At 43.3% G+C, this 57,879-nt stretch overlaps 3 protein-coding genes and 3 non-coding genes across 8 annotated transcripts in view; 4 read left to right on the forward strand and 2 right to left on the reverse strand.

The window, feature by feature from the left end:
- LOC114555533 (potassium voltage-gated channel subfamily G member 4) overlaps positions 1–11,192 on the reverse strand; it is a 12,696-nt gene extending 1,504 nt beyond the window's left edge. Inside the window, exons 1-2 of one of the 2 annotated variants that reach the window (XM_028577996.1) lie at positions 10,806–11,192; positions 3,773–4,615 (exon numbers count right to left, since the gene is read on the reverse strand). In XM_028577996.1, the coding sequence (XP_028433797.1) occupies positions 3,773–4,531 (759 nt within the window). In that variant the 5' untranslated portion in view covers positions 4,532–4,615; positions 10,806–11,192. Of the gene's footprint in view, positions 1–3,772; positions 4,616–10,738 lie in introns of both variants that reach the window. The other variant, XM_028577988.1, reaches the window with a different exon arrangement.
- Positions 11,193–39,609: 28,417 nt separating this feature from the next.
- On the forward strand, positions 39,610–44,676 carry rpl12 (ribosomal protein L12). Of its 2 annotated transcripts, none has more exons than XM_028581111.1 (6): positions 39,610–39,881; positions 41,918–41,991; positions 42,290–42,388; positions 43,220–43,301; positions 43,388–43,474; positions 44,524–44,676. In XM_028581111.1, the coding sequence occupies exons 2-6, from the start codon at positions 41,923–41,925 to the stop codon at positions 44,640–44,642; spliced, it is 456 nt and encodes a 151-aa protein (XP_028436912.1). In that variant the 5' UTR covers positions 39,610–39,881; positions 41,918–41,922; the 3' UTR covers positions 44,643–44,676. The 2 variants fall into 2 exon arrangements, with proteins under 2 accessions (XP_028436912.1, XP_028436903.1); XM_028581102.1 differs by having other exon boundaries at positions 39,611–39,776.
- On the forward strand, positions 41,561–41,688 carry LOC114561542 (small nucleolar RNA SNORA65). Its single transcript, XR_003693378.1, has one exon. It is a non-coding gene; the product is annotated as a small nucleolar RNA SNORA65 (small nucleolar RNA).
- LOC114561556 (small nucleolar RNA SNORA65) lies at positions 42,033–42,158 on the forward strand. Its single transcript, XR_003693381.1, has one exon. It is a non-coding gene; the product is annotated as a small nucleolar RNA SNORA65 (small nucleolar RNA).
- Positions 43,564–43,691, forward strand: LOC114561550 (small nucleolar RNA SNORA65). Its single transcript, XR_003693380.1, has one exon. It is a non-coding gene; the product is annotated as a small nucleolar RNA SNORA65 (small nucleolar RNA).
- Positions 44,677–47,461: 2,785 nt separating the features above from the next.
- Positions 47,462–54,502, reverse strand: pole3 (polymerase (DNA directed), epsilon 3 (p17 subunit)). The gene is made up of 4 exons (XM_028582737.1): positions 54,076–54,502; positions 50,360–50,445; positions 48,505–48,623; positions 47,462–47,977 (listed from the first exon to the last, which is right to left on the reverse strand). Exons 1-4 carry the CDS (start codon positions 54,139–54,141, stop codon positions 47,796–47,798), a joined length of 453 nt encoding a protein of 150 aa, XP_028438538.1. The 5' UTR covers positions 54,142–54,502; the 3' UTR covers positions 47,462–47,795.
- Between the last annotated feature and the right edge of the window lie 3,377 nt (positions 54,503–57,879).

Genomic DNA, 57,879 nt, shown 5'->3' on the forward strand with positions numbered 1-57,879 from the left:
TTGTGTTGGCATTTTAAACTACAGTGGATTTGTGAGGACTATGGTTAACTGCTCCTCAGATCTCTGCAGGGTAAATCAAGACAGCTAGCTAGACTATCTGTCCAATCTGAGTTTTCTGTTGCACGATTAAAACTACTTTTGAACGTACACACGTTCCACCAAAACAAGTTCCTTTCCGAGGCTATTTTGCAGCGGCACCGCGGCTCCGTCAGGGGCTTAGCACCGCCCAAGACGATTGTGATAGGTTTAAAGAAATACAAATAAACTGGAGCACATTTTTCTCCCATCCCAGAATGCTGTGTGGACTCGCCAGACCCTCCTCTGCAGCGCTTTGGAGGAAGGTCTGGCAATGTGAGACTAGTTGCAAAATAGTGTTACAAAAATACTAATTTAAAAAAACTTTTATATATTTCTGCACTGATTTTAACCATTCTTCTTAAAGGTCCCATGGCATGAAAATTTCACTTTATGAGGTTTTTTAACATTAATATGCGTTACCCCAGCCTGCCTATGGCCCCCCAGTGGCTAGAAATGGTGATAGGTGTAAACCGAGCCCTGGGTATCCTGCTCTGCCTTTGAGAAAATGAAAGCTCAGATGGACCAATCAGGAATCTTCTCCTAATGAGGTCATAAGGAGCAAGGTTACCTCCCCTTTCTCTGCTTTGCCCCCCCAGAGAATTTGGCCCACCCATGAGAGAGAGAGAGAGACATCATGGCTTTCAAATGAGCAAAGTGGCTGTTGGTCAAGGCCCCACCCCCACCCTCCACCTTGCCCCCCTCTCTCCTCCTCAATAGCTACAGACACAGAAATGGCACATCCTAAGGAAAGCTCATTGTGGGACTGGCTCTAGTGGCTGTAATTCTGCACCAAAGCTGAATTTCGGGAAAGAGACTTCAGATACAGTATTAGGGGACCACTAAGGTCTATATAAAAGAGACTTCAGATACAGTATTAGGGGACCACTGAGGTCTATATAAAAGAGACTTCAGATACAGTATTAGGGGACCACTAAGGTCTAAATTTAATGAGACTTCAGATACAGTATTAGGGGACAACTAAGGTCTATATAAAAGAGACTTCAGATACAGTATTAGGGGACCACTAAGGTCTATATAAAAGAGACTTCAGATACAGTATTAGGGGACAACTAAGGTCTATATAAAAGAGACTTCAGATACAGTATTAGGGGACCACTAAGGTCTATATAAAAGAGACTTCAGATACAGTATTAGGGGACCACTAAGGTCTATATAAAAGAGACTTCAGATACAGTATTAGGGGACCACTAAGGTCTATATAAAAGAGACTTCAGATACAGTATTAGGGGACCACTAAGGTCTATATAAAAGAGACTTCAGATACAGTATTAGGGGACCACTAAGGCCTATATAAAAGAGACTTCAGATACAGTATTAGGGGACCACTAAGGTCTATATAAAAGAGACTTCAGATACAGTATTAGGGGACCACTAAGGTCTATATAAAAGAGACTTCAGATACAGTATTAGGGGACCACTAAGGTCTATATAAAAGAGACTTCAGATACAGTATTAGGGGACCACTAAGGTCTATATAAAAGCATCCAAAGAGCACCATGTCATGGGACCTTTAAATCTGTTTCTTGCAATAGTTCACTGGAGTACCCTTTAAATAAAAATATCACTATTGTTTTGCATTCAAATGCATTAGGCTGTATAGTTGATGTGCTTTTGAGAAAAACATATTTTGGTTGAAGCACAAAGTAAGCCACTAAAAGAAACGTTTTGAAACAACTACACAGCACTTAAATTGATTTGAGTTTATATACAAGCTAATGCAACATTTCTTTGGCAGTGAATGTTAAAAATGTAGTTGCAATGTGGATGATCAGTCATTAAAGTGGAGGAGGGAAATCAATTTCGATTTGAGTGTGGCTTTGAAAGCCGACTGAATGATGGCAGCGAACAAGGAAACAAGACCTTCTAATGAGGAACAATCATCACAAATACTATAGAGACACATTTAAAATTGTAATTGCTTTTCTAACTGCACATAATGAGCCTCTTCATGCTTACAGACAAGAAAAGGCTGAAGAGCAGTTTTCATTTAGTGCTCAAATCAATGCTTTTAATCTAGAGTTCTGCTACCAGAAGAAATACAACTCCAAGAAGTAAGTTGATTATTTGTGGAAGAAGTAATATTCAGGAAATGGGGGTGAACTTGATCTGAACTTTCTGCCTTCCAACATGATAGCTTACTACATTAGCTTGAAAGGTGAACACATTACGTCTGTAGTAGCATCGCTTACGAGATTTTGGTGTTCTTCTGTCTTTAATGCCATGCATGTTCTTGCCCCGAGCTATATTAGAGAACATCTATCCACAGCCAAGGGTTATAAACCATCCCATGATCTCATCGCAACATTCCTGGAGCCAGGGCCTTCTACCAAATGTCTCAAATAGTCTTCCTGTAAATATAGGAGCAGAGTCCCTTGACTCATTTAAAAGGTGTCCCATTTGAGTTGCATTTTTCATTGATATGCATTGTGCATGACATCTGTACAAGAGTGTTGTATTTAGGCATGTATTTTAAATCTTTTCTTGTGATTTTCTTATTGCTCAGTTGGCACAAACCTGGTTTGTGTTTTTTAAAGTGCTCTATAAATTAATTTGACGTTGACTTTGACAACTTTAGATGTCTGCCAGACTCCGAACTAAAAACAAAACTGGTTTCCAGAAATTAAAAGGAATTATGGCATTGCTTTAGAAACACATCCCCAGATGTTTGTTCATTCCAACTGACATCAGTCAGAAAACGTGGAAAATAATTTAGTTTGTCTCAGCTTCTGAACTGAACTCGTCCATGCTTTGATTTTCTTGTGTCTTGATTAGTTTGACTGGCTGCACATACATCAGGGAGAAATCAATCCACCGTCTCCGAAGATTAGGAACCTCATCACGAGGCTCTTAACGATGACAGTTAGTTATACAATCAATTTTACAATCCGTCTGCTTTTGTTAACTCAAACAAGAAGGAGAAATCCATATTTTAACAGGCACATTTTCAAAACTCCTCACCCCACACAAACAGACTGTAGTTTGTGTTGTGTATTTCTGTCTGCTGCAAAGCTGAGCTTCAATTTAGACTTGTGCACTGTAATGGAAATGTTACTTGAAGCGACAGAAACAGTTGCCTATTTACACATCTAGCCGACACAGAGCAACATTATTATTATTATTATTGTCGCACGGACCGCTACAGAAATCATTCATACCACGGGCACTTCATCAGTGAAGAGTGTGAGATAAGACTCATATATACACCACAACTGCACTAAATATACTTTGCACAATAGGTTTATCTACATCTTTATCAATAGTAGTGACACAGTTGTACATTTTTATTATTTTATTATATTGTATCCTATTATTTCATGTATATTCTGTATGTGTGCTGTGTGTCTGATATTTTGCTGCAGCATCAGCGTAATTTTTTTAATTTTTTGGGATCAATAAAAATCTATCTATGTATCTCTCTATCTATCTATCTATCTGTCTATCTGTCTATCTATCTATCTATGTATCTATCTATCTATCTATCTATCTATCTGTCTATCTATCTATCTATCATATCTGTCATTCATTTGTAGTTGCATTTCCATTTATTCTCCTTTTAGCTTTAGGTTTACACCCACTTCTGAGAAAAATATCTGACTCTTTTCTTTTGCAGTTAGCAGCTGTCCGCTTCTGAAAATGACACTGATTAAAGTAGTTCGTCTGGCTTTATACGCACCCTGGTTTCTTCATCTCTGAGGTCTGGCATGGTGCTGATGCACAGGCTGATGACGGTGACGAGCACCATGACCACCGAGAGGCAGGCGAACATCTTCCCAGCCAAACCCGACTGAGGGTTTTCCACCACTTCTCTCAGTATCCACGCCAGTTTGTGATAGCCCTTTTCAGCCTCTGTGTTGCTTTTCTTCAGCATCACCCTCTTCTGCCTCCACTCCTCTTCTTTGCGCTCTCGTTCGGCCACTTCCTCCACGCGGGTCGACATGCGGCGACGGCAACAGCGCTCCATGTGGCCCGGGTCCACGCCCCAGTAGTCAAGCTCATCATGCAGCGACACGGCGCACAGTTCTCGGAGCAGACGCAGTTTCCCCGCAGCCAGGAAGTTGAGGATGACCCTGAAGGCTGTAGGGTTTCGGTCGAAGAAGTACTCCTGGCACGTCTCGTCGTAATCGTCGCAGAGTCGTGCGATCTCCTCGGGGGTGGTGCAGAAGCGCAGACGTCCCAGACGGCTCTGGGGGAACTGCTCCAAGGTGCTCCAGGGGAATGTGTAGCGGTTGCCCCCGACATTGATGAGAACCTGCAGGGTATGGTCGACCACATACGAGGCCTTGGGGTCACGAAGCAGCTGGGCGCGCTGGAAGTAAACGCCCTTGATGGTCTCAGTCTCCGGGATCTCTGTGAAGAAGCGATCGAGGCTGCTGTCGTCGCTGCTGATGGAGTAGGTGCTGAAGTCGTGGTTGGCATTGCTGATGATGGGCATGCTGGCTTCAGGATGTGTGACGGGATGGAAGAGGTATTTGTATCTCCAGTTCACGGGAGGTTAGGAGGAGGAGCCAACGAGAAGCTGTGACGACACAAAAAAATAAATAATAAAGTCAGCCTTTTTTTACATCAAGTCCTTTAAACTATTTTTTTTTTTATTCATTTAAACTGTGTATGTTTAAAGCCTCATTACAAATCAACATTTCATATGGAGTACCACAAGGCTCTGTCCTGGGTCTCCTACTTTTCATTATTTACCTGTTACCTGTAGGGGTCATCATACATGGACTTTAATACATTGATCCAAAATGTGCTCAAGCTAAATCAGAACAAAACTAAAGTCCTTGACTACGTTTACATGCACATAATATTCCGTTTTTTGCCCTTATTCCAAAAAAGACAATATTCTGACTAAGCTGTTTACACAGCTATTCCCATTTACATGTAGCCGTGCAAAACAGGATTTTCTCAAAGTTAACCATTTCATTCCTTCAACCAGCTTCTTGAAAAGGTTGGCATAACGATGTTTGCACATATCCAAAAAACTATTGATATCCAAGTCTTTGATAATGTTTAAAAGTAGCTGTGTTTCTCCTTCTCATCGGGTCTGCAGCCTTGCAAACTGTTGGCTGGTTGGTTTGTGTAAGCAACCATAGCAACACACAGAGCTGACCATAAACCTGCGGTGAAAACCCTGATTGAGACTCATATTCTAGATGTGCTGTATACATGTCCAAAGAATGCCTCTAAAACCTGAATAATACTGGAATATCCCACATGTCTTAATCAGAAAATGCTATATTTGGAAAAAGGCCTTCTTAGGGATATCCAACTGGAATATGCTGTTTACATGACATGTATCATATTAGGAATACTGTCATATTTGGAATAATAATGTAATATTGGTGTGCATGTAAACGTAGTGCATGTTATCAACCAAAACTTTACTGCACAAGGATTTAAAAGGTTCACAATACAAAGAGTAATTGTTGACCTTTTTTGCCATTTTGACGTTTCTCAGGCATCTCTTTTATAATTAAGGTCTATGGGAAAACATGTTTTAGGCCACAGTACCGTAATTGGCCACTGAGGCAGATTGGCAGCAGTTCTGACTCGCCACATCGTATCCAGCTCTATTAAAAGGGCCAATTGCATCGAGAAGCATCGCTAGAAACGCATCGTCAGCGAACCCATTGTTTTCCTATGGTACATCTTGCGTACATAACAATTAAAACATTCTCAACTTTTCAGCAGGAGGCACAGAGTCACACGTCAATGTCACTCATGGCCCATGCAGCCAATGGTGCAAGATGCTGGCTTTACTACTTTACCACTTGGTTATGCTAATCGCTATCTCTTATATTAGCCTGCAAACTGCTATATTTGCTGCTCTCTCTCTCGCTCTCTTTAAATTTGTTGTTGTTTTTGTTTTTCCCTTAATCACATATGATCGCCCGCTCCACAGGTCCACCACAGAGTTTTCACAGAGGAGGCGTTTTTGAATCAGCTGCCGGACCGGTTAGTTGCCAGTGTTACAGACGGCGGAGAGGACGAGCTATGGATACGTCCGCATTACATCCCGTGTTCTCTTGTAATTGTTCAATAACAATACAAAACAATTCACTGGGGAAAAAGAAAAGATCTTTGCACCCTGCTTTTAGTCCTGACACCCTTCAGAGTTGACTACATACCAAGTCACACCTCACTTCACGACAACCCTCACACGGCTGCTGAGTGACCTTAAAAAGTCTTACTGGCTCGGGTGGGACATTGTGGTGTGAACTGTGAACGAGCCAGAGAAGTTAAAAACTCTGAATATTGAAGAAGCTCCTTTGACAACTTCTGTTTCAACCTGAGATCCTGTCATCCAGTTTTGAATGGTAAAAGATATCTGCTAACATGCAAAAACACGATGTAAGTGTAAGGTAGTAGCCTTGAGTAGGCCACTAGGCGGCACTGTTGTCATTCCTATAATAGAGGAAGTTCAGCAATTTTCACTTTCTTTACCTTACGAGACACCGTAGTTTACACTTGGTCTGTGTAGGTCGGCATGTTTGTTTAAAACTGTATGTACTCCGTTAAGGTAAGCAGTTTAATCGGTGGCGTATACTGTAAAACTGTAAATATGTACATAGAGAACCACCCACTCAGCTCATTTGTTCACAAGTTGCTTATAGCTTTATGCTACATTTACACGTGGCAGGCTATTTTCATAAATGGACATTTCAACATCTCTGTTTTCAAAAATAACATTGTGCACAGCTGTCAGTTTTCAGTAAAGTGTTTGTTTACATGTACCCGTGCATATAGAGCTAACACGGAAACGGGGAGCGGATGAGCGTGACTAAAGTCTCTCAAAATCTGACGAAAATCTTTTAAACTGACCTTTGTCGAGCTGAAATGAAGACAGATTTAGCGACTGCATACACACACAAACACACACACAGACACACACAGAGACACACACACACAGACACACACAAACACACATACACACACACACAGAGACACATGGCCTATTTCTCTCTTAAAATGTTTTCAGAAACCCGTTTCGGTGAACTATTTTAGTACAATATGAGATCGTATTCTGAACGAGTCGCCATGACAGTCTGGGTTTGAATTTCCGGAGAAACCAGACCCCACGTGACGCGTTCGTCCAATCAGCTGCCGGTTTTCATTTTTGGGCGACAATACAGATTAGCGCCGCCTCCTGTTATCGTCTCTTCGGTGTGTTCTGTGGCACTTTTTTTGACCAACTCGGGGAGACTGATCAGTCCAACTGCTTTTTCTGCCGAGGGTCGGCCGTCTTAACACAACGCGCAGAGGGAGGGGTTACATAAACTTAAGGGGCAGCTTATCTTACATAAAAACACATTTTCACTCTGATCTCTACTGGTATGTAACCGTGCTGGTAGTTTTTGTTTGACCTTCCTGTCAACAGTTGTCATCAGAACACAGATTTAACACCGATTTTCGAAGAAGAGATGTCCGTTTTTTGTCGTTCCAAGTGTTTGTATATTTATTTACATTTAAAGATAAAGATTTGGAAAAATGTCACCTATAATTTGGTGGTGAATTGAAATCATGCAGCCTTTACAAACAGTTAAACTGAGTGCACCAAATGCTCTTTCACAATTTCCAGCTCTTCTGCACGGAGGCCAGGAATTAAAGCCCAGACAGAGACCCTGCTGTTGAATTTTTCATATGTCATTTTTTTTTATGCTGTGGGCACCACAAAAGAAACTCCATTCACCGCAGAAATGTTATATATAGATTTCTGAAAATGCGGACAAATGCAAAAACCACCAGAGATACCTACGTTTTTTGTGACATATACCTTTTAATTCAATCTGCTAAGTGGATTCATGCACTATTTTAGTTTAGTTTATACACACATTATTAAAAAAACAATAAGGTTTGACGCAAACATTGTGCAGCGCAGCGTAGAAACCAAGAAAAGGCTTCTAAAGATACTGTTAGGCCTGCTGCTCCATAGGTAGCTTCTCTGTCTCTCTCCCTCCCTGCTCGGTTTGTCCTAATTGCAGGATTGGAGTCTGGTGTGCAGGAGTCAGGGGTCCAGCTGCCTCTCATCTACCACAATCAACCTCTGGTTCATATACCAGGTCATTCCTCCACTCTGTGTCTGGTCATAGTCAATACGACCACAGTTAGGCTTGCACCTGGCCAACCTTGCGATCTGTTAAGTCTAATTGTATGTTTGCCTGTCCTGAGCCCTTATCTTGTGCCTCAGCTGCTGTTGGATCCTGACTCCTGCTACCGCTTCGCTTCTGCCATCCCCCGGACCAGAACCACCACCCCTGGACCCCACCGCTAGCCGGGCCTACTGTCTTCCTCTGACGGACCTGCTCCTTCCCGGCATCCACCTGACCTGTTCTCCACCCCGGAAACCTGGGCCGTACACTTGATAACTTTGAATAAACCTGTTTATTCACACTCCTGGCTCTGTGTTCTGTCTGCATTTGGGTTCTATACATCAGAACTAACAGATACTACCCCTCTAAGTAACAAAGTTACACTGAGCACCAGTGAAAAGGAGAGGAAGTGAACAAAATGGGATGATTTGCATTAAGATCTTAAATGGTCCAATATGTGATATTTACTGTAATGAATCCAAAAAATGACCCCAATGCGTCATCAGATATTAAGGAAACCTGCTAAGTTCAAATACTATCTTTTCTGACAACAATGCAGTATTTTGTCCTTGTGAAATTTCCGTTTGGTGACAAAATTTCTGTTTGTGTTTTGGCCTGTGTGTTGGTGTCAACTGCCCAGTTTGACAGCCAGGCCGGGTTGCCAGATCAGTTGCGTGACCAGAGACATAACAAACCCCTGGTAAATATTGGAGATGTATTTGAAAGATGGAGACAGCTTAGAGCCCAAAGGGACGCACAGTTGGCTTATTTCCTCCTGAACAGGTAAGCATTAGCTTCAGGCTAATTTATCACAGCTACAAGGGACGGGCATTTTATGTTCTTTCAACATTTGTGTACTCACATTGAATTATATAGCTACCCGAGTAGCTGTAGCGAGTACCCGAGTTGGTTACTTGCAAAAACAATTGAGACCTAGCCAGTAAAGTGATCCCGACTGGTCCTGGCTAACCCCATCATGTTAGCCCTGCTAACGTTACCGGAGGACCAGGCAAGCGTGCCATGGCTGTTTACAACGTGTAGCCGACAACGGTGAGTTATTTTAAAAGGAACACGCCGACTTGTTGGGAATTTAGCTTATTCACCGTAACCCCCAGAGTAAGAAAAGTCCATACATACCCTTCTCATCCCCGTGCGTGCTGTAACGCTGTCTGACGGCTCCAGCATTAGCTTAGCCTAGCACAGATCCTGCATGTAACTGGTTCCAACTAGCCTACTGCTCCCAATTGTGACAAAAGTGACAAAATAACACCAACATTTTCCTATTTACATGTTGTGTTTTGTAGAGTCACAGCGTGTACAAAAAACAACGTAACATGAGACACAGCCATCTTCTAACAGTAAACAAACCGGGAACTATATTCTCAGACAGGCTTGCTCCGAGCATATCACTCCGCCCAAGTACTATATTCTTCCGCCTGAGAATATAGTTCCCGGTTTGTTTACAATTAGAAGACGGCTGTGTCTCATGTTACGTTGTTTTTTGTACACGCTGTGACTCTATAAATCACAACATGTAAATAGGAACATGTTGGCGTTATTTTGTCACTTATTGGGAGCAGTAGGATTGCTGGAACCATTCACCTGCAGGATCTGTGCTGGCCTGATGCCGCTGGAGCCGTCAGACAGCGTTACAGCACACACGGAGATGAGAAGGGTATGTATCGACTTGTCTAACTCTGGGGGTTACGGTGAATAAGCTAAATTCCAAATAAGTCGGCGTGTTCCTTTAAGCCAAGAGAGGGGGGGTGGATGTAAATTGGGAAGAGAGGACCGTGAGTTTGCAGCGTGTTTTAACGATTGTTAAGCCAATAAAGTGTGTTTTCAGTCGAGAGGAAGGTAAGGTAGTATTATTTTTAGCGATTCCAACCTTAATTCTAAGCCTAGGAAGTGTCTCTCGGTCGGGTGGAGAGGACAGCGAGGTACAGGCTTTTAGGACGTTTTGGTGCCTAAACTTAACCGGTCGCCCCATGACGCTCACTTTTTGTCGGCTAAACTCAACTGCTACGGAAAGGACCGTTATCTGGCGGCGCCTCGTGACCAGCCAGCGGTCTCCGGATTTCGTACGAATTGGTGTGCTTGACTCTTTGTAAGATATTGTATGAACCCGTTCAAGAGAATGCGTTGCAGTTAGTTAACTAATGGCGTTACACTATAGTCTGATTATAGGCCGGCGCATTTTATTTCCTGTGAAATTAAATGGCATTTAAAAAGTTTCAGGACAGTTAATACACAAACAAACAGACTCCGAAACCGTTTTTATCTAAAAGCCATATACTGCACTTAATGCTACTTGAGTTTTAAGGATAAATCGTGCAGTGGATGTGTTGTTTGTGTGTGTGGTATACCTGTGTTTTTGTGTCTTTATTTTTATTTCTTTTCTAAAACACCTCTTTCTATATATGTGACTTTTATATATTTATCTTGTTTTGTTGCTAATGTTATGCACTGATATGACTGCATCACATTTCGTTGTACATGCGACAATAAAGACTATTCTATTGTATTAAATAAAACGGTATCGAGTCACTCACCTTACAGGGCGCAGGTGTGCTGCCTCAGCTCTTTAACGTCTGTCGTTTGTCCCGTGCATGTTCTCACCTGTTGCTTTAATGAAGACGCGTCTCGCTGATTAATCCATAACTGTATAATCGCTCTTATTATTATTATCCTTTATAAAGCTGGGTGTCCGAAACCAGCCCGACGGACAGCAGGAGCCAGAGCGGCTTTATTACAGTTTATAGATCCAGTCTGAAGTTTGCAGGCTCGCCGTGTGTCTGTGCAGCATCACCGGTCTGCGCACGTCGCCTCTCCGGCAGCTCTGGACGAGTTGGATTCAATTACATGAAAATGATTTCTTCGTCCTCGGATCGCCGCTGCGCTTCTATTGGTCCACTCCGCAATGCGATTATCTAACAGCGGTGCATGCCCTCCTGAAACCTGCCGCTGTGTTCTCATCTCCTCTCATCTGTGTTTGACAGCAGGACCATCCTCATCTCCTCCTCCTCCTCCTCCTCCTCCTCCTCCACCTCCCCTCCCTCCCATCGCCAGCTTTACCTTCTCTACACTGTAAAAAAACGACGTTAAGGCAATTCAACCCACAATAAGTTGGGAAACGGGGCTATGGTGTAGTTTAATGTATTGTAGTGGGTATACTGTACTGTATATGGGCCTATACATATGGGCCAGAGTTTTGAGCATCAACGACTTAATTTCCTGTATTCTGACACACTTTTGTCCACCAATTTACCTTTTATGTGGCCTATGTGAAGGAAAAAAAACACAGATGACAATTGAAAATATAGAAAAATGACAATGCAAAGTATGTTGTTATGTGTCATTGGGCATTTTTAAGTGCAAATATGGAAATGCTGGAGCTTTCTTAGTGGGTATACTACCTGCGTATCACGTAGACTACAACACTGAAATGGGGCTTTGAATTAACATTTTTTAATCACTAGCCTATTACATTTTAAAGTTACCAGCCAATCATTTTTCCCCTCAGAGAAAATAAAACTTAAGAATACACATTAAAAATACATGAGAACCAAGGAAAATAAGTTTTTTCCTAATCATATTTTAAGGTTAAAAAGAATCCTACAATTTAAATTTTTTAATTTTTATTTATTTACAGCATGTCCACTGCAGTGGACAACAGGATCATTTGAGTACAAAAACAGACACATTTGGTAGATGTGGAGTTATTATTTACATGAAGATAGTCCTGATGTCCACTATAATTGACATTCATAAAATGGCAAATTTTTCAAAAGATACATAATGTAGTTGCTATCAGAACTCAATATATGATTCCTAACACCTTAATGAACAATAAAATATATGATTATCATAGTAACAAAACCAAAGACAAACAATATTTGACTTATCTCTTATCTTTCCATAAAATGTGCTTGTTCCTATGCCGTCCATTTTGGATTGAAAGATAGAGGCGGTTCCCGGCCTCCCAGCCAATCAAATAACACATCACTGAAAAGCCCAGGATGTCCTCTGTACAGTACAGCAGGAATTAAGAGACTTGCACAAACGATTCCAAGGAGAGGAATGAAACTCAAATGTCCACTACAGTGGACATAAGTCAATATATATATATATATATATATATATATATATATATATATATATATATATATATATATATATATATATATATATATATATATATATATATATATATTTATATTAGCTATTTTACCAGGTAACCAAGCTTTTAACCTGTAACCAACTCTGTTTCAACTTGTTTCTATCCTGTTTTTATGCTTATACTTTGTCACCTTACTTCCTGCTTTGCCCCTGTAATAACTACTACGGCCAAATCTACGCCGTGGCTACGTACGGAGGTACGTGGAGACGCGGGGCCTATGTCAGACCCTACGCCGTAGCCTGACGTGCCGTGGCTTGGTAGCGTTGCATTTCCCCCCCGACTCATTTCCTGGTTCTCCTTCTCCATAAACAACATGAAATCAAGGAGAGGGTTCACTTCTCCTGCTGCAGATCTCCCACCGTGGTCAGAAAACACAGGGGAGACACTTTGTTTCTCTCACTAGGACTCTAGAGTCGCTACTCGCTCCGAAACTAATCACCGTCACTCTCTCACTCGCTCTACCAAACGCACACACACACACACACACACATGCCGGCCCTGCTCTTCTCTTATTGACGCACACACCAACGCGCAAGTATAAACTTCAGGCCACTTACGTGGGCTACGGCGAAAGCTCTGCGTGGAGCCTCCGCTGAACCATAAATCGTTCTTTATGGGAGCGTTTATGTCACATTGCTTGCTCGCTAGCTAGCTAGCTTAGCACTGGTCCACAACCCATGTAACATTATCTTACCTGATGTGTCTTATCCAGCGTTTTTATCAGCTGGGAAGCGAAAGAACGAGCGAGATCTGTTGCTCGTGTGAGTTACGTTACATCCCGGTACGATCTTACTTCAACGGTTTCATGAGCGAGTTTTGACTTGCGCTGGAATAAACAAAGAGGTTTTTTTACAGTGCAGAGCTGCTTGTCTGTACTTGATCATGAGTTTCAGTAGAAACTGCTCTAAAGCCTTTGTTTAAATGCAGCTAAAGCCTGATTGACAAAGTTTGTGCTTGCAGGCAGACATCCAAACACAGAGAGGATTAATAAAAAAGGACAGAAGATAAACATCTACAACTACATCACACACACACACACACACACACACACACACACACACACACACAGATACACACACACACACACACACACACAGATAGACACACACACACACACACACACAGATAGACATACACACACACACACACACACACACACACACACACAGATAGACACACACACACATACACACACAGATAGACACACACACACACACACACAGATAGACACACACACACACACACACACACACACACACACACACAGAGACACACACACACACACACACACACACACACATACAGATACACACACACACACACACACACACACACAGATAGACACACACATACAGACATAGACACACGCACACATACATAGACAGACACACACACATACAGACATAGACACACGCACACATACATAGACAGACACACAGACACACACACATACAGAGATAGACATACACACATACATAGACAGACACACACACACAGAGACACACACACAAACACAGAGACAGACACACACACACAGAGACACACACACAAACACAGAGACAGACACACACACACACACACACATACATACAGAGTTAGACACACACACACACATATACATAGACAGACACAGACACACACACATACAGAGAAAGACACATATATACAGACACACATACAGAGACATACACACACACACACACATACAGAGACACACACACAGACACACACACACAGACACAAACACAGACACACAGTATTATGTCAGTCATGATTAGTACTGCTGTTTTTACGAGACGCAGGTGTCTGTTTCGGTGCAGATCTAATAAGCGATCTATCAGCCGGTGACATCCTCGCTCTGACACACCTGAACTCTGCTAAATAAAGGTTTGGCGGGTTTGATTTCCTGTTTGTATTTCGTAGCACAGACACACAACTCTAAAACGTGTGTTTTGGTGTATTTGTGTGTGTCTTGTTTGACCACTTGTGGTTTCGCTGCCATGGTAACTGATTGTTTCTCGAGTGCCTCAAGACATTCCTCTTCAGATTCAGATGACCGAGAGCCAGTGAAATTATTACGAGAAAGCGTCTTTGTCCTATTTCCATTTATCTGCCTCACAAAGTCTCTTATAAGCGCTGCAAATATGGATTTTTTTTTTTCGTCCTGTATTCAAAATCCTACTTAAAGGGATACTCCACCATTTGTTGAAATAGGGCTCATCAAAGTCTCCTCTAGCTGTAGATAGGTGGGGTCTCCCCTAGCTGTAGATAGGTGGGGTCTCCTCTAGCTGTAGATTGGTGGGGTCTCCCCTAGCTGTAGATAGGTGGGGTCTCCTCTAGCTGTAGATTGGTGGGGTCTCCCCTAGCTGTAGATAGGTGGGGTCTCCTCTAGCTGTAGATTGGTGGGGTCTCCCCTAGCTGTAGATAGGTGGGGTCTCCTCTAGCTGTAGATAGGTGGGGTCTCCTAGCTGTAGATAGGTGGGGTCTCCTCTAGCTGTAGATAGGTGGGGTCTCCCCTAGCTGTAGATAGGTGGGGTCTCCTCTAGCTGTAGATTGGTGGGGTCTCCTAGCTGTAGATAGGTGGGGTCTCCTCTAGCTGTAGATAGGTGGGGTCTCCTCTACCTGTAGATAGGTGGGGTCTCCTATAGCTGTAGATAGGTGGGGTCTCCTCTAGCTGTAGATAGGTGAGGTCTCCCCTAGCTGTAGATAGGTGGGGTCTCCTCTAGCTGTAGATAGGTGGGGTCTCCTAGCTGTAGATAGGTGGGGTCTCCTCTAGCTGTAGATAGGTGGGGTCTCCTCTAGCTGTAGATAGGTGGGGTCTCCCCTAGCTGTAGATAGGTGGGGTCTCCTCTAGCAGTAGATAGGTGGGGTCTCCTCTAGCTGTAGATTGGTGGGGTCTCCCCTAGCTGTAGATAGGTGGGGTCTCCTCTAGCTGTAGATAGGTGGGGTCTCCTAGCTGTAGATAAGTGGGGTCTCCTCTAGCTGTAGATAGGTGGGGTCTCCTCTAGCTGTAGATTGGTGGGGTCTCCCCTAGCTGTAGATAGGTGGGGTCTCCCCTAGCTGTAGATAGGTGGGGTCTCCTCTAGCTGTAGATTGGTGGGGTCTCCCCTAGCTGTAGATAGGTGGGGTCTCCTCTAGCTGTAGATAGGTGGGGTCTCCTAGCTGTAGATAAGTGGGGTCTCCTCTAGCTGTAGATAGGTGGGGTCTCCTCTAGCTGTAGGTAGGTGGAGGGTCTCCCCTAGCTGTAGATAGGTGGGGTCTCCCCTAGCTGTAGGTAGGTGGAGGGTCTCCCCTAGCAGTAGATAGGTGGGGTCTCCCCTAGCTGTAGGTAGGTGGGGTCTCTCCTAGCTGTAGATAGGTGGGGTCTCCCCTAGCTGTAGGTAGGTGGAAGGTCTCCCCTAGCTGTAGATAGGTGGGGTCTCCCCTAGCTGTAGGTAGGTGGAGGGTCTCCCTTAGCTGTAGGTAGGTGGAGGGTCTCCCCTAGCTGTAGATAGGTGGGGTCTCTCCTAGCTGTAGATAGGTGGGGTCTCCCCTAGCTGTAGATAGGTGGGGTCTCCTCTAGCTGTAGATAGGTGGGGTCTCCCCTAGCTGTAGATAGGTGGGGTCTCCTCTAGCTGTAGATAGGTGGGGTCTCCTGTAGCTGTAGATAGGTGGGGTCTCTCCTAGCTGTAGATAGGTGGGGTCTCCTCTAGCTGTAGATAGGTGGGGTCTCTCCTAGCTGTAGATAGGTCGGGTCTCTCCTAGCTGTAGGTAGGTGGGGGGTCTCCCCTAGCTGTAGATAGGTGGGGTCTCCCCTAGCTATAGATAGGTGGGGTCCCCCCTAGCTGTAGATAGGTGGGGTCTCCCCTAGCTGTAGGTAGGTGGAGGGTCTCCCCTAGCTGTAGATAGGTGGGGTCTCTCCTAGCTGTAGGTAGGTGGGGGGTCTCCTCTAGCTGTAGATAGGCGGGGTCTCTCCTAGCTGTAGGTAGGTGGGGGTCTCCCCTAGCTGTAGATAGGTGGGGTCTCTCCTAGCTGTAGGTAGGTGGGGGGTCTCCTCTAGCTGTAGATAGGTGGGGTCTCCCCTAGCTGTAGATAGGTGGGGTCCCCTCTAGCTGTAGATAGGTGGGGTCTCCCCTAGCTGTAGATAGGTGGGGTCTCCTCTAGCTGTATATAGGTGGGGTCTCCTCTAGCTGTAGATAGGTGGGGTCTCCTAGCTGTAGATAGGTGGGGTCTCCTCTAGCTGTAGATAGGTGGGGTCTCCTTTAGCTGTAGATAGGTGGGGTCTCCTAGCTGTAGATAGGTGGGGTCTCCTCTAGCTGTAGATAGGTGGGGTCTCCTAGCTGTAGATAGGTGGGGTCTCCCCTAGCTGTAGATAGGTGGGGTCTCCTAGCTGTAGATAGGTGGGGTCTCCCCTAGCTGTAGATAGGTGGGGTCTCCGCTAGCTGTAGATAGGTGGGGTCTCCTCTAGCTGTAGATAGGTGAGGTCTCCTCTAGCTGTAGATAGGTGGGGTCTCCTCTAGCTGTAGATAGGTGAGGTCTCCTCTAGCTGTAGATAGGTGGGGTCTCCTCTAGCTGTAGATAGGTGGGGTCTCCTCTAGCTGTAGATATGTGGGGTCTCCCCTAGCTGTAGATAGGTGGGGTCTCCGCTAGCTGTAGATAGGTGGGGTCTCCTCTAGCTGTAGATAGGTTGGGTCTCCTCTAGCTGTAGATAGGTGGGGTCTCCTCTAGCTGTAGATAGGTTGGGTCTCTTAGCTGTAGATAGGTGGGGTCTCCTAGCTGTAGATAGGTGGGGTCTCCCCTAGCTGTAGATAGGTGGGGTCTCCGCTAGCTGTAGATAGGTGGGGTCTCTCCTAGCTGTAGGTAGGTGGGGGGTCTCCTCTAGCTGTAGATAGGCGGGGTCTCTCCTAGCTGTAGGTAGGTGGGGGGTCTCCCCTAGCTGTAGATAGGTGGGGTCTCTCCTAGCTGTAGGTAGGTGGGGGGTCTCCTCTAGCTGTAGATAGGTGGGGTCTCCCCTAGCTGTAGATAGGTGGGGTCCCCTCTAGCTGTAGATAGGTGGGGTCTCCCCTAGCTGTAGATAGGTGGGGTCTCCTCTAGCTGTAGATAGGTGGGGTCTCCTCTAGCTGTATATAGGTGGGGTCTCCCCTAGCTGTAGATAGGTGGGGTCTCCTAGCTGTAGATAGGTGGGGTCTCCCCTAGCTGTAGATAGGTGGGGTCTCCGCTAGCTGTAGATAGGTGGGGTCTCCTAGCTGTAGATAGGTGGGGTCTCCCCTAGCTGTAGATAGGTGGGGTCTCCGCTAGCTGTAGATAGGTGGGGTCTCCGCTAGCTGTAGATAGGTGGGGTCTCCTCTAGCTGTAGATAGGTGAGGTCTCCTCTAGCTGTAGATAGGTGGGGTCTCCGCTAGCTGTAGATAGGTGGGGTCTCCTAGCTGTAGATAGGTGGGGTCTCCCCTAGCTGTAGATAGGTGGGGTCTCCGCTAGCTGTAGATAGGTGGGGTCTCCCTAGCTGTAGATAGGTGGGGTCTCCCCTAGCTGTAGATAGGTGGGGTCTCCGCTAGCTGTAGATAGGTGGGGTCTCCGCTAGCTGTAGATAGGTGGGGTCTCCTCTAGCTGTAGATAGGTGAGGTCTCCTCTAGCTGTAGATAGGTGGGGTCTCCGCTAGCTGTAGATAGGTGGGGTCTCCTAGCTGTAGATAGGTGGGGTCTCCTCTAGCTGTAGATAGGTGGGGTCTCCCCTAGCTGTAGATAGGTGGGGTCTCCTCTAGCTGTAGATTGGTGGGGTCTCCTAGCTGTAGATAGGTGGGGTCTCCTCTAGCTGTAGATAGGTGGGGTCTCCTCTAGCTGTAGATAGGTGGGGTCTCCTATAGCTGTAGATAGGTGGGGTCTCCTAGCTGTAGATAGGTGGGGTCTCCTCTAGCTGTAGATAGGTGGGGTCTCCTCTAGCTGTAGATAGGTGGGGTCTCCCCTAGCTGTAGATAGGTGGGGTCTCCCCTAGCTGTAGATAGGTGGGGTCTCCTCTAGCTGTAGATAGGTGGGGTCTCCTCTAGCTGTAGATAGGTGGGTGGGGTCTCTCCCCAGCTGTAGATAGGGGGTCTCCTCTAGCTGTAGATAGGTGGGGTCTCTAGCTAGATAGGTAGATAGATAGGTGGGGTCTCCTCTAGCTGTAGATAGGTGGGGTCTCCTCTAGCTGTAGATAGGTGGGGTCTCCCCTAGCTGTAGATAGGTGGGGTCTCCTCTAGCTGTAGATAGGTGGGGTCTCCCCTAGCTGTAGATAGGTGGGGTCTCCTCTAGCTGTAGATAGGTTGGGTCTCCCTAGCTGTAGATAGGTGGGGTCTCCTCTAGCTGTAGATAGGTGGGGTCTCCTCTAGCTGTAGATTGGTGGGGTCTCCCCTAGCTGTAGATAGGTGGGGGTCTCCTCTAGCTGTAGATAGGTGGGGTCTCCCTAGCTGTAGATAGGTGGGGTCTCCTCTAGCTGTAGATTGGTGGGGTCTCCCCTAGCTGTAGATAGGTGGGGTCTCCTCTAGCTGTAGATAGGTGGGGTCTCCCTAGCTGTAGATAGGTGGGGTCTCCCCTAGCTGTAGATAGGTGGGGTCTCCTCTAGCTGTAGATAGGTGGGGTCTCCCCTAGCTGTAGATAGGTGGGGTCTCCTCTAGCTGTAGATAGGTGGGGTCTCCCCTAGCTGTAGATAGGTGGGGTCTCCTCTAGCTGTAGATAGGTGGGGTCTCCCTAGCTGTAGATAGGTGGGGTCTCCCTAGCTGTAGATAGGTGGGGCTCCTCTAGCTGTAGATAGGTGGGGTCTCCTCTAGCTGTAGATAGGTGGGGGTCTCCCCTAGCTGTAGATAGGTGGGGTCTCCCTAGCTAGCTGTAGATAGGTGGGGTCTCCCCTAGCTGTAGATAGGTGGGGTCTCCCTAGCTGTAGATAGGTGGGGTCTCCTCTAGCTGTAGATAGGTGGGGTCTCCCCTAGCTGTAGATAGGTGGGGTCTCCCTAGCTGTAGATAGGTGGGGTCTCCTCTAGCTGTAGATAGGTGGGGTCTCCTCAGCTGTAGATAGGTGGGGTCTCCCTAGCTGTAGATAGGTGGGGTCTCCCTAGCTGTAGATAGGTGGGGTCTCCTCTAGCTGTAGATAGGTGGGGGTCTCCCTAGCTGTAGATAGGTGGGGTCTCCTCTAGCTGTAGATAGGTGGGGGTCCCCTAGCTGTAGATAGGTGGGGTCTCCTCTAGCTGTAGATAGGTGGGGTCTCCCCTAGCTGTAGATAGGTGGGGTCTCCCTAGCTGTAGATAGGTGGGGTCTCCTAGCTGTAGATAGGTGGGGTCTCCTCTAGCTGTAGATAGGTGGGGTCTCCCCTAGCTGTAGATAGGTGGGGTCTCCCCTAGCTGTAGATAGGTGGGGTCTCCCTAGCTGTAGATAGGTGGGGTCTCCTCTAGCTGTAGATAGGTGGGGTCTCCCTAGCTGTAGATAGGTGGGGTCTCCCTAGCTGTAGATAGGTGGGGTCTCCTCTAGCTGTAGATAGGTGGGGTCTCCTCTAGCTGTAGATAGGTGGGGGTCTCCCCTAGCTGTAGATAGGTGGGGTCTCCTCTAGCTGTAGATAGGTGGGGTCTCCTCTAGCTGTAGATAGGTGGGGTCTCCTCTAGCTGTAGATAGGTGGGGTCTCCTCTAGCTGTAGATAGGTGGGGTCTCCTCTAGCTGTAGATAGGTGGGGTCTCCCCTAGCTGTAGATAGGTGGGGTCTCCTCTAGCTGTAGATAGGTGGGGTCTCCCCTAGCTGTAGATAGGTGGGGTCTCCTCTAGCTGTAGATAGGTGGGGTCTCCCTAGCTGTAGATAGGTGGGGTCTCCTCTAGCTGTAGATAGGTGGGGTCTCCTCTAGCTGTAGATAGGTGGGGTCTCCTCTAGCTGTAGATAGGTGGGGTCTCCTAGCTGTAGATAGGTGGGGTCTCCTCTAGCTGTAGATAGGTGGGGTCTCCTCTAGCTGTAGATAGGTGGGGTCTCCCCTAGCTGTAGATAGGTGGGGTCTCCTCTAGCTGTAGATAGGTGGGGTCTCCCCTAGCTGTAGATAGGTGGGGTCTCCTCTAGCTGTAGATAGGTGGGGTCTCCCTAGCTGTAGATAGGTGGGGTCTCCTCTAGCTGTAGATAGGTGGGGTCTCCCCTAGCTGTAGATAGGTGGGGTCTCCTCTAGCTGTAGATAGGTGGGGTCTCCCCTAGCTGTAGATAGGTGGGGTCTCCTCTAGCTGTAGATAGGTGGGGTCTCCCCTAGCTGTAGATAGGTGGGGTCTCCTCTAGCTGTAGATAGGTGGGGTCTCCTCCTAGCTGTAGATAGGTGGGGTCTCCTCTAGCTGTAGATAGGTGGGGGTCCTCTAGCTGTAGATAGGTGGGGTCTCCCCTAGCTGTAGATAGGTGGGGTCTCCTCTAGCTGTAGATAGGTGGGGTCTCCCTAGCTGTAGATAGGTGGGGGTCTCCCTAGCTGTAGATAGGTGGGGTCTCCCTAGCTGTGTAGATAGCTGGTGGGGTCTCCTCTAGCTGTAGATAGGTGGGGTCTCCTCTAGCTGTAGATAGGTGGGGTCTCTCCTAGCTGTAGATAGGTGGGGTCTCCTCTAGCTGTAGATAGGTGGGGTCTCCCTAGCTGTAGATAGGTGGGGGTCTCCTCTAGCTGTAGATAGGTGGGGTCTCCCCTAGCTGTAGATAGGTGGGGTCTCCTCTAGCTGTAGATAGGTGGGGTCTCCTCTAGCTGTAGATAGGTGGGGTCTCCCCTAGCTGTAGATAGGTGGGGTCTCCTCTAGCTGTAGATAGGTGGGGTCTCCCCTAGCTGTAGATAGGTGGGGTCTCCTCTAGCTGTAGATAGGTGGGGTCTCCTCTAGCTGTAGATAGGTGGGGTCTCCTCTAGCTGTAGATAGGTGGGGTCTCCTCTAGCTGTAGATAGGTGGGGTCTCCCCTAGCTGTAGATAGGTGGGGGGTCTCCTAGCTGTAGATAGGTGGGGTCTCCCCTAGCTGTAGATAGGTGGGGTCTCCCTAGCTGTAGATAGGTGGGGTCTCCCTAGCTGTAGATAGGTGGGGTCTCCTCTAGCTGTAGATAGGTGGGGTCTCCCCTAGCTGTAGATAGGTGGGGTCTCCTCTAGCTGTAGATAGGTGGGGTCTCCCCTAGCTGTAGATAGGTGGGGTCTCCTCTAGCTGTAGATAGGTGGGGTCTCCTCTAGCTGTAGATAGGTGGGGTCTCCCCTAGCTGTAGATAGGTGGGGTCTCCCTAGCTGTAGATAGGTGGGGCTAGCTGTAGATAGGTTGGGTCTCCTCTAGCTGTAGATAGGTGGGGTCTCCTCTAGCTGTAGATAGGTGGGGTCTCCCCTAGCTGTAGATAGGTGGGGTCTCCCCCTAGCTGTAGATAGGTGGGGTCTCCTCTAGCTGTAGATAGGTGGGGTCTCCTCTAGCTGTAGATAGGTGGGGGTCTCCCTAGCTGTAGATAGGTGGGGTCTCTCCTAGCTGTAGGTAGGTGGGGGGTCTCCTCTAGCTGTAGATAGGTGGGGTCTCCTAGCTGTAGATAGGTGGGGTCTCCTAGCTGTAGATAGGTGGGGTCTCCTCTAGCTGTAGATAGGTGGGGTCTCCTCTAGCTGTAGATAGGTGGGGGTCTCCTCTAGCTGTAGATAGGTGGGGTCTCCCAGCTGTAGATAGGTGGGGTCTCCCTAGCTGTAGATAGGTGGGGTCTCTCCTAGCTGTAGATAGGTGGGGTCTCCCTAGCTGTAGATAGGTGGGGTCTCCCTAGCTGTAGATAGGTGGGGTCTCCCCTAGCTGTAGATAGGTGGGGTCTCCTCTAGCTGTAGATAGGTGGGGTCTCCTCAGCTGTAGATAGGTGGGGTCTCCCCTAGCTGTAGATAGGTGGGGTCTCCTCTAGCTGTAGATAGGTGGGGTCTCCCTAGCTGTAGATAGGTGGGGTCTCCCCCTAGCTGTAGATAGGTGGGGTCTCCTCTAGCTGTAGATAGGTGGGGTCTCCCCTAGCTGTAGATAGGTGGGGTCTCCCTAGCTGTAGATGGGTGGGGTCTCCTCTAGCTGTAGATAGGTGGGTCTCCTCTAGCTGTAGATAGGTGGGGTCTCCCCTAGCTGTAGATAGGTGGGGTCTCCCTAGCTAGCTGTAGATAGGTGGGGTCTCCCTCTAGCTGTAGATAGGTGGGGTCTCCTGTAGCCCTAGCTGTAGATAGGTGGGGTCTCCCCTAGCTGTAGATAGGTGGGGTCTCCCCTAGCTGTAGATAGGTGGGGTCTCCCCTAGCTGTAGATAGGTGGGGTCTCCCTAGCTGTAGATAGGTGGGGTCCCCCTAGCTGTAGATAGGTGGGGTCTCCCCTAGCTGTAGATAGGTGGGGTCTCCCTAGCTGTAGATAGGTGGGGTCTCCCCTAGCTGTAGATAGGTGGGGTCTCCCCTAGCTGTAGATAGGTGGGGTCTCCCCTAGCTGTAGATAGGTGGGGTCTCCCTAGCTGTAGATAGGTGGGGTCTCCTCTAGCTGTAGATAGGTGGGGTCCCCCTAGCTGTAGTGGGGTCTCCTCTAGCTGTAGATAGGTGGGGTCTCCCCTAGCTGTAGATAGGTGGGGTCTCCTCTAGCTGTAGATAGGTGGGGTCTCCTCTAGCTGTAGCTGTGGGGATAGGTGGGGTCTCCTCTAGCTGTAGATAGGTGGGGTCTCCTCTAGCTGTAGATAGGTGGGGTCTCCTAGCTGTAGATAGGTGGGGATAGCTGTAGGGGTGGGGTCTCCTCTAGCTGTAGATAGGTGGGGTCTCCCTAGCTGTAGATAGGTGGGGTCTCCTCTAGCTGTAGATAGGTGGGGTCTCCTGTAGCTGTAGATAGGTAGGGGGTCTCCTCTAGCTGTAGATAGGTGGGGTCTCCCCTAGCTGTAGATAGGTGGGGTCTCCCTAGCTGTAGATAGGTGGGGTCTCCTCTAGCTGTAGATAGGTGGGGTCTCCTCTAGCTGTAGATAGGTGGGGTCTCCCCTAGCTGTAGATAGGTGGGGTCTCCCCTAGCTGTAGATAGGTGGGGTCTCCTCTAGCTGTAGATAGGTGGGGTCTCCCTAGCTGTAGATAGGTGGGGTCTCCTCTAGCTGTAGATAGGTGGGGTCTCTCCCTAGCTGTAGATAGGTGGGGTCTCCTCTAGCTGTAGATAGGTGGGGTCTCCTCTAGCTGTAGATAGGTGGGGTCTCCTCTAGCTGGGTCTCCCCTAGCTGTAGATAGGTGGGGTCTCCCTAGCTGTAGATAGGTGGGGTCTCCCCTAGCTGTAGATCCTAGGTAGGGGGTCTCCCCTAGCTGTAGATAGGTGGGGTCTCCTCTAGCTGTAGATAGGTGGGGTCTCCCTAGCTGTAGATAGGTGGGGTCTCCTAGCTGTAGATAGGTGGGGTCTCCCTAGCTGTAGATAGGTGGGGTCTCCCCTAGCTGTAGATAGGTGGGGTCTCCCCTAGCTGTAGATAGGTGGGGTCTCCCCTAGCTGTAGATAGGTGGGGTCTCTAGCTGTAGATAGGTGGGGTCTCCCTAGCTGTAGATAGGTGGGGGTCTCCCCTAGCTGTAGATAGGTGGGGGTCTCTCCTAGCTGTAGGTAGGTGGGGGTCTCCTCTAGCTGTAGATAGGTGGGGTCTCTCCTAGCTGTAGGTAGGTGGGGGGTCTCCCCTAGCTGTAGATAGGTGGGGTCTCCCCTAGCTGTAGATAGGTGGGGTCCTCTAGCTGTAGATAGGTGGGGTCTCCCCTAGCTGTAGATAGGTGGGGTCTCCCCTAGCTGTAGATAGGTGGGGTCTCCTCTAGCTGTAGATAGGTGGGGTCTCCCTAGCTGTAGATAGGTGGGGTCTCCTCTAGCTGTAGATAGGTGGGGTCTCCCTAGCTGTAGATAGGTGGGGTCTCCCTAGCTGTAGATAGGTTGGGTCTCCTAGCTGTAGATAGGTGGGGTCTCCTAGCTGTAGATAGGTGGGGTCTCCCCTAGCTGTAGATAGGTGGGGTCTCCCTAGCTGTAGATAGGTGGGGTCTCCCCTAGCTGTAGATAGGTGGGGTCTCCCTAGCTGTAGATAGGTGGGGTCTCCTCTAGCTGTAGATAGGTGGGGTCTCCTCTAGCTGTAGATAGGTGGGGTCTCCTCTAGCTGTAGATAGGTGGGGTCTCCTCTAGCTGTAGATAGGTGGGGTCTCCTCTAGCTGTAGATAGGTGGGGTCTCCTCTAGCTGTAGATAGGTGGGGTCTCCTCTAGCTGTAGATAGGTGGGGTCTCCTCTAGCTGTAGATAGGTGGGGTCTCCTCTAGCTGTAGATAGGTGGGGTCTCCCCTAGCTGTAGATAGGTGGGGTCTCCTCTAGCTGTAGATAGGTGGGGTCTCCTCTAGCTGTAGATAGGTGGGGTCTCCCCTAGCTGTAGATAGGTGGGGTCTCCTCTAGCTGTAGATAGATAGGGGGGTCTCCTCTAGCTGTAGATAGGTGGGGTCTCCTCTAGCTGTAGATAGGTGGGGTCTCCCTCTAGCTGTAGATAGGTGGGGTCTCCTCTAGCTGTAGATAGGTGGGGTCTCCTCTAGCTGTAGATAGGTGGGGTCTCCTCTAGCTGTAGATAGGTGGGGGGGTCTCCTCTAGCTGTAGATAGGTGGGGTCTCCCCTAGCTGTAGATAGGTGGGTCTCCCCTAGCTGTAGATAGGTGGGTCTCCTGTAGATAGATGGGGTCTCCCCTAGCTGTAGATAGGTGGGGTCTCCTCTAGCTGTAGATAGGTGGGGTCTCCTCTAGCTGTAGATAGGTGGGGTCTCCTCTAGCTGTAGATAGGTGAGGTCTCCCCTAGCTGTAGATAGGTGGGGTCTCCTCTAGCTGTAGATAGGTGGGGTCTCCTCTAGCTGTAGATAGGTGGGGTCTCCGCTAGCTGTAGATAGGTGGGGTCTCCTCTAGCTGTAGATAGGTGGGGTCTCCGCTAGCTGTAGATAGGTGGGGTCTCCTCTAGCTGTAGATAGGTGGGGTCTCTCCTAGCTGTAGATAGGTGGGGTCTCCCCTGGCTGCAGATGAGCCCCCCTAAAAAGGGTCTAAAATCTTCACTGGCGTGGCTGTTTATGTAGTTCTGGTCAGTCAGAGTGTTTGTGCGTGTGAGCACGATGCAACGGTGAGACAACTTTGGAACAGATGTGTTTACAGTTTTTTCCAACTGCTTACACAAGTTTCCAAAACTATGTCTCCTTTTTTCAAAACTCTACACACAATTCCCCTAAAACTGCTCACACAAAATGCTAAATGCCTCACATCTCCTTCAAAATGTAACACTGCATTCAAAATACCATAAACTCATCTCAAAATGAAGCATTTGCATCAAATGGCAAACACGTTTTTCATAATAGTAAATATATGGATATACCATGTACACACTGTTGTTCTAAATCTAAAGCTCTTTTGTCTTTCATAGGTTTATATCTACATTTACGATGTTCTAGAGAGAAAGTCATCTGCTGAGAGTGGTTGAAAAGTGTACCTGTAAAATACAATGTAATTTTACAGTAAAACAGAAAATACAGAATTGTATGCACTTTGTGCAGAACAAGTCTGATTGATTAGTAAAGCTGAAATAGTCATTAGATAGTTGCATGCAGTATGGACACCAATGTAAAGCTACTCAAGATGGGCTTCTCTCCCTGATCTCATCAGAGATGGCTCTCCTTCTTCCTCTTCTTCCCTCCTCCTCCTCCTCCTCCTCGTTGTTATCCCCTGTCTCTTCCTCCTACTCCTCTTACTCTCTGTCTATTGTTGGCATCCATTGTTCCAAACAGGTAATCTGACCTTTGACCTGTGTATAGGCCTATACTAAAGCAGTGATTGGTTAGTGTTCAGTTTTGACATAATGTGTTTGCAAATGTGAGGAGTGTGTGTGAGTGTCCTGGTAAATAAGTGTAGCATTTTGATTGGTTGTGTTTAGAAATGGATAGCAAGTCACTTCCTGTTAGATTTTTGTGTCTTATGTAGAGAATTGTGTGTAATGTTTTGAAAAAAGTGTTTTATGCAATTGAAAGCTGAGTGAAAGGCTGAGAAATAGCTTACAGTTTTGGAGATTTGCTGTGTAGTTTTGCACTTTGAGTGAGAGGTTTCCAAAATCGTGTGACATGAAAAGATTTTGTGTGTAAGCAGTTGGAAAAAACTGTAAAGTACTAGAGACCCATAATTGAGTAAAAGTACAAGTGCTCTATCAAAAAAAGTGACTTGAGTTGAAGTAGAATGGCTCTTTAAGCAACACACTTAAGTAGAAGTACTAAAGTATTAAAAATGTTCACTGACTGTTAAGTATTGCAAGTAGTTTATTTTAAAATCTACTACTCAAGTACTGAAAGTAAAAGTACAAGTATTGTGTTATTTAGTTATTAAAGATATTTGTATGCACAATTACAACAATAACTCGTTTTCAGGTGAACATATAGTATATATTTTTTTTTCATTTTTTTTTAACCTTTATTTAACCAGGAAGAAACTCATTGAGATTGAAAATCTCTTTTTCAAGAGTGTCCTGGCCAAGGCAGGCAGATAGATAGATATATAGTAGTATATATAGTATATAAACAACAATCTATATCAAATCACCTTATTACACAGCTGCCACACAGAAGAGATGTGTCACCTTTTTCAGCCCTTCTGAGTTTGCACGTATGATTTTAATATAACATAATTATAGTCATTATGGCCTTTAGAAAAATGTTATTTTGTGGAGGTGGGGTAGTGCACTATAGGCCCCTGTGGAGCTTTTGTCCTTAATGGCATTTTTTCCCCCCTTTTACTTTTATACTTTAAGTAGTTTTGAAACCAGTACTTTTACACTTTTACTTAAGTAAAAAGCTTAAGGTGATACTTCAACTTCTACACAAGTCTTTTCAAACCCTAGTATCTATACTTCTACTGGAGTAATGAATGGGAATGCTTTTGACACCTCTGCTGCTCAGTAACGCTCAGCCATCACCGGAAAAGTGCTTCTAATATCCTTCACTGGTCTCCGTCCAGAGACACGGGATCTGTTGGTCCATTTCCTTAACTGTCTATGCCTCCACACAACGTTCACTACACGTTCAAACGAGGCCACGCCCCTTTAGGAGACGGGAAGTGCGCTGCATGAAATGCACTATCTTTAGTATAAAGGATCTTTGGTTATGTTTAGGCACGACAACTACTAAGGGTTAGAAAAAGATTGTGGTTTGGGTTAAAATCAGACGTTACTTCACGTCCAGTTAAGTATGTGACGCAGAACGTAACGTAGTTCCGTTTGTTCTGTAAAAAAAAAAGTTTTAAAAAGTAGCTTAAAGTTGTAGTTTAATCAAACCTCGCTGATTTACTTTTTATTTTCAGCGTGTCTCCCCGGGTGCTCATCTCAAACAAACCGGTACAATCCAGTTCATCTACAGCCGGGATGAGAGCGGTTTGTAATAAGACGACCTCTGACCTCCCGGCTGATGAATATCAGGGATTAAATTATAATCCACAAGCAGGGGGGGAGGCGGAGGGAAACCAGAGAGCATGCTGGGACACCATGAGGTTGCAGGAGCATGCTGGGAGCCTTTTAACAGATGTGGAGGTTCAAAGTTCATTCTTGACCGAAAAAAAGAAAAGCAGCTGAGAAAAGAAAATCTCACCTAAATCTCACCTGTGTGGTGTGTACCGTGTTGCTACGGTGTGAAACGGTGTGCAAAGGGCAGGGCCGGCCCTAGACTTTTGGGGGCCCAAAGCAGGATTTGGTTTGGGGGACTCTCCGCTTACACAAATTATAAATATTAGTTTAAGCACTCATTATGTACAAATACGCATTTAAAGACTAATGTGAGACTTATTAGCAGCAACACTATCTTTAAATAGACCGGCTCTGTTATGAGCTCTCTTGTGGGACATTTCAAGTGCTCTTGGGGGCCTCTCTGGTAGCCACGGGGCCCTAAGCAGAAGCTTAGTTTGCTTATGGGTCGGGCCGGCTCTGGCAACGGGCTATGTTGTCTCTCGTTTGGTGCGGCTGTGTCACAGGTGATACCCAATCAGCAGAGACGTGACTGTAAAACTGGTAATAAAGAGGCAGAGTGCTTGCGCACACAACAGGGTGATCCACGCACCCCCGTTTCAGGTCATAAAAACGCGTTGCTACGTTTCGTCGGGGCTGAACGTGGCCGTGATCTCGCGGGATCTCGTGTGTTATCGCGAGAAATCCTGCTGCCGTGCGAGGTAACAGCAAAAACACCACAAAACCACTTCAGCAAAGCTCATCACATCTACAGCCGACAACACAGGTTCAGTCAGAACAGGTTCAAATAAATAAATACAATGTCATCTCGCACTTTGTAATACTGTTCTCTCCTCTCCGTGTTTTACAGCGGCCGGCTGATAGGGACAAAAGAGCAGCCTTTCATTTCCTTTTGTTTGGAAACCTTAAGCCTCTTTTTGCCACTTCATTTCCTGATGGTGCCGTGCGGGTTAACATGGTTCAGTGGAATCTCTGTCTCAGAAGAAATTAAACCAAACTCCTGGGGAATTGCTCTGCTCTCTCTTAATTTGTGCCAAATCACCGGGGGACCTGTGCAGCAGGGCAACTGATAATTCGCCCTCGGTTCAGCACAAACACTCGTTAATTAACCCCTGAGCCGTAAATCAGGTCTCTACCGCGCTTTCACATGGACTGTATGTCATCACTATGGCACTGTGTGATGTCGGAAGGCTTTGTTAGTGCTCTACCTCTCCGTCTCCGGTTTCTTGTAATGGAGAGAAGACAGACGGAAAGTCCGTGGAGCGTAGATGAAGAGGAAACCCTCAGAAAGGAATCAGATTATATAGGCCAACTGTCCTTTTACAGTTATTGACTGTACAAAGAGCCTCTCAGTTTACAAGCTGCCTGACGGATCCTGGATCTTAAACCGAGCGCATCGTGCTGTAAACAAGGCCTCGTGCTCTGCTCTGCTTGTTAAATGTCTTTTAAAGGTCACTCTTTTCGGCCGGATGTCCGTCCCCTTCCTCTTCCTTTGTGTTGGCGTTCTAACCTCCGGTGGATTTGTGAGGACTATGGTTAACTGCTCCTCAGATCTCTGCAGGGTAAATCCAGACAGCTAGCTAGACTATCTGTCCAATCTGAGTTTTCTGTTGCACGAATAAAACAACTTTTAAAACGTACACACGTTCCACCAAAACAAGTTCCTTCCAGAGGCTATTTTGCAGAGTCACAATCTAACTTTTATTGACAGAAATTTTCAAAATAACGTGTTTCACGTAGTTGAAACCGGATTAAAACATGTCAGGATGCAATGAGCCAAATAACATCTTGTCCTGGTAGAACTCATAAAGATTCAGATTTCTTTTCACCAACTTGTAGTTGTGTAATATATTCATGGAGCCAAAATCATTTCAGTCTTAATCTCTTTTGTTGTGGCTGTCTTTAAAGCTCTAATCCCCTTGTTTCTCTTCCTCTTTTTCTAAATATTTTTCTACATCTGTCAGGGAAGAAATCTCAACAACCAACAACCCAGCAGCTGTTTTCCAGGGGCTTTAACCCTCGTGTTGTCTTCCTGTCGACCGTGTAGCAACCGTTTGTTTTTCTGGGTCAAAATTGTTGTTTATGTCACTTTATTCAACGTTTTTGTCACTTTTATCCATGTTTTCTTGGTCACTTTTCCCGATGTTTTTGCCGTTTTTTTTTTTTTCTGCGCTTTTTGGCGATTTTTTTCCCTGACATTTTTGTTACTTTTTTCAACGTTCTTTTATGAAAAAGGAATTTCAAATGATCTAAAAATTGAAAATAACTAAAGATTCAATGAAAGTAGTGAACTGATCATGTATTTTACTTGTGAAGAGTAATAGTTGTATGGGACCATCCACGTTACTTTCTTTTGAAATTTTTGGTTGAAACCCAAATTTCTGATATAGAAACCTTTTTGAAAATGGGTCAGATTTGATCCTAGGACAACAGGAGGGTTAATAACAAATAAAATATAAGGTTTCCTTTGAACTATTTTACTGAAATGAATACAGCAGTGAATTGTCCAACGTATACGCTGACTCACTGTGCAGCAAGACCAGAGAGAAACACATTGCACAGGTGAAAATAAAAGAGAGATGATATATTTAAAGAGCCACGCTGCTGGCTGATGATGAGGTCTCCCCTAAAGGCGGCTGAGTTTTAGTTTTTGTCGAGTTGGCGGCGGCTTCCTGTTTTCTGCCTGAACAAACACGAGTCAGCGGGGAGTGAAACCATCCGCCAACATGGAAAACAAACAGATCAACTCAGCAAATGGCATCAGTGTGTGTTTATATTTCACGATTCTGCTTTTTGCGGGAGTTTCCATAGTTTCCTTCCAAATATCCATTCTTTCCAGAAAAATGCTGAGGGTTTTTTGTGATTGTTGCGAGGCAAAAATCCTTGATTATGTGGCACATTTTCTTAAATAATGCGATGGAATATGAGGGATATTTATGCAATTTTATGCGATGAAATTGCGGGAACTTGCAAAAATTGAGGTTTGATGAAAAAGAGAAAAAAAGTGATTCCTCCAACACCCTGCTTTTTCGATGACGTTTACGTCGCGTAAATACGTCACTTCATAACGTTCCCATGGCAACGGGAAAATAGCTGCTCTTGTGTGAAGTAAACGCACGATTTTCAACTTTCTGCTAGAGACTTTTTTGCAACGAAAATGCGGGGATGATGAAATCAAGCAAGCCCCGCTTATTTTGCGCGTAAATTGGCAATTTATGCGGCAAAAGTGCAGCTTATTTGAAAAAAATGCTAGTATACCGCACGTTTGATACCCACAGGAGCGTTTCATGAATTATCGCCACTAGAAGTGGCAGGAAATACTCATAACTGAAACGCTCGCAGTTTGGTTACAGCAGGTTTATGTTGTGATGGCCAAATAAAGCTTCATGAACAATTTTCTTTATTTTCTGAGCCCACTAGATGGGCTGGCATTTCTTTAAACCAATCACAATTGTTTTGGGCGGTGCTAAGAACCGGACGGAGCCACGGTGCCTCTGCAAAAATAGCCTCTGGAAGGAACTTGTTTTGGTGGAACGTGTGTACGTTCAAAAGTAGTTTTAGTCGTGCAACAGAAAACTCAGATTGGACAGATAGTCTAGCTAGCTGTCTGGATTTACCCTGCAGAGATCTGAGGAGCAGTTAACCATAGTCCTCACAAATCAGCCGGAGGTTAGAACGCCAACACAAAGAAAAGAGGAAAGTGTCGGACATCCGGCCGAAATTAGGGACATCTGGCAGATTTTCCGGCGACAACGGAGTAATCCCGGAAGTAGAACGTCGTGGACCAGAGCACGTTTTGTGTGGACTAGTCAGACCTGAGCGAGACAACTAACGTGACCGACCACCGCCACCACCAGGCGCCCTGGTAGCTCACCTCGTTGAGCGTGCGCCCCATGTACAAAGGCTCAGTCCTTACCGCAGCAGCTGTGGGTTTGATTCCGACCCGCTGCTCTCTGCTGCATGTCGTTAACTTTAGCTCTCCTGTCAAATAAAAGCCTAAAATGCCCCAAAATGTATCTTTAAAAAGAAAAAAGAGCTCCACCTTCACCAGCTGCAACGTTGACGTGATGAACACATTAATGCATCAATAATTATAATACAATAATATATATTATTCTGCGTAATGAGTACTTCTACTTTCAGTACTTTTAGGTAAACTTTTGTACTTTTGCTTAGGTTCATCAGAGCATATTTGATGAGTTGGTTAAAGTTGCAGGAGCTTCCCACTGTTTGCATGTTGAGTCACAGCAGCGGTCTGTTTTCCCACTGTATTTGACGTGCATAGAAAGCATCACGTAGCGTAACGTGGCCACATTACCTGTATTTACTTCCCTTCCCTCCCTGTTTGGCAGACACACACACACACACACACACACACACACACACACACACACACACACACACACACACACTACCCTCGTACATGTTGATGCTAGGACCAGACTTTTACTTGTAACAGAGTATTTCTACACTATGTTATTGTTACTTGTACTCAAGTAAATAATCTGAGTACTTACTCCATGCACCACTGCTGCATGTGCACTAAGAGATTAAAGTTGCTAAATCGACTTCCTTCTTTAAAACCCAATCATGGGTCTGAACCAGCTGCTATTGATGAACTGTCTATTAACTAGGTAATCAATACTTGGAGACCACGGAGGGTCAGGAATCCAAAACACAATTTGGCCTTCTTTTGAATCTGTTTACAAGCTGTGTATTCAGCCTTTAGTTTTATTTCCTCGGGCTTTAAAAACAAAATCAATGCAGAAACATTGTACAGCAGAGAAATTAGACCAAAAAAGAAGAAAGAGAGGGAAATAGAGATGAAGGAGAAAGAGATAGAGGAGAAAGAGAAGGAGGAGATAGAGAAGGAGGAGATAGAGAAGGAGGAGAGCTGCTGATTGGAAAACACGAGGAAAAGGTCAAGTAGGAAGAGATTGAGAGAGAGAACAACTCTGCTGAAATCGAATCATTCCCTCGAGTTTAACAAATGAGCTGTCGGACTCTGTGTGTGTGTGTGTTTCTGTGTGTGTGTGTGTGTGTGTGTGTGTGTGTGTGTGTGTGTGTGTGTGTGTGTGTGTGTGTGTGTGTGTGTGTGTGTGTGTGTGTGTGTGTGTGTGTGTGTGTGTGTTTTGTGTGTGTGTGTGTGTGTGTGTGAGAGTACAACGTCCACCTTGGCTTCGATGGTTCTTGCTTCAGGCTCACAGTTTGTTTATGCAGAAATAACAGCTGGCACCTATCCCTCCAAACTGATTATGACTACACACACACACACACACACACACACACACATGCACGCACACACACACACACACACACACACACACACACACACACACACACAGAAGACAATGGAAAGGTATAAGTGCATCCACACTTATTATGCCTGCAAACACACATACACACACACACACACACACACACACATGCAAACACACACACACATGTATGCACACACACACACACAGAGAAGACAATGGAAAGGTATAAGTGCATCCACACTGATTATGCCTGCACACACACACACACACACACACACACACACACACACACACACACACACACAGAAGACAATGGAAATGTATAAGTGCATCACTTGCTGCAGGAATGAAACTGGACTCCTTTGGGTCTCATGTTGGTGTAACGTGACTTTAACTGAACATGTTAATATGTTACAAACCAGGTCGTTCAAACATTAAAATACACTCAATAATTAGTATTAGAGTGAGTTATTAATCATTATAATGTCCAAGATCCATTACAGCAGCAACTGATGTGATGTATTAAAGTTGTAAGAAACAGAAATATTCAGCTACAACACAATAAATCATTATTATTCATTGCTTTCTTTCAGCAGACGGAGAGAAAACGTATTATCTCTTCTTATCTCTTTTTCAATGTCCTCCGTTGGTGTCATTATTCACTTTGAACTCTACGAAAAAAAACATAAAGCCAGCTTGATGAAGTGACAAGAAAAGAAAGAGAAATGAACACGAGAAAGAAAATAAAAATGTAATATCACCGTTAGTCAACAGAAAAATAAAATCACGTCTTATATTTCCAACATAAAAAAGGGGCATGGATACTGTCACGTTCTTTCGGCAGACAAAGAGAAAACTTATTATCTTATAAATTAAATATAAATATGTGCAGTGTATTAGCAGATACCTTATAAAAGCAGAATAAATATGGCTATGTAATATAAACAATATATGAACAACATGTACAGATATGTGCAATGTAGTAGCAGTAACATGATAGTAGTAAGAATAATATAGATATATGCAGTGTATTAACAGCATGTATTATAAGAAAAAAAGAATAAATATGGCTATTCAGTATGAACCGTATAGACAGATATGTACATGATGATTCAGATGTGACATTTCCTTTGAATGTTGAGGAGTTCCTGAAGATGCAGATAAAGCTTTCCTTTCATATTATGAGCTGTGAGTTTCTGACTGTCTCCTGACAGATTTTCGTGATGCATATTAAACAGCCCAACAGTGATGATCTCTGCTTCTCACCCACTTACTCCCTCTTGTGTTCTGTTGCTATTCCTGTCCAGCAGCTCTGAGTCAAATAAAGACTCCTGCAGGAATCAAACAGGAGAACACTGGTTTAATAACACCGGTGGAGGACGTGTTCAGATCCTTCATCAAGTCAGAAATAGGGGTTTGGGTATCGCCACTGATTTCCAGATTTCATTTGAGTCAATTCAATATCAATTCGATGAGGGATATTTCAGTTACAATACTAATTTAGCTTAGATATGAAAGACATTCTCAGAGAACTAACGCTGTGAATTGTACAAGGAACCCTCCAACCCTAACCCTCGAAATCCAGAGTTCTCGCGAGAGCACAATTTGAATGTGCTCAGCGAGTCACTCTGGCATTCAGTAATGACGCTCATTAACTATGCCCTTGTAGCCGAGCTGCACCAATCACATCGGTGTATCTGATATAGGCGGGCCAGAGGTGAGCTAAGCAGACGACGACAGCGCTGCGACGTCAAAGTCATTAGTAAACATTTCAAGATGGCCACGGATGAACACCGGTTGTTTGAAACGGCTTTGGCCTCCACGATGAACGAGTTTGACTTGGTTTTCTGTTGCACGACTAAAACTACTTTTGAACGTACACATGTTCCACCAAAACAAGTTCCTTCCCCGAGGCTATTTTGCAGAGTCACCGTGGCTTCGTCCCGCGCTTAGTCCCCCTCCCCAAGATGAGAGTGTTTGATTTAAAGAAATGCCAGTAAACCAGGGCACGTTTTTCTGTGTGGACTAGCCAGACTGTCCTCCGCAGTGCTGTGGAGGAAGGTCTGGCAAAGCGAGACTACATGAGGCCCTACATCAACTTAGTGCCAAAAGCAAACTGGAAATATGCTTACATCAATGTTTCCAACCGAGCTGCCCAACTGTAGTTTAAAAAAACGTCTAAAAATTACATTAAAAAATCACTTCCCTGTGGCTTAGGTCCAGTGGGGGTAAACTTGCAACACACAGTGTGACTGTGACACAGTCTGTGACTCAAAAACTCAGTGACATTTTGACAGATTGTCTTTAGATGTGAGATGGTGTCAGACTTTAGTCTTTTCAAAGTCTCTTCAGAGTCTTCTAGTGTTTGGTAGGCATCAGATGTCAGATAAATGTAGAAAGTACCTGAAATGCATCCTAAGTGCAGAACTTGAGTAAATTTAGTTGCATTTCACCACTGAGTAATATACACTATAATACTGACGTAATTCTTTTATATTTTAGCAAAACTCAACAGCTTCAGGCCCATTATCCTGTTGCTGCACTCAGCTCCCACACGCAGCACTTTGGTTTCCTCTCAGTTCATGAACCAGTCAGAAAATAACTTTCCACCAACAAAACCCTCAAAGTCCATTACACGCACACAATATTCCCTCAAAATAGTCTGCATGATGTTACATTTATCATTATAATTGATAGGTTGGATATTTCAGCCTACATGTTTCAAATGTATTTTATATCTTGTATGTAGGGTACTACACAAGAAGGTTAGTCTGGGGACAACCTTCACCCACAGGAATGTGTGAATCTATTATGAGTTTGGGTACAACTTTCACACAGAGGAATTGGAGCCAGGAATGTGGGAATCTATTAGGAGCATCGGCCATAAAAGGTGTAGTTTAAGAGTAAACTGTTGCACTGAAATAGATAGCTTGAAGTGTGTGAGGACAAAAAGTATAAAGGAGGAGTTATTCTGATGTTCGTAGAGACACTATGGGTGCATGCTCTTAGGAGGGTGTACACATGGTTATCTTCCTTTCTAGGAGAGAAACCTTGGCATATACATTTGGTCCATGTCAACTGGCAACATAAGGCCTAAGTGAAGATTTGACAGTTAGTTCAAACCAGATTATTTTGGAGTGCACAGACGTTTAGGAGGTGAATTCGATGAGGGTACATAGCCAGTAAAGATTTAAAACTGACCATTACCGACTCCAATTTCGGGATCAGGTGCAGCGTACTTGTTTGTGAGTTTTTGTCTTGTTTTGTTTATGTGTTTTGTGTATCTGCTATTTCAAAATGGATCAAAATTATAGTAAGACGTCATGCCAGACCCTAACATTACAAAGAAAACCAGAACAAGATGTGACTTAGTTATGCTTGCTTCTGAAGCATAAGTTAAGAAGGGGAAAGATTTGAGGACAAAAGTATGTGAAACACGGCTCAGGCCTAAAGAAAAGAAAAAAGAAGACGAATGATTAACAGCTTTATAGACCAGAGAGAGATAAATATACTTTTGAATTAGCATAATGAAGTTCCTATACTGTTACTGTTTTGTTGCAACATTTTGAATCAGTGTCATAGATTACAACGTAGAAAGAGAATCAAGAGAACTAAAATGAGTAAAAGCACAAATCATGCTTCTGGAGGAGTTGTGTTTTGTGTTTATTCAGGGCCTCGATGTGTCAGAGCGGGCCGTCTCACTTCCCCAAGCTGCAGGACCAGTAAAAAGCTGAACCGGGATCACGGATCGTGGGCTCAGTATTCTGTTCCATTCAGTGGGCAACATGGGGCCCCCTCCATTAGACACCAGCACCAGAAACACATCTGGTGTTACAGAACGAGCGGAGAGGGAGAGGCCGCAGATTTTCAACTGCCCATGGTGGAAATGGACACCCAGATGGTTTTCGAGATGAACTGGAGTTGCAGTTCAGTGTCGAGACTGAAAAGCAAGAATGTGACAATGCGAGAGGCCAGGGTGGGGATGACTCTGAGGTCTCCGTCACCTATCGATAGGCTCTTTCAGAAGGGACAGTCGAGGAAAGGTCAGCAGACGGATCAGAGGACGGGGAGAGTGAGAGACGGCAGATTTTGCTCTGATGCATCGATGTAGGAGAAGAAGATATGCGAACGGAAATCATTTAATTACTTTGTCACTGTAGGGTATTTCAATATCAAGTGCAAGTTGAATAAAAGAGGTGCATGAGAAATTCAATGCAAGGGTTAATGTTTCATGTAAGGGATGTATTTGTTATAATCATCATTCAAAATGTATTCCAGGGGTTCATATTGTTGCATATCACATTGTAGTACTGTACCTCAATTAGAATAAAAAGGGGAGGATTGATAGGTTGGATATTTCCGCCTACATGTTTCAAATGTATTTTATATCTTGTATGTAGGGTACTACACAAGAAGGTTAGTCTGGGGACAACCTTCACCCACAGGAATGTGTGAATCTATTATGAGTTTGGGTACAACTTTCACACAGAGGAATTGGAGCCAGGAATGTGGGAATCTATTAGGAGCACGTGCCATAAAAGGTGTAGTTTAAGAGTAAACTGTTGCACTGAAATAGATAGCTTGAAGTGTGTGAGGACAAAAAGTATAAAGGAGGAGTTATTCTGATGTTTGTAGAGACACTATGGGTGCATGCTCTTAGGAGGGTGTACACATGGTTATCTTCCTTTCTAGGAGAGAAACCTTGGCATATACATTTGGTGCATGTCAACTGTTCTATCTTTCATGAAAGTATGTTTGTTTGTTGTGTGAATAAAGCTGCATTAGTCTGAACTCATTGTACTCAGCATTTGTTCAGTCTCCATCTCCTTTCCAGATATTCCCAGATATCAATAATTACTACAGATGTTCCGATACGGATACCAGTATCGGAAAAGCCTCCAATACTGCCTAAAATGTTGGTATCGGTATCGGCAAGTACTCATATGCACCGATCCAATACGTAGGGATGCACGATATATCGACTTAATATCATTTTTAGATTTTATCACGATGTGCAATATCAATATCGAAAATGTATCGAAAAGTATGTGATATTCTGTTTACTTTGTGTGTGTTGTGATCAATTTAGAGCCCGCATATTTCCTTGGCCAGCATTACAAACAACCTCTTTTCTCACCTCAAAAACCACCACAAGACACTGTACGATGAGTAATAGTAGTAATCTTTCTAGTGTACGTCCTCAACGTCACCGTTCTCAGCCACTCCCTCTGTTCGCTGATTGGACCGCCAAATATTTTGCCGGAGAAAACCCAAGAATATACCGCAAACCCAGACGGAGTACTGAAGGGAAATGAAAATTGAGCGGAATAGGAGGACGGAGTCAGGCTAAGTAATATCCCGAAAAAAAAATCTTTATTTATTCAGGTTCTACTGTCAGTTTAAATGAACCCTTGTGTTGTGCAAAAAGCTGCTGTTTTGATATTCTATAAATGTATTTTGATGGGTTTTCACGTAACGTAACGTTTAAGAATATCAAAATAAATATTGACATTGCAAAATTTCTGCTCAATATCGCAATATTACATTTTGTCAATTTCTGCAACCCTACCGATACGACGTAATATAGACCCCAAGAAAATCTACTTTTATAGTAGTTTATTTATGTTCTTTTATGTTTTATTATTCTTAATTCATCATTTTTGGGAATTGTGCAACAAATACACAAAGCTAACTCGAGATAAATTATGTTGGAATAACATTTCTGAGAGTGATGATCGATAATGATTCATGTTGGAAACATGTAAACCTATAAATTACATCAAAGAAAGATTTTTGGGCACCCGGTGAGCTCACCTTGTAGAGAGCACGCCCATATATAGAGGTTTACTCCTCGACACAGCGGCCGTGGGTTTGACTCCAACCTGCGGCCCTTTGCTTTATGTCGTTCTCGCCTTAATGTCATCAGCTGTCCTATAAATAAAGTCTTTTTTTAAATAATAAAAAAAATAAAGATTTTCAAAGTCAGTTGCATAATATTTTCTAAATGAAGCCTCTTTATTTACCTTGTTCTGCTTCCTATAGCTCTGTATATATGTGTGAAAGTCCAAATACATATTAGCATATTTCAAAAAAGAGACATAAGAATTGTAAACAAAGCAACTTTATATGAACCAACAAACTCACTGTTTATTATTAATTAAAGACTATAAAACAGCTCAAAGATTATTACCTAAAAGTACCCAACGGTTGTTTAAAAGGAGAGAAAGTCAATGTGATTTAGGAAGAATTTTTATGATAAGAAAAATACTTTTCTAATATGTTGTATTTCAGATAAAGGAGTGAATTTGGAGCAGCTGTGAGGAACACTTAATAACTTTTAAAATAACTTCAAAATATGTTCTATAAACCTGCCGTTATAATTTTATTTTATACCAACATGTTTAAGCCATACAGTGTTATCTTTATAATCGGCCTAAAACAACCAGAATACTGGATAAACCATGGCTGTAGGATAAACCCACCCTTTTATTGGAACTACGTCACGTTAACTGAATCCCAACATCTCGCGATACTTGACGGGGGTATAAGTCCTTCCGCGGCATTTGCTCGGTCCTTTTCTTTCTCCCTTTAGCGGTGAAGGTGCAACAGTAATCGGTCGTCCCGAGCCCGGGTTCATCCGACACCCTCACCAACCAAGCTGAACTGAGCGCTACTACTACAGCAGCAACATGCCTCCTAAATTCGACCCCACCGAGATTAAAGTTGGTATGTTTTCAGTGTCCACTGGGTAATAAAAGCTGCAGCTTGTTCACAGCCAAGATGGAGTCGTTCTGTGGCGGCTGCCGGCCTGTGAACGGCGTAGAGAAAACGGTAAAGATGGGGCACGAAACGCGACGAAGAAAGGGGAAAAATATATCTGATTTAATCTCTGCATGTTTAAGTGTGTCAATCAGGTGAAATTTGAATGATTTGTGGCGGGTTAGACTAGAAATAGGCTGTCAGTAGGGGGGCAAACTCACACGCAATTCCACGTGGGATGAGTGATTGCTAGCTGGCTAGCTAGCAGCTAGTTTAGCTAACTCAGCTAGCCTCGTAAACGTGATTTTACTTTTGTCTTTTTAAAACCATTTTGTGTATTATCTTGAAATTCCATTGTATTGTTTTGATCCTATTGTTGGCTTTATACGCACGAACTTTTGAATTTTACTTGTCGATAAGTTTGAGTTCTTGTAATAGCCTACACTTTTGTTTTTGTATTGTTATTAGTTACGAATGAACTGAAACTACGTTATTGTCCGTTCCCACAAATGCTCCTTTCAATCGAGATAACTTAAAAGCCGACACCTGTCAGTCGTCATTCACCCTACTTTAATCCATTAAAGTAATCTATTATTTTAGGTTAAATATTTAAATGAGACTGCTTCATCACGTTTTGAGTCGTGCAATCAGTTGTGATTTATGACCCTTCGTGTTTTAATTACAATTCAGGTAACTTTCATATATTATAAATCTGTAAATCGCTGCTCTGTTCCCAGAGCAGGCTTGAAAATCAGTTAGTTGTAAATGTATGAAGTTATGGACATTTTTCACAGCAGACATTTTGACTTATAATAGGAAAAGCACAGCTGAACTTGATAACTTTAAGGATTGCTCAATTCCATCAAGTGTCCCAGTAAGATATTTCAGTGAGTCGGCATGCACAATACCAGGAAATCTCCTAAGTGGAATGTAGCCATCAGTAATGCGTTTGAATACACATGTGCTTTTCCTACTATGACATGTCAACATGTCTGAGGTGAAAAGGGTCTATAGATGGTTTGTTTGACCAATCACGTTGGATTCATGCCGATTAGCAGAACTTTTCAGCTCTTAAATGCGAAAATGTTAAGCGTTCAAACCAACATGACAGTTTCAACGCAGCTAAATGATCCGAGTAGAACCATCAAGGGCTCGGCGTTATATCAATACGTGTGGCTAGATATCTTCTTAAATTTTGGATATTGTGATATATATACATACGGCTGTGCGATATGGAGAAAATCAAATGTATAGATTTTTGACCAAATACCTCCCATTGATACTGCAACAATATCGTAGTGTTAATTAACTATTCAAAAAATATTTACATTGAGATTTCTTATAATCTCCAGTAACGTGGATATAATGTCTAAGTGGGTATACTTACTAGCTGTTTTATTTACCTTTGCCCACTTAGTGATTGTATCCACATTACTGCAGATTTAAACATTCAATGGTGTAAAGATTTAGTGAAAGCAAGTAGTCAACCCTACAATATTGTGCCATTTGATTTTCTCCATATCACCCAGCTCTAGAACCAGCTGGTACTTTGGTGTGTTTGTTGCATCAGTTTTCATAGGATTATTGAATTTTTGTAGCGGTGATGACAATTTGGAGTTAAATTGCTTTTGCATACATTGATAGTTTGTGGCGACTTTCTGAGACCTTCGTTACACTGTTCCTGGGATAATCGGTGAAAAGATTCCTTCAGGCCTTTCTTTTATCGTCTTATGAAGTTTGCTGTTCAGCCTCCCGCCACTATGCCTGTCTCACTCAGTGACTGAGTATAATCCAGTGGAGGCTCAGAGTGACCCGGCTTTAGGAAACAGAGCTGCCCCAAACTAATGGACAACTCTGTGCCGTAAAGTCTGGAACAAATCGTAATCAAACTAATAACATGTTTCCTGGAATAATCTGTCAGTTCGTAGAAGTTTACAGGACAAGATAAGAACAGTGGTGCAGGTATTATTTAAATCACTGCACTACTTGTGAAGCTGTGACGAATATCAAACTGTTTTTATGATCGGTCAATGGGTGTTTGTGACTGTACACGTTTTTGAAATGATCAAATTAAATGTTTAATCAGGTTGTCTCCTTTTGTCTAACAGTGTACATGAGGTGCACAGGAGGAGAAGTCGGAGCCACCTCAGCCCTGGCCCCCAAAATCGGACCTCTGGGTCTGGTGAGTGACAATGTCATTGTACCATCTTTTAAAACCAGCCTCCCGCCACTATGCCTGTCCGTCAGTGACGGAGTATAATCCAGTGGAGGCTCAGAGTGACCCAGCTTTAGGAAACAGGGATGCCCAAAACTAATGGACAACTCTGTGCCGTAAAGTCTGGAACACAAGCTGAGGCTCCGGTGTGCCGTTATCCTGGACTGAATATTTATAGTTTACATTTTAACACATAGCTTTGGTGAGTAATTTAGGTCTGTTCTTTTTCCATCTGCTGATCTCAACGGATTTGTTTTCTCACCAGTCTCCCAAGAAAGTTGGGGACGACATTGCCAAGGCAACCGGTGACTGGAAGGGCCTGAGGATCACTGTGAAGCTGACCATCCAGAACAGGCAGGCAGTGGTAAGTCATCATGTCCCTCGTGGCAACTAACCATTGATTTAATTATCGAGTAATCTGTAGATTATTTTCTAGGTCAATCGTTTGGTGTATAAATGTCAAAATTGTGTCCAGCCCAGTTTCTCAAAGTTGGGATGTCTTTTCTGAATCCAAAGATTCAAACATGGCATCATGACTTTGCGTAAAAATACCTGCCATTTTCCTAAAGCCAAATGGTGTTATCTGTATGCATTTGAAGCTATCCAGGTGTAGGTCTACACTGTATACAGCAGATGTAAACATACACACCACGTGGTGTTATCGCACAAACGTCAAAAGGTTGGGTTTAGGAGAAGAACCTTGGGAAAGGCTTAAATAACACAAAAAGACAAACGCAACAGTGACCAACATCACACGCCTAGGAAAACCAACTGTTGGGTTTAGGAAGGAAACATTGAGGAAGGCTTAAAAAAAATAAAACTGTTGAAAAACGCCACACAGGACGCGATCCCGTCTCTCCTGGGTCAAAGTCCTGTTTTACCCAGCCGTCACGGACTTAAGTCTTTTCATACTACTCTCTACAGCAAAAATGTAGTAACACGTAATGTAGGTCAAACAGCATTGATAAACGCACAAAAAAGCGATTATGCGTCTTGAGAATGCACCAAAATGGCATACGCATTGGTGTGTCATACATACACCACTTTATGAGCAGTCTGAACACTCAGTTTGACACAAAAGAACCATTAATCTCTATATTTGAGAGGAAGAAGACTATTTTCTGAACAGAACTCTATTAATACTTGAGCTGGAGGCAGGATGACGACCTGTTATGACGTTCAGGTTTGTTTTTAGGTGGAGGTCGTTCCCTCTGCGTCGGCTCTGATCATCAAGGCTCTGAAGGAGCCTCCTCGTGACAGGAAGAAGGTCAAGAACAGTAAGTGCCAGTCTCCTTCTGAAGAAACCATTTAGAGCACAGGATTAAGGTTCTACTGCGTACTTGACCCTGTCTTTATTTTCCAGTCAAGCACAGTGGGAGTGTGACCTTCGATGAGATTGTGGGCATTGCTCGCGTCATGAGGCATCGCTCCATTGCCAGAGAGCTCTCCGGTAAGAAAATAAGAGTTAAAGCGCCACAGCCAGCCAGATATTCCTTCAGGCCTTTCTTTTATCGGTCTATGAAGTTTGCTGTTCAGCCTCCCGCCACTATGCCCGTCTCACTCAGTGACTGAGTATAATCCAGTGGAGGCTCAGAGTGACCCGGCTTTAGGAAACAGAGCTGCCCCAAACTAATGGACAACTCTGTGCCGTAAAGTCTGGAACAAATCAACAATCAAACCAATAACACATTTTATCCCATATTTCCCCCCTGGATTTTCTCTAAGGGCGTTTTATACCTCATTTTGTCCGGACTTTCGGACTTTTTAGTTTGATCCGAACCAAAATTACAGATGTGAAACCTCCCCCGGACCGCGGTCCGGATCAAAAGACCAAATTTTGGGTCGATAAAAAGAGGTGGTCTCGGTCCGGACCAAACCATGGTCCGGTTCGTTTATAGTGTGAAAGCATTTTTTGGATGGTTCGGACTTTTGGACCAAATACAAGAAGCTCTGGCAGGCTCTCCTTGTGTTACAAGACCGGAGAAGCTCCTTTTTAAGGTGCTTAGTGAGAGAGTGGCGGTGAATGGGTTCAGAGAAGACAGCTGTCGGCTATCAGCAGTTTAAGTGGTAAATGTTCAGCGTAGGTTTCAGTTTGTCTCTGAATAAATGCTCCAGAAAGAAAGTTCCCGTGTCTTGCTTCTCAACATCACAACAAAACAAAGGGCCGCGGCAGTCATTTGGAAAAACTCCGACACAGAGCATATGAGAGGACGAGGAAGCCCTTCAACAAACCAATCAGTTAGAAGTATCTGGAGACGTAGCTCACGTGACGGCAGGACGTAGGTTTGTCACGTATAGATCTTTAGTGCGCTTGCAAAACTGCCGTGTGAAACCACAACTTACCGGATCAAATGTAGACAATGTAACAAACAACCTTGGTTCGGACTTTCATGTGTGAAAACGCCCTAAATGAACCATAAATTGCCACTTATCTCCTGTATGATGAGACCTACTTTGACATTAATCAGCAGTTGACCATCTGTATTTGTCCCCCCTCAGGAACAATCAAAGAGATCCTGGGTACCGCTCAGTCTGTCGGATGCACCATCGATGGTCGTCCTCCCCATGATGTCATCGATGACATAAACGCCGGCAAAGTAGAGTGTCCGTCTGAGTAAACGAGCGACCCCAATAAAAAGATCTCAAACTGAACTCCTTGTGTCGAACCTGTGTGTTATAACACTCATTTAAATGCCCAGTACACGGAATAAATGGTACAAGAGTCAAGTTAATTTATTTACTCACATATTGGGTCAAAGTAAGTTTGTTCGGAGGTATTTGTGCTGGTATGTTTGTGTAATGGCACTTCTACATTAAAGCAACTACTCTACTTGGCTGTTTAATATAGAAATATTGCTGCAAAGATGTTTGACTTGGCTCACTGTATCAAATTGTCATTAAAGTACTTGCATGATTTGGGAATTTGAATACTTTGGTACCCTCAGGAAAACGCTGTTGCTAAAATTTAAAGCAATAAAAATCTTAATTTGTAACTTACTAAAGGGGCCTTTTGGCACACTTCCAGTAAAGCATGTATAGAGCAACGTAGTTGCATGTAAATCAGTAAACTTAATATCAACCAAAACCAGAGGTGTGATGTTTGGAAAGATGAACCAAAACTTTTTAGAGTCTGGTGGGTTCAAACAATTTTGCAAAAGCTTGTTAATAAAAATGCTCTTGCTCAACCGATCGACCTTTTAGAAATCCTTTCCGTAATGTCACTTAAAATCTCGGCAGCAGAACGAGCACTTTAGTGAAGGTTAATACAAGCTTGATAATCTTCACTTACATTGTAGCTTGTTTCTCTGCTGCCAACTACAGTGATCTCTCTCTTAATACAGGACCATTGTCAAAGATTGTTGTTCCCATCAGTCACTTAGACACAAATAGGGTTGAACAAACATGGTAGTTACCCTTTAAGTCTGATTACTGGACTTTCAGAAAACAGGTTTTTCTGCTTTAGTTTTATTTACAATATTAAGGTTCAACCTTGAACATCTTTACTGTGCAGCTGCAATAGGCTCGTCAGTCAGGAATCAATGCAGTTTGGGCTTTTTATACAAAATATTTATTGAAAATCTCAGCCAGACATATACAACTCTAGAAAAGTAGAAATGGTTCAAAAACTCAGCAGATCAGGAACAAACAGGACGTACGTAGGTACAGATATTTCTACTGAAGTCACATCTGTACAGCTGTCTGTGTGTCTCTTCATCACATTTAGCCACTTGCTCCAGTACAACCCATCAGTGATTCAAATTCAAAACTAGCACGTGATTTCGTACCAAACGCTAGAATCAAATTTCAGATTTTGTTCTTATTCTTTGACCAAGAAGTTTTAAATCCTCCACTGAATAAATAGTTGACATAAGATGTAGTTGATTTACCTGCCAGATGTGTAAAACAGTTTCTCCTCAGAGAATCAAGGAAAAGCACCACTTTAAGTCTGGTTTGGCAGAGATGTGCTCAAAATAAATCGGAAAAGGTTGGAAATTCAGCATGAAAAAGCATTAAATCGACCGAAGAAATCTTAGTCGACTTAACACCAAAAACAAGTGTTAAGTCGACTAATCAAAAGAGAACAGTCAAACTGGATTTTATTTTGTTTAAAGAGCTCATATTATGCTTTTCGGGCGTTTTTCCCTTTGGGTTATAGACCTTTTTTTGTGCACATTATAGGTTTACAAAGTGAAAAAGCCATTATAATGCTAGCGTGGCACGCCCTCATACTCTGCTTCTGACTGGCTAGTAGTCCTTACCTACCTACTGCACATGTGTGACTCCCAACAAAGATCGAACAGAAGTGAGATGTCTCACTCTGTCGCTAAAACAGAGAGCTCAACATACAGGGTGAAAAGAGGAGCTGCAGCAATGTGCAGTACAACAAAAATATGGTGTTTTTTGAAAATTGAACCATGTAAACCTATTCTGATACAACCTCTAAATACAATTATGAACCTGAAAATGAGCATAATATGAGCTCTTTAACCCTTGTGTTGTCTTCCCGTCCTTTTTATGACACCTTTTTTTCACAGTTTTTGCTTTTTCCGTTTTAAATTGTTACATTTTTCTTCTACACATTTTCAGAGCTTATTTCTACGTCCCATATTTTCTGCTATAAAACTAAAATTGAAAACTTTTGTTAAATAAATAAAAAAAAAAAAAAGGGTTTTGTGTTTATATATGTCTTAATTTGAAGGCGTCTCTGTAACAGTTCTACTCTGAAAACATTTCAAACCTATTTCATAACCGGACACGGGTCAAACTACGGTAAACTATGTTCTCACTCCCTCCAGTGGCGAGTTGACTGAAAAGCGTACTAAGTGTAAACACACTAATTACTGTATATCGTTTACGGTCAAGAGGCAGTTCGTATCAAAGTGTGACGCAAAATATATACAAAAGTAAAATTGGAAATACAAAAAGGACCACAGATCAGGAAGTGCAGGACGTAGTTTGACTTGTGGCTTCATTGTTCTGAAGAGAGCAGCTGCACCAAGAAGGATTTATTTAGGGATGCACCGAATCCAGGATTCGGATTCAGCCGAATATTGGGCTTTTTGACGGGGTTGGGTTTCTGCCGAACCTACGAATCTTTTCCCACCGAACCGAACCCTACGCTTGCACTACGCTGGACGATGTAATGACGATTACGGGAAGGTGTTTACGTAGGTGGAGCGTTCAATGCAGCAGGCGGTGAGAAAGTGGAAATGGAACTGGTGAGCAGAAAAAGTTGAAGTTTGGCAGCACTTTCAGTCAAAAGAAGGCCATTCAAGTCCAGCTACATGTTCAATCTGTTCAATGCTGATTGGTCTGGTGGTGGCGAGGACCCTAAACTATACACAACATGGCCGCTGTTACAACATCTGGTCTGAAACATCTGGAAGAATACGAGTTGTGTGTGAAGGAATCTCCAGACAGCAGCCAGAATGCAGCAACTTCAGGTACGGCAAAGAAGGACAGTCCCTGTTTACTTCATTCATGTGTTTACTGGGTTCATGGACTGAGGACGGGAGGAGGATTCGGTTTCAGATTCAGCAGAATCTTAACCGGTGGATTCGGTATTCGGCCGAACCCCAAAATATCTGGATTCGGTGCATCCCTAGTTTTATTAAATGTGACAACGACGACACCCCCCCGCTTCTTCTGTGTGCTCGTCTCGCTGCTCTGTGAACCCGGATGGATTGATTCACTGTGGCTCTGTGATGACCGAGTGTCACTTAAACGCATCGAGTCGAGCGACGATTGGGAGCGCGTTCTCGCCGCTCGCGTCAGTTCTCCACCTCCTCGTCCTCGGCGTCGTTCTCGGCTTCGGGCTCCTCCTCCATGCGCTCCTCCTCCTCCTCCTCTTCCTCTTCCCGGCTCTTCTCGTTCTCAGAGTCCGGCTTCTTCTCTCTGTCTTTGCGTTTCTGCTCCGACACCTCCTTCTTCCCTTTCTGGCCCTTCTTGTACACTGCAGAAGGACATCAACAACGGTAACGCTTAGAGGTCTTAAAAATCGACAACAGACCCCAATCACAGTCAAAGTCAAATTCAAGACAGAGTCAATGACAGTTAAACGTTTGGTGCACGTGCAGCTCGACGGAGGAGTAGAGCTCGGCCATATGGAGAAAATCAAATATCACAATATTTTTGACCAAATACCTCGATATCGATACCGCAATAATATTGTAGAGTTGACTATCGGTGCTTTCACAAAATATTTACACAATGAGATTTTAGATAAATAATCCTCAGTAATGTGGATATAATGACTAAGTGGGTAAAGGCTAATAATAGAACAGTTCAGAAAAGTTCATCACTTTACTGTAACGCAGCCTTTAAAACCAGGAAAAGACACTTATGTCATATCACGATGTTACGATATCCAAAATCTAAGACGATATCTAGTCTCATATCACGATATCGATATATTGCCCAGCTCTAAGGAGGAGTAATATGAACTTTTTGTTTTTTGTATCATACATCTGTAGAACTGACCTTCCAGAGCTTCTCTGAGCGGCTCCAGGAATCGCTCAAACTCCATTTCCTCCATCGCAGCCAAAACGTCTCCTGCGTTCAGAGTTTTCCGTTTGGCTTTCAAGGCAAAGTTGTTTGCGCTGCAGCAGGACAAAGAGAGAAGAAACACATGTTTTGATCAAGTTAGTGGTATGAGGGAACATTTCACAGATAATATGCAGGCCTTAAACTTGATCATTGAAGCACTCTGGAGAAATGTGGTAGTCTGTATCAACGACTTTCATTGCTCCGCTCCGCTGCGCTGGAAATGTCATCGGACGTCCCTCATTTCAGGCACCTTCCTGTTTCTTTGTAACCTGACCTGACTTTCCGTTGGAGAACTTTTGGGAAGGGGCGGAAATACTGGTTATTTGATTGGATGAACCATCTGTTTATCACCTATGTTGGTGATAGACGGGCCAAATCAACCAATCAGATCCACGAAGCGTATGAAAATACAACCACAAGCCCCTGCTGCTGCAGGCAAAGCATAGCTCGTTAGCTTAGCATGCAAACATGTCGGTAAAGGATATTTGCCGTTTGTGTAACGAGAATTTAGGAATAAAAGACACCATTTTAGGTTCCCGGACCATATTCCAAAAGAAGGATCCAAGAGGAAAAAAGCATTAACGAGCGGCTAACAGAATTAGGGCTACCGCTGTCTGATAATACTGGTTAGCTGATTGGATAAACCATCGGTCTATCACCACCTCAAAACCAATGCTGATTGGTTGGTCGTTTGGCTCCAAATTTTCTCTGCCTCAAGATGCCAGACTGATCTGCGAGTGGAAAACTGGAGCTCGCCAGATCAGGACGGTCTCACGAGGCTAACTTCTTTGTGTTGGCATTATAAACTCTAGACCACACGCGTCAAACTCATTTTCCCTAAGGGCCACACTGGAAAAAGAGAATCGCACCAAGGGCCTGACACTTATAGTTTATTGACGTGTTTTTTTTTCATCGAAAAAGTAAAATATCTTTGACTCAATTATTGCATGTCTCATATAGTCTTCTCACTCACAGTTTGGTCCACATAAAGCTCTGAAAAAGTGAACAAAAAAGTTCCAAAGCCATCCTAGAATTTAGCAAATCGAGGAAAACAATGATTACATTTTCTAAGTAGGCTACCACCCAGCTGAGTCACAGCAAGCTCTTTCACAGCCTGAATATTAAACTCTCTGCTTCTTCTGGGGGAATTTCTGATTCTCAAAGTCAGCAAATTTGCCAAATTCTGCGTAATTGCAAATTGAAAAACAGTTTCCCATGTTTTTTGGTTTGGCGCACAACTAGGCGGGCCAAAATTCATTGTGAAGCTAAATTGATATGTGGGCCGTGTCAAACTCAAGGCCCGTGGGCCAAATCTGGCCCCTTGCAGATTTAGGTTCCAGCCCGTATATCAACTTGGGTTCACAATACATTTTGGCCCGCCTAGTTGTGCGGCAAACCAAAAACGTGTTTTTTTAAACTGCAATTACCTGTCAATCAAAGCAGAATATGGCAGATTTGCCGAATCACAGAAGCAGAGAGTTTTCACATTCAGGCTGTCAAACAGGTTGTTGTTAAAATTTTAAGTAGTTTTTCTTGATTTGCTAAATTCTCTGATGGCTAAGGAACTCTTGATGACTTTTGTAGGGCTTCATGTCAACAAAAATGCGATAAAAATTTCAGAAAAAGCAACAAATTTACAAAAAAGTGAGACATGTCTTAACCACAAAACAAGTTAGAAGAAAAGTAAAAAATGTAAAAAAAAAAAAAAGTGACAGAAACAAAAGCACGCCATTAAACTCAATACTGTCGACTGTCTGTTAGATTTCCGTAAGTGGGTTTTTATTCTTACCAGGACGTAGCATACAACACAAACACGCTGGCAGCTTGGGATATCGCTCTCCTCGCTTCTTTCGACACGTTCACCCCATCTGGGAGCTGTTAGGAAAAGAAACGGTGCGGAGGAGTTATCTCAAAGCGGCAGTATATTATATATATATATATATATATATATATATATATATATATATATATATATATATATATATATTCAGTTTATCAGAAAACACAGACTGAGAAAGGGTTATTCAGTCAGAACAAATAAATGGGTACGCTCTTTTTTTTAACAACATCAATATGTTTTTAAGTCTTTAAAGTTTAAAAAATAAATAAAAACATTGAACTTTTGCCTTATTAATCTGTAACAATGGATCTTATTTTACAAACTGATCATATGTGTGTGTGTGTGTGTGTGTGTGTGTGTGTGTGTAAAATCGCAATTTTAACAAAATCACAATATGGACCAGTACATGTCAAACCGTACCACGTCGTATCCTACGGACTTATCCTCGCAAACATCACACCATAATCATTCTAATTTAAGATTTTTCAAAGAAAATAAAAATAATGACACAAAAATAATCATCCCCTCTATTTATCATCAATCATATCGCGATCGCAATTAGATATTTTCTTCATGTCCTGCAGCCTTAAGCGTGATTTATGGTTGTGCAGAGGCTCCACGCAGAGCTTTCTCCGGAGCCTACGTAAGTGGCCTGAAGTTTATACTTGTGCGTTGGCGTGTGCGGGGTTCTTGCAGGTTTTAGTAAGTCAAATTTAAGACCTTTTTAAGACCATAAAGATTGAACTTCAAGACCTACACGACGCGTCCCGTGCGGCGAGGTTTCACCTCCCTCTAACGTCCGTTTTCGGAGGATCACAGAGAAGCGCAGGCATTTAAGTGGCACCCAAATCCTCGTTGCTTAAGGTACCGGTGCCATATTAGCACCAGGTGATATATTGGGATTTTTTTAAAGTAGAATTTTAGAAAAACTAATATTTAAAAAAAAAAAGACATGATGTGCATAAAAGTCAAAGAAGTTTACTTTAATTCAACAATTCAGTCCACAGAAAATCAAACTGCCAGTTTGGGATTGTGGTTCCCAGGTTCTTAGTGAGCTAATGTGTATATACTAAAGTAGGCCAAAGTTCAGCCATAGCTACATTGTTAGCTTCTAGCAAAAGTCAGGCACTGCTAGGCTCTGTTAGGCACTGCTAGGCTCTGTTAAGCTCTGCTAGGCACTGCTAGGCACTGTTAGGCACTGTTAGGCTCTGCTAGGCTCTGCTAGGCACTGCTAGGCACTGCTAGGCGAGGACACTAGTGGTACGTCTCAGCATAGCCATCTAGCGATAGGGGGTTTAAACTCAAAATAAACGTGAACCACTGTCTTACATGAACATTTTTGCACGTAAACTAAACAAAAAACTATAGTGTTTTTTTAAAATCGATATAGTATTGCTAAATAAAATATTGCGATATTCAAGTGTATCGATTTTTTCTTACACCCCTACTTGTTACTGCTGTGCATAGTTGAACGGTGCAAGAAGATGGCTCGGGTCTGTGTTGCTCGGCTGTGTTCTGATGCTTGCATGGCTTCTTATACTGACTGGATGATGCTGTTGATGTGTAACCGTGCTAATGTCTTGCTGCTTCCTGTAGCTCTGCATGGCTAACTGAGAAAGCTGATTTGTTTCTCTAGCTGTCTGTGTGGGGTCTTGTTGACTTCTGTGTGTGTAGTTTAACCTGTAATAATGTCTTGTTGACTTCTGTGTGTAGTTTAACCTGTACCAATGTCTTGTTGACTTCTGTGTGTGTAGTTTAACCTGTACCAATGTCTTGTTGACTTCTGTGTGTGTAGTTTAACCTGTACCAATGTCTTGTTGACTTCTGTGTGTGTAGTTTAACCTGTACCAATGTCTTGTTGACTTCTGTCTGTGTAGTTTAACCTGTACCAATGTCTTGTTGACTTCTGTTTAACCTGTGTAATGTTTAACCTGTTTAACCTGTACCAATGTCTTGTTGACTTCTGTGTGTGTAGTTTAACCTGTAATAATGTCTTGTTGACTTCTGTGTGTAGTTTAACCTGTACCAATGTCTTGTTGACTTCTGTGTGTGTAGTTTAACCTGTACCAATGTCTTGTTGACTTCTGTGTGTGTAGTTTAACCTGTAATAATGTCTTGGTGACTTCTGTGTGTGTAGTTTAACCTGTACCAATGTCTTGTTGACTTCTGTGTGTGTAGTTTAACCTGTACCAATGTCTTGTTGACTTCTGTGTGTGTAGTTTAACCTGTACCAATGTCTTGTTGACTTCTGTCTGTGTAGTTTAACCTGTACCAATGTCTTGGTGACTTCTGTGTGTGTAGTTTAACCTGTACTAATGTCTTGTTGACTTCTGTGTGTAGTTTAACCTGTACTAATGTCTTGTTGACTTCTGTGTGTGTAGTTTAACCTGTACCAATGTCTTGTTGACTTCTGTCTGTGTAGTTTAACCTGTACCAATGTCTTGGTGACTTCTGTGTGTGTAGTTTAACCTGTACTAATGTCTTGTTGACTTCTGTGTGTAGTTTAACCTGTACTAATGTCTTGTTGACTTCTGTGTGTGTAGTTTAACCTGTACCAATGTCTTGTTGACTTCTGTGTGTGTAGTTTAACCTGTACCAATGTCTTGTTGACTTCTGTGTGTGTAGTTTAACCTGTACCAATGTCTTGTTGACTTCTGTGTGTGTAGTTTAACCTGTACCAATGTCTTGTTGACTTCTGTGTGTGTAGTTTAACCTGTACTAATGTCTTGTTGACTTCTGTGTGTGTAGTTTAACCTGTACCAATGTCTTGCTGTTTCCTGTTGGACAGGTCTAACATCATCTGGCCAAAGGACTACAGTTGAAAATTAGCCGGCTGGCTAACACTGGAACATTACAGAAATGTTAATTCATGTGTGTTGCCCTTTATAAAATACAGAATAAGAATAGCTAGTCCAGAGGCGTGTGGTTGGATAAAAGCTTCTGACATGTGATGTAATAAAATGAGCTCCACATTTACCAACTCAACATCAGAATCATAAACACATTAATGCATCAATGATTATTATCTAATAATAATATATATATATATATATTATTATCTAATAATAATAATAATAATAATAATAATAATAATATATATATATATATATATATATATATATATATATATATATATATATATATATATATATTAATCTGAAATGTGCCATTATGCATAATGAGTACTTCCACTTTTGGTACTTTTTCATGCTGATACTTTGGTACTTTTTACTTAAGTAACAGTTTGAAAGCAGGACTTTTAACGGAGTATTTCTACACTGTGGTGTCACTATTATTACTTCAGTAAAGTAACGTTATCCGAGTACTTCTACTGTTACCACCACTGGTCACCGGGGACACTAAACTAGTACTTTTTGATAGTTTGAGTACATTTCTTAATGATACTGTTACTTACGTAAGACTGTGACTGGAAGACTTTATTGTAACGGAGTATATATATATACACACATACGTACATACACACATTACTACATACAAAACTCTCGTAGGGGAAATAAACTATACCTGAGTATATTAAATACAAATGCTGTCAATGTACAAGAAAGAAAAGAATCACCTAAGCAACAAAAACAGCGGTAACGGAGTATTTCTACACACTGGTATTACTTCAGTATCCGAGTACTCTCTGGTGTCTGTACACTCACCGCCTCCTTGATGATGCGGGTGATCACCGCGTTGGGCAGGTTCAGATCTTCGGGTCTCTCCGCCATTTCTCTCCCCGGTTACCGAGTCCTTCCAGCCGCTAACCGTCGGTTCCCTCTCGTGTGGTGCTAACGGATTAGCACTGTTGTGTTAGCCTAGAGCTACCTAAAGTAGCTAGCTAAACGTTGGAAGCTACTTCAGTTTCACCGTAACATTTAGTTGTTAAAGTACCGCGTTTTTGAAGACGACGCTTCTATCGACCAGATCGATTAGTTTGACTGATTATCGAGGAGTTCAAAGTGTGCCTGAAGTTGCTCGCGTGTCCACCAGAACCGATTTGTTTTGGGACCCTTTTCCCGCGAACCGTCCAAGCACGAGCCTTCCTCCGTCAACTTTCAACTCCGGCGTCTGACGTGGGCGAGACGTGTGTTGACTGTTACGTCATTACGTAAACCTAGAAAAGAACCATAGACTGTTAATACGGTTAATCGTACCTTCTATTTTACATTCATAAATTTGCCTAAGAAAAACCTCACTTTAATGATTTGAAGAAATACATGTTTCTATATACTAATATAGTTACTTCAATAAAAAACTAAAAAACCCAATAAATTTGTAAGATTGTGTTTTCCTATTTAATGTTTTCACTTGATGTATTTTCTATTTATTCTTTGCTAATCCTTGGTATATTTTACGTTACTTTATTTGGTTTAATTTTTATTTTTCCGGTCTTTATGTTTATTTTTTATTTCTGTATATTTTTATATTTACTTAAAAATAAGTAATGCATAACTTTTCCACATAACTGTGAAGCATACTGAGTTTAATTAACGCCGGAGCCCAAAGTGACATCTTCACAATGTTTATTTTTTATTTAAAAATTATAACTAATACATTGGTCTCGCATTGCCAGCTCCACAGCACTATGGAGTAAAGTCTGGCTACACCACAGGTGCATTCTGGGATATTCTGGGAATGTGTGCATTTCTTTAAATCAATCACTGTCGTCCTGGGTGGTGCTAAACTCCAGACGCAGCGACGGTAGATTCATGGTTAAACCTCCTTGGCTCTTACCAGTGTATCTCCGTGTGTACTTTGTCCACAGCACACACAGAGAGAAGAAGGTGAGGGACATCAACGATGTCAGGCAGTTATCAAGCATCGTGCTATATAAGCTAAATATCACAGCACATGTTCTGAATATTGTAAATGAATGTCAGATTCATACAGTACTCTGGCAATACTGTACATGAATATGGCTCAATGAAGCCTTTTGAATTAGAATTTAAATAAAATACAATGAAACAAAATAAAAAACTAAAAGTCTAAATATCAAGTGATGACAATTATCTGTAACAATGTGGCCGTTGGACAAGCTTTTGGTTTCGATTTCCCACATTTCTTTAAGTGTACATTAAAATTAGCACGGCTGTGAAAAATAATAACGTTACGCTGCCTGTGAGCTGCGAGTGTTTGCGAGATAACATCATGTGTTTAAAGCCCACAGCCAGTTATCGTGTGTGCCACGTTGAAACACCGCCCGTTACAAAACAAACACAACTATACAATACATCAACTAAAACCAATAAGGCTGTGATGCTTCTTTCGCTGTACTTCATTGTGTATTTACTGTTGTCTTCCCTTCGACCATGAACTTATCTTCCCTGGTCACAAATGGAAAATGTTGACCTTTTTTTCTGTGCTTTCGTTGCTTTTTTAAAAACGTTTTTGTCACTTTTTTTTTCCGACGCTTTTTCTTCAGTACCACCACCAGGCTACATACACCACTAACACCAACTTGTTACTAGAGATGACCAGATACCATTTTTGCTTCCCGATACCGATTCCGATACCTGAACTTGCGTATCGGCCGATACCGAGTACCAATCCCATACCAGTGTGTCATATATTTTATCATGTTTTAACAGCTGTATACTACTATCTCTGTATGGATGTGATATGATGTATAACAGCTGTATACTACTATCTCTGTATGGATGTGATATGATATATAACAGCTGTATACTACTATCCCTGTATGGATGTGATATGATGTATAACAGCTGTATACTACTATCTCTGTATGGATGTGATATGATATATAACAGCTGTATACTACTATCCCTGTATGGATGTGATATGATGTATAACAGCTGTATACTACTATCTCTGTATGGATGTGATATGATGTATAACAGCTGTATACTACTATCTCTGTATGGATGTGATATGATGTATAACAGCTGTATACTACTATCCCTGTATGGATGTGATATGATGTATAACAGCTGTATACTACTATCCCTGTATGGATGTGATATGATGTATAACAGCTGTATACTACTATCTCTGTATGGATGTGATATGATATATAACAGCTGTATACTACTATCCCTGTATGGATGTGATATGATGTATAACAGCTGTATACTACTATCTCTGTATGGATGTGATATGATATATAACAGCTGTATACTACTATCCCTGTATGGATGTGATATGATGTATAACAGCTGTATACTACTATCCCTGTATGGATGTGATATGATATATAACAGCTGTATACTACTATCCCTGTATGGATGTGATATGATGTATAACAGCTGTATACTACTATCTCTGTATGGATGTGATATGATATATAACAGCTGTATACTACTATCCCTGTATGGATGTGATATGATGTATAACAGCTGTATACTACTATCCCTGTATGGATGTGATATGATGTATAACAGCTGTATACTACTATCCCTGTATGGATGTGATATGATCTATAACAGCTGGCAGGGGTCGAGGCCCAAAACGTTTCTGTTTTTAAAAACGTTTTTGTCACTTTTTTTACAGTATTTTCTGTCGATTATTTTCTCAATTAATGAATTTGTTGTTTGGTCTATAATTCAGATCTAAATCTTCAGTCTAAATTTCAGAATATACTACTGTGCAATATGCCATTTCAATTCATCCACACCTTACTCATCTGTATATCTCTCTCTCTCTCTCTCTCTCTCTCTCTCTCTATATATATATATATATATATATATATATATATATATATATATATATATATATATATATATATATAGTACAGGCCAAAAGTTTGGACACACCTTCTCATTCAATGTGTTTCCTTTTTATTTTCATGACTATTTACATTGTAGATTCTCACTGAAGGCATCAAAACTATAAATGAACACATATGGAATTATGTACTTAACAAAAAAGTGTGAAATAACTGAAAACATGTCTTATATTTTAGATTCTTCAAAGTAGCCACCCTTTTTTTTTTTTTGATAACTCTGCAAACCCTTGGTGTTCTCTCAATGAGCTTCATGAGGTAGTCACCTGAAATGGTTTTACCTTCACAGGTGTGCTTTGTCAGGGTTAATTAGTGGAATTATTTACCTTATTAATAAAAGAAGCAAAGGGTGGCTACTTTGAAGAATCTAAAATATAAGACATGTTTTCAGTTATTTCACACTTTTTTGTTAAGTACATAATTCCATATGTGTTCATTCATAGTTTTGATGCCTTCAGTGAGAATCTACAATGTAAATAGTCATGAAAATAAAAAGGAAACACATTGAATGAGAAGGTGTGTCCAAACTTTTGGCCTGTACTGTATATATATATATTTTACCTGTCTGTTTATAAAAAGGGTGTTTATAGTGTATTGGATTGTGTTGGCGTAGCAACCACTGCCAGTAACTGGTTGGGTTTTATAGCTGTTACCGCCCAGGTTTTTCTCTCCTGTCCTTTCACCATAACAATCCTCCTTTGCCTTTCCGCTAGTTGTTTTGATGTCT

This window comes from Perca flavescens, chromosome 1 (assembly GCF_004354835.1).
Source record: "Perca flavescens isolate YP-PL-M2 chromosome 1, PFLA_1.0, whole genome shotgun sequence".
NCBI lineage: Eukaryota > Metazoa > Chordata > Actinopteri > Perciformes > Percidae > Perca > Perca flavescens.

What these genes read in the sequence shown, in the direction of transcription:
- pole3 (XM_028582737.1), bottom strand. Translation starts at nt 54,141, where the DNA reads ATGGCGGAGAGACCCGAAGATCTGAACCTGCCCAACGCGGTGATCACC. An exon ending in CCCGCATCATCAAGGAGGCG is followed by an intron (nt 50,446 to 54,075) that starts GTGAGTGTACAG and finishes TTTTCCTAACAG; the next exon opens with CTCCCAGATGGGGTGAACGT. An exon ending in GTGTTGTATGCTACGTCCTG is followed by an intron (nt 48,624 to 50,359) that starts GTAAGAATAAAA and finishes GTCCTGCTGCAG; the next exon opens with CGCAAACAACTTTGCCTTGA.
- rpl12 (XM_028581102.1), top strand. Translation starts at nt 39,740, where the DNA reads ATGCCTCCTAAATTCGACCCCACCGAGATTAAAGTTG. An exon ending in AAATCGGACCTCTGGGTCTG is followed by an intron (nt 41,992 to 42,289) that starts GTGAGTGACAAT and finishes TTTTCTCACCAG; the next exon opens with TCTCCCAAGAAAGTTGGGGA. An exon ending in CAGGAAGAAGGTCAAGAACA is followed by an intron (nt 43,302 to 43,387) that starts GTAAGTGCCAGT and finishes TTTATTTTCCAG; the next exon opens with TCAAGCACAGTGGGAGTGTG.